This window comes from Elgaria multicarinata, chromosome 1, assembly GCF_023053635.1.
Source record: "Elgaria multicarinata webbii isolate HBS135686 ecotype San Diego chromosome 1, rElgMul1.1.pri, whole genome shotgun sequence".
Taxonomy (NCBI): domain Eukaryota; kingdom Metazoa; phylum Chordata; class Lepidosauria; order Squamata; family Anguidae; genus Elgaria; species Elgaria multicarinata.
The window spans coordinates 188866369-188938457 of NC_086171.1; the positions used below are offsets into that span (position 1 = coordinate 188866369).

At 46.7% G+C, this 72089-nt stretch overlaps 1 protein-coding gene across 2 annotated transcripts; it reads right to left on the reverse strand.

The window, feature by feature from the left end:
* Positions 1 to 8202: 8202 nt before the first annotated feature.
* Positions 8203 to 46843, reverse strand: MAFB (MAF bZIP transcription factor B). 2 transcript variants are annotated; one of them, XM_063145528.1, is made up of 2 exons: positions 45210 to 46843; positions 8203 to 8269 (listed from the first exon to the last, which is right to left on the reverse strand). In XM_063145528.1, exons 1-2 carry the CDS (start codon positions 46187 to 46189, stop codon positions 8239 to 8241), a joined length of 1011 nt encoding a protein of 336 aa, XP_063001598.1. In that variant the 5' UTR covers positions 46190 to 46843; the 3' UTR covers positions 8203 to 8238. The 2 variants fall into 2 exon arrangements, with proteins under 2 accessions (XP_063001598.1, XP_063001589.1); XM_063145519.1 differs by lacking the exon at positions 8203 to 8269 and adding an exon at positions 42691 to 44814.
* Positions 46844 to 72089: the final 25246 nt, after the last annotated feature.

The window sequence follows — 72089 nt, forward strand, 5'->3', positions numbered from 1 at the left end:
GCATAGAATATGGGTCAAACTACATGTCAATAGCGAAGCACGTAGCTGAGGCTTATCGCTTTCATTTTATTTATTTTACTCTAGAGTAAATGTGTGCAGGCCCAATTCAGATCAAGACCACAGCACACCAAGGAGGAAGGGTTAATTCCACACACACACACACACAAGTTTGAATAAGAAGAGAAGTCTTCACTGGCATCCATGGACCCACAGACCCCCAGCCCGTTTTTTTTTTTAACATCCGCATGAGGAGATTTCAGGAAGCAAATAGGGAGGGGGAATTTAACCCTCCCCAGTGTACAGTGGTCCCAATCTGAATCAGAACCATGTGCACTTACTATAGAATAAAAGAGAGAGAGAAAGAGAGAGAGAAAGAGAGAGAGAGGCCTCAGCTACATTCTGTACAATTAATGTAGTTTGACCCCAAGTGTAACTTTCATGCGTGCTTCCTTGTCTCAACAATTACAGCGCTGTTCTTTGTAGCTTTGGGGATTTGAGTTAGTTTAGATTCAAACCCCCCAAATTAAACTGGATAAAATAATATTGAGAAGCTGAAGCTCTCTATACTTGTGCCCCCAAATTTCATTGCACTGTGCTATGAAAGTTGCAAAAGATAATATTTGTATAAATTAAAGCTATTGGATACTTATGGCATTTCAGTTTCTGCTTCATTAAGTTGTCCTCCATCACTGAACAACCACCAATCGACTCCATCGCATTTTCTTTCTCTTTTTAGATTTAATCTACACAGCTACCAAAACAAAAAAACAAAAATGAAAGCTGAGAAAAGGGAATTGCCACTTTAACTTAAACGTGGAGAGAAAATATAACAATGGTGAAACTCTTGCTGAAACAAATGCAATTTATTACAGAGGTTTTAGATTTCAGAATGGATACCAGAATTTCCCTGTGTCCATTAACTCTCCAGAGAACCCATCATGGTATTTTAAAGCTATTTTCTACTCTTTTGCCATTCTCACTGCTGCTCCTCCTCTTTTTTAAAAAAGAAAAAGAAAAAAAAGTTGGCTTTTGCTTGGAGGTGGCTTTCATGTTTTCGAAGGATCGTAACCACTCAATGTCATGTTGTGGAATAAGTGGGATCCTGTTGAGATATAACTAAAACCACCAGACCAGATGTGCCATTGGTTTGCCTCATGCTGCGGCCAAATATCTCCTGCATGGTTGGGGTGTGGGTGTGTGTGTGTGTGTGTGTGTTTGTGTGTGTACACACGCACGCACACTTGCTTGTGGATACTGTAGGGGGGTAGGTTGGCAAACTTCCAACCCATGTCTGTTTAACCATGCATAAGCTTTGGGAGGTTGTCACCACCACCATTCAGTCTCTTCAATCTTGAATTCTATTGCTTAACCTTCTCTTTGATCTTCTACGGGACAAACTATGGGAGTTACAAGGTGGCATACTTGGGCACTTTGAGGGTGGGCTGGGTCTTCAGGAAAGCTCACTGTGGAGTCCAGCCATGCCCTGAAGCCCGTAGCCCAGCCCACCTTTCCTGCATTGACATTGGGATGTACAAATCCTCCAACATCCAGTCCATTATGTGGATAGAAACAAAACACACACATCCAGCTTCTATATTTTAGACTGCTTTTATGCTGTACTTTGTGGTTTTAATTTGTGTGAACCGTCCAGAGAGCTTCGGCTATTGGGTACTATAGAAATGTAATAAATAAACTGCTGCTTCCACCCTTACTGCCACTTTCCCATGCCACGAGGTACATCTCTGGGCCATGGAACAAGGGGAGGGGTAGATCACAGTGGGTAGCTATGTGACCTACTTTAAATGGGACAGCCCTCTATCTCAAGGACTGTTAGAGGGAAGTCCTATATCTGAAGGCAACCTTCAGATAGTTGAAAGGCTGCCGGGGTATGTGTATGCCCATACATCTTATCATAGAATAGTAGAGTTGAAAGGGGCCTATAAGGCCATCGAGTCTAAACCCCTGCTTATTGCAGGAATTTACCTTAAAGCATGCCGGACAGATAGCTGTCCAAATAGCTGACAGATAGCTTCCTGACTGTTAGAGCAGTATGACAATGGAACCAATGATTTAGGGAGGTCATGGGCTCTCCCACACTAGAGGCCTTCAAGGGGCACCTGGACAGCCGTCTGTCAGGTATGCTTTAAGGTGGATTCCTTCATTGAGCAGGGGGTTGGACACGATGGACTTATAGGCCCCTTCCAACTCTACTATTCCATGATTCTATGGCCAGCCTAGATGGAGGTGGCCCACAGAATCCAGCTCATTTTTTTAAAAAAAGTTTGTTTGAACTACAGCAGGTTGCAAGCCTGCCTCTGCTCAATTCTGCTCACAAGCACCCAGGCAAGGGTGCTCACTTTTGCAAGTGCCCTTACTTAAATGCTTGTGAAGGTGGCCAGTCTGTGGCCAGTGGCAGCATAAGTAAGAAGGGAAAGAAAGCTGCTTGCTACCCTGTAAATTACAGCTTTTTTTATATACACAGGATGAGTTAGTACTATAAAATTTCTTTCAGAGTACATAAGAATTTCCTGCATGAGGAACCCAGAGGGAAAAGCAAATACAATATGGAAGAAACACAAAACCTTGCACCAGGGAGGGGGGGGAAAAGAAAGCAATTAAAGACATCAACTGAGACGCTGAGGAAGCCCATTAATTCATCAGGCCCAGCAGTTAATTAACAGAGAAGCATCATCTTCATCAAGTCATCCCAATACTCAGCAGCTCTTTATTTGCAAAAGGTACAGCCACCCCATTAACCGCGGCAGCTCGACAAAACCCCAGCTCCTTTTGTAATGAAGCTGTGTTGAGTTGTTAATTCAGAAGCGAAACAAACACACCCTTTCCTCCGGGTCTTTGGTTTTTGGCTAAAAAGGCCCTTTCAGCTCTGCTATGTGGTGCGTACAGGCTGGGTGGGGCAAATGGATTCAAGCAGAGACAGATATTGATTGCAACTAAATTAACCCCATCGTGGGGACTAGACTGTCAGTCTTCACTCCTGGAAGTTCATCCTGAATAGTTTTGAACAGATGTCTGGACATTGCACAGCTCTCTGCTAAGACTACGTCTGGACTAGGGGGTTCTCTTCACGGTGCCGAGTTGGCGTCGCTCTGCCGCCAAACCCTGCAGTATCGCTGGGGCAGCATGGTGGTGAATAATCCCCACTGGGAGAGGCGGCGTGGATTTCCAGCGGCCATTAGGCTCATCGGGCCCACCCCCTGCTTGGGCAGATGGTGACCAATCAGGGATCACCATCAGCCCGGCCATGCAAAAAAAAAACCACCCCGCTTCCTCTCTCATTCTCTCTGTTTCTTTCTAGCCTCTACTGGCTCTAAACTGGGGCAGGACCAGGACACATTACATATACCATTTTCATACGGTTTTAAAAGTGTTATATCCTGCTTGGTGTAGATCGGGCCACTTTCCTCTAATAAATTTCCATTAGCAACTAATGGAAATTAAAGAAAAATCCTCTTGAAGGAAAGCATCTTTTATTTTCGTTTTGGGTATTTTTGACACAAAGAAATAAGACCGGGGGCCAGGCCCACCCTCTGTCTGGGTGGACAGCAACCTCCTGGCCACACCCCCGCATTGAGAACAGAGCAAGGTTAGATGGCGGAAGGGCCATGTTCACCTCGCTCCAACCTGAAAGGTCTTTCATCCCAACTTTTAAATTATGGAGCTTCTCTGGAAAGCCCTGAGATGGCTTCTAGGTGGCTGCTGTGTCGTCTAATCAATGCAGTGCCACCGTGGAGCCACCATGGGGCTTCCAGAATGTATAGACAGCCCTAGGTGAATGCAGAAGTGTCATGCTCAGTGGTGGGGCACATACTTTGCAGGCAGGAGGTCCCAGGTTCAATGCCTGGCTAGTGATGTGGCTACAGCTGGACCTCTGGATCAAATTTAGGGGCCACAGAGCCTGGGGGAGGAGAGTTCCATCCAGAAAGCAACAGGTGATTGCAGCAGCAGCAACATACTGAAACTGGGACTGATGTTGATCACTGCAGCATCTTTTCTTCTTATTCTTTTTAAAAAATATTTTAGAATCATAGACTAGCCAGCTGGGCATGTACAGATATTTATTTATTTATCTATAGTATGGTATTTTCTTTTTCAACAAGAAAATGCTCTTGTTCCCTAATAGAAGTGTTTAAGTGGCAGGTCAGCAGAAGCAAACTCCATTTGACTCCTGTAGTTGCAATGGTGCTTTGAATGAGTTTAACATGCAGAGTTAGACACACTCAAGGGTACTTCTTTTTGGATCATGGTGTCATGTTTCTCAAAACCTCCTGCCTTCTTGGGAGACAATAATGAATCTTGCTAAGTAATCTACAAAGATTTATTCAAGCAATAAACATCTCTTCCCAAGTGAAGAGAGTCTAATCTCTAGAAACTTTCCCCTAGGCAAAACTGTGCAAACTAAGTGAGACAATTGTCCTTTCAAGAAGAATGGAAAGCCTTTTCCCAAGACGCGTTATCTTCAGAGAGACTAGTTCTGAGGCAGCTTCTGATGAGATGGGCTGACTTTCCCTCGCTTTCCTTTAGCTCTGTCCATTTTAGTCTGCGGCGTACTCTAGGATCAGCTAACCTCTCCATGCTCTCCCCCTCGGAAGAATGTTGGCTTCCCACTGACTGTGTATTATTTGCCCTTGACAAGATAAGACAGTTCGGAAGCTGCAGCTCGTGCAAAATGCAGCGGCCAGATTGATTTCAGGAATCAGAAGGTTTGACCATATAACACCTGCTCTGGTCTGCTTGCACTGGCTGCCTGTATGTTTCCGAGCCCAATTCAAGGTGCTGGTTTTGACCTATAAAGCCTTACACGGCTTGGGACCACAATACCTGATGGAACGCCTCTCCCGACGTGAATATACCCGGTCACTATGTTCAACATCTAAGGTCCTCCTCCGGGTGCCTACTCCGAGAGAGGCTCGGAGTGTGGCAATGAGGGATAGGGCCTTTTTGGTGGTGGCCCCCAGACTATGGAATGATCTCCCTGATGAGGCTCGCCTGGCACCAACGCTGCTATCTTTCCAGTGCCAGGTTAAGACTTTCCTCTTTGCCCAGGCACATCTTAATCACCCAGATGTTTAGGTTTTTTTAACGGTTTTTAATGCTTTATGTGTGTATGTTCTGTGTTTTAGAATTTTAAATTTTGTATACTCATTTTAATCTTAATTTTAGAATTTCTGTAAACCGCCCAGAGAGCCCTGGCTATGGGAGTGGTATACAAGTGCAATAAATAAATAAATAAATAAATAAATAAATAAATAAGCTCTGGAGAAGGTTCACTCCCAGCTTGTGAAGAGCCCATGAGAGCGTTCTCCCCCACTGGTACAGGCTGGCCTGTTTCTGGCGCCAACTCCTCTACTTCAGAGTCTGATGCTGAAACACCTTCTTCCAACCCAAGGGGAGCAGGGCTAGACATGACACATGGGTGGAAAACAGAGGTCTCCTCCATCCGCAACATATCAGGATTGTAGGAGCAGTTGTAAAGCACAGAATTGTGGTGGGGTAGGGTAGATTTATTTGTGTGCTTCACAACTAAAGTAATACACATGGCTGCCTAAAATCCACACCTGAAAATACCAGTATGCCCAGGGGCTAAAATTACCTAGCTGTATGGCTGTCCAGGTGGGGTTGAAAAAGAGCTGCTGAAGAGTCTCTGAAGAGCTGCTGCCACTCAGTTTAGATGATACTGAACTAGTGGGATACTAGCATAAGTCTAGTAACCAGCCCAATGCAAACTGAGCATGCTCAGTGGCCACAGATTGCTGTCTGACTGTGGAGAGGGAGGAAAGAGAAAGGCAGAGGAAGGTGAAATGGAATGGAGTATCCTAAAAGGAAGCACAGTTAGATAGATGGATGGATGGATGGATGGATGGATGGATGGATGGGAACCTAAACACTCCATACTGGAACAATTTGTTGCAGCTTCTACTTTTTCAGTAAATATCTGTGAATTCAGAAGAAAATCCAGTGGAAGCTGATGGCTCCAATGTCAGTGGGGTGGTGAATCCACTCTGGGTTTCAGTCAGAAATCTAAAGGAGCTATCCGAGGTGTGAAGCACTTTGGATATTATTATTATTATTATTATTATTATTATTATTATTATTATTATCATCATCATCATCATCATCATCATCATCTCTTCTTCTTCTTCCATTCCTATTTATAGGAATTATACCCTTTTAGTAACCACCAAGTTAACAGGTCACTTGTCTGTTCTGTAAACTGCATAAATCTATGCAAACCTCTGAAGAATTTAGTTTAATTACTTGCCAAGCCTGCAGCAAGGCATAAACCCACATATTGCATGTAGCATTACCAGTGGAACAAGTACTTGAATGGAAGGACTAGAATAATTTGACAGCTAATATAAAGCACTGTAATTTATGTTTAGTTATATTGAGAGGGTTGCTTTTTCTTCTTCTTCTTCTTCCCCTTTTGAGCACTTTGTATAAATATTTACTCTTATTCTGAGACCTTGCTTAACCCTGTAAGTACCACATTTATCTCTGATTTTTTATTATTATTTTAAAAATCAGCAGGGACCCTTTGTTTACCATGCAGACAATTAAATAAAATAGTGTCACCTCTCAGCTGTTGCATATATAAACACCAGGCACTGGTAATTATGATATATTTACTGTAAAGTACAATTGGATACAGATTAAAGAAGAGATAAAAGATGTAGAGGTTGCATTGATTTTATTAAAATCAGATTTTTTTTCCAGAGACAAGATAATAAGTTTTGTTATATTTAGGTTTGATCCAAATTACTTCATAAGTTATGGAACTGGGTGACATTACCACACAGCCTCCTTTTGAGTGCATATTTAACTATTATCCTGGGTTTAATTTTAGTCAAGACTCACCAGGGCATAGCCTCAGAAGCTATTCTCAGTCTCAGAGCTTATCCTTGCAAAATAAATACTCATAACAAACCAAGGTAAGAGTTTATTGGAACATGTGCAAAGTGCCTTGCCTTTACCAGTTGTATCAGTAATCAATTATTAAATATATTTGGCAATAAACGGAAAGGATTCCACTCATACACTATGGCTTCAAGACATGTGTCAGTTCTGGCAGTTTTCATTTTATAAACAAATCCCAGTACTCATCTATATTTCACCTTTATTAAATTGTAAATAAGGCATATTTGGGGGTGGGAGATGTTGCATTTATAGACCTGATGGGTTGTTAAATTCTGGCTTGCCATAATATGCAAAACCAGCCATGCTACCATGAACAACTCAGGAGGGGAACCCACAGTTTGTTGTTAGATTGTTAACTCTGGGTTGTTTAAACCATGGGTTGTCATTATGTATGAACCCAGAACTGTGGCTTGTTCATGGGTTGTTTCACCAGCCTACAGACTACAGCACCTCAGAGGCATTTGACATATAAAGAGGGAGTAGGTGAAGGAGGAAGAAAACAAGCAAACCAAGGATTGAGAAAACAAGTTTGATCATCTGCCCCACCAATCCAGCATAGGGCTACAAACCATGGATTAACATTGGTTAAATAAAACATGGGTTAATGTTATGTGCAAACCAGGTTATATAGTGATTTCGGGTATTCAAAGCATTCCAAATTCATCTTGTACTAATCCCAACAAAATCCTGCATTATCCCCATATTATAGATGGGGGGGGGCGGCAGGGGAGAGACACTGAAGCTGAGAGAAAATAAATTGCATAAAGCCCACTTAACAAATGTAGCAGAATCAAATCGTGGACTGTACCACTTCAAGCTGCAGTTGGGTGAATCACAGTTTTGAATGTTCCCCTATGTTTTTCTTTAAAAACAAAAGAAACAACTTCTGAATGTATAACTAGCACCTTATTGACCTAGCTGATCTACAACCTTTCACCCTGAACTGCTCATCTTTTATTTTTTACTTGAGGGAACATTTTAAAAAGGCATCCCCACCCACAGACTGATGTGGTGTGGTGAACATACACTGGGGGGGGGTGGAAATTTGGGAGCTCAAAAATGGGAGAAGGACCCAAAATGAATAGGACACTGTTGAAGATTCAACAGTTTTTCATCTTGCCTTTAAACTAAGTTTGTGATCCATTTAGTTTTTCTCCAGAATCTTGACCAGTTTAGAGGACCTCATCACACCAGTGTAGTCCAGGTATCCTCATGATGTAAATAGAAAATTAGTGTAATCTCATTATGTCCTTTAAATGTGCGGAATTCATCTGAAACAGTCTCTGGAATTCAGCAATGTATTCACTGGATAGCCTTCGGAAGGTTTTCCCATCTGTAAAATAAAAATAATAGTAAACTATTTCACAGAGTTGTTGGGTGGACTGGACAAGAAAAGGTATGAAGCACTCTTTGATTAGAAACTGAGAGTGAGGGAAGGAAGGAAGGAAGGAAGGAAGGAAGGAAGGAAGGAAGGGGAACAATTAGCTTCAAACTTTCTTTGAGTTACCGAATATATTTTTTTTCTTGAGAGAGGCTCTCAAGAAAATTAAATGGGACAGGGCTGCCCTCTCATGAAGCAGAGTGAGATGCCCAGATCAGGCACTAGAAGTTGGTGAATTGTGCCACTCCCACTCACCTGTCCACACCAGGAGGTTCCACAGCCACTGCCGCCATGCCATTTCTAATCAATGTGCTGGAAAAGCCCTGTCAGCCACTGTCCCACCACTGCATTAGCCACAGCAAGAGAGTGGCCACTGGGGCTCTCTGGAGCAGCCACCCACAATCAGTTTCCCTCATCATGCACGAAAGCCCCACAGCCACTGCTTCTAGGTGTCCAACTCTCAGGAACAGCCAAGGTGGTGTCGGCACGATGCTGCAGCAGTGCCGGTTCATTTCAGGTGGCAAGAGAACTTGTGCCAGGGCTGGAATAGGGGTAGCTGTTCCCAGCATGGAGTGAACCATATTGTACCTGCCTGCCAGGTAGCTGTTAAAGATGTCCTCATCATCAGAAAAAAAGAGGTGGGAATCCTAATTCAGCCCCACAAACATTGTTGAATACTGAAACCCAGACCTTTGCGAACTAAGCACTCAAAATGCCTGCTGCTCTCAATCATTTCACAAAGTGGCTGCAGCCAAAGTAAATTTTTCTATGGATTAAAAAAACAAAAAAACAGAAATAATTATAATAACTTTATAATATCCTCAATGGGTGCCGTTTCTGTGACAACTCTGTAACAAAGCTGGAAAACACTATTATTTATTATTAGTATTATTTTTTACATATTTATACTGCCCAACAGCCAAGGCTCTTTGGGCAGTTCACAATATACAAAGGTCAAAATTTAAAACTAAAAAAAATAAAAATAAAATGTCATATAATTTGATTTATTACATTTATATACCGCCCCATAGCAGAAGCTCTCTGGGTGGTTTACAGAAGACCAGAAAAAGGTATAGTCCAGGGAAAGCTTTCTAAAAAGATATGTTTTCAGGAAGCGTTTGAAAGATGTTATATTTTTCTGCCTCCCAGACTGCAGGAGGGAGGTTTTTCCCAAGGGCGGTGCCGCTACAGAGAAGGACTGCCATCAAGGTTCTTTGTGACGGCATTCTATTTGTCTTGGAATGATGAGCAGGACCTCCTCTGACGATCATAAATGTCATCTGGGTGTGCATAAGGGAAGGCGGTCTGCTAGGTATCCTGGTCCCAAGTTGTTTAAGGCTATAGGATAATAACATAACCTTACACATGGCTCGGTAGCTAACAGGCCACCAGTGTAGTTCTCTTAGCATGGATTTTATATGGGCAGAGCTAGGTGACTGGTAAAAGAACCAAAGGGTGAGTTTGGTTGGGCTGTCCTTGCCTTGGCTTCTGTTTCATGAATTGGCTTGCTTCAGATAAAACTTCAGTGCAAATGTCAAGGCTGCTGTCTGATTGGACCAGAAGCATATGTGATATATTGAGCAATGTAGAATTGAAGAACCTGTCTAGGAAGGGACCGTTCCAGTTCCTCCTCTGTTCTGTAAGCATTTAACACTTTGTTGGTGTTATATCAGGGGTGTTGAACCTCTTTCAGCACGAGAACCAACTTGGGGAAGCTCTTTGGGGCTGCATCCCTGTTGTGGGTGGGGCTGAAGGCAAACAAACCCAGCATATTGTAGTTTAAAGCTCTTCCTGCGAGTAACTAAGGGGTCCTGCTTTGACCGCTTGTTCCCTCAAAACACCGCAGCATCGCAGCTGAAGGGTGGGAACATTAAATCTCCAAGGCAAGAGGGAGTGTGGGCTTTCCAGAGGCCATTTGGTTCATTCGGCCTCTCCCCTTGCCCTCTGCCCAGGCTTCCCAGGCTTCCCGCAGCCTATCAGTGGCCTTAATCTGCCCCCAGAATGCTCTAGACTCAGGCCGAAGTGAGCTCACCACCGACAGGTGGAGGAAAGATGGTGATGACCTCAGAGTAAGAAAAAAAGTCACAGTAAGGCAGCAATTTTTAAAAAGTGCAGAGTTATTTTTTTTGGGGGGGGGGACCCTGTGCTGGATGCGGGTTGGTGGCTGCATCATATAAACAATGCAGTGCCACTGCACAGCCACCCTGGGGTATTCAGAGGGTAAAGACATCCCATAAGCTGTAGGAGAGGCATTCTAACCTTTGAGAAAACTGCCCAAAATCAGGATACCACTAAATAATCAGAGGCTCAGGAAAAAGGGGTATAGTCAGAAGAAGGAGTGTGGTCAGGTGGGGTCCCCAGGTGGGCCAGATTGGGCCTGTGCTAATGTGAATAAATCTGCTTTCTTGGGCCATATGTGAATCAGATAGAAATAGAATTCCTAGAGATAACAAAGGCCTACATGCATGTAACACAATATGCACAACTTATGGCTCCCCAAGGCCTTAATTGTGCCCCCCCTGTGGGTGCCCTGACTCCCAGCCACCATCAAATCCCCCCCCACATTGATTTCTCACCTATTGTACTGGCTCTCCACTCCCTCCCCTAGAGACCTTCATACATATTGCTCTTTCCATTAGGGGTGTGCACGGACCCCCCGCTCCGCTTCACTTGCAGATCCGCCATTTTTCGGAGCGGGTCGCTCCGCCCCGCCCCCGCTCCGCCCACTTCCGCTCCGCTCCGCTCGGAGCTCCGGATCCGGATCCGGAGCTCCGTTTTTGCCCCCCCATAGGGTTGCATTGAAAGCTAAAAAAGTAAACAACTTTTTTTCCGTTGAAGTTAGAAACCTCACGTTTGGCACCATGACACCTCATGGGCGTATACACACACACGCCAAGTTTCAAGGCAATCCCATCATCCCCTGATTTTTGGCGAATTTTTGAAAATCGGGCACCCCATTCACACCCCTTGGGATAGCTCCGTCAATTTGCATGTTAGAAACCTCAAACTCGGCACCAGGGCAGCTTATCCATGTGTCCACATGCACGCCAAGTTGCAAGCAAATCCCATCATCCCCTGATTTTTGGCGCGGCTCTACCCTCTAACGCACCTCCCATAACCCTAATTCACACCCCTTTAGATAGCTCCGTCAATTTGCACGTTAGAAACCTCAAACTCAGCACCATGATAGCTTATCCACGTGTCCACATGCACGCCAAGTTTCAAGGCAATCCCATCATCCCCTGATTTTTGGGGAATTTATGAAAATCGGGCACCCCATTCACACCCCTTGGGATAGCTCCGTCAATTTGCATGTTAGAAACCTCAAACTCGGCACCAGGGCAGCTTATCCATGTGTCCACATGCACGCCAAGTTGCAAGCAAATCCCATCATCCCCTGATTTTTGGCATGGCTTAACTCACCCCAAATTGTCCCATTCTACAACTACGTCAATTTGCACGTTAGAAACCTCAAACTCAGCACCATGATAGCTTATCCACGTGTCCACATGCACGCCAAGTTTCAAGGCAATCCCATCATCCCCTGATTTTTGGGGAATTTATGAAAATCGGGCACCCCATTCACACCCCTTGGGATAGCTCCGTCAATTTGCATGTTAGAAACCTCAAACTCGGCACCAGGGCAGCTTATCCATGTGTCCACATGCACGCCAAGTTGCAAGCAAATCCCATCATCCCCTGATTTTTGGCGCGGCTTAAACTTTTTAACTCACCCCAAATCAAGTCCCATTCTACAACTACGTCAATTTGCACGTTAGAAACCTATCCTTTGGTCCCATGACAGCTTACCCATGTGTCCCCATGGACACCAAGTTTCAAGGCAATCCCATCATCCCCTGATGTTAGGGGAACTTTTGAAATTTGAACACTCCAGTATGTCAGGGATTTAAAGTTGCAATTGCAGACAGCTCAATGGGGCCAGTTCCAAGGCAATCCCAACATGCCACGAGATAACCCTAAATCTTCTGGCACATTTGAAAAAGGGATTATTGAATTTGATAAAGTCTAAGTGAGCGCAGGAAGGACTTCTCCCCTTAGTCAAAGCAAGACACATACACCATCGCTGCAAGGCGGGAAGGGGAGAAGGGAGGGAAAGCAGGCAGGCAGCATGCATTGTAGTGCCGCAAGGATGGCTTGAGCACTAACGCATAGCAAACCAACCCATAAGTGGGCGCAAAGTGAGGCAAAGATGGCTGGTTGTTTCTTTCTAAGCCAGCAGTTACGCCTTGAGGGGCACAGAGGAGGACGACTGGGAGCAAGCGTGCCGGAGGGTGCTGGCCACGAACCGCAAAGCCCATCTCCCAGGCACCAGGCGGGCAGAGCAGGCGAGGAGTCAGTCCTGGCAGATGCCCCACCACAGCAGCACCCCGGGGGAGGCGGGCAGACAGGCAGGCAGGCATGGGTTGGCGGGCCCAGAAAAGCTGGTACCTTGCACAAGTAAGCCATAGATCTGTGGGGGAGTCAGTCCCAGCAGATCCAGCTACCTCACAAGGATGGCTCCCAGGCAGGCGGGCAGGCGCCTCCACTGTAGTGGCTGTGCTCAACTCGGCGGGCGCACTACAAGACGAGTTGAAGTGAGAGCTCACTTCTCAGGAAATGTAGTGGCTGTGCTACGGGAGATCGGTGGACTGCTGGAGCTTAGCTTTTTCTCTGAGGGGAAGTCCATGAGTTGAAGTGACAGCTTGCTTCTCAAAGACAGGGTTACAGCGGAAGAGGGGTGGGACGAGACCGGGGAGACAAGCTCGACCAGTGACTACTACTAATCCCCACATCCTGGAGGACCACAGCATCCCACACAAAGTGGCTGTGGTGAAGTCAATGGCTGTCATGAGTCGAAGTGAGTGCTGACTTCTCAGGAGGAAACTTAAACTGTCCCTAGTATGCACTAAGTGGCTGTGCTATGGGAGTTCGGTGGACTGTTGGAGTACCAGCCACAATTGGGGAAGTGAATGAGTTTCAGTGAAAGGTTGCTTCTCAAAATCAGCACACAGATCAAGGACTCCATTTGATCCCCGAGCTATCTAAAGGGTGACCCGTGGACTGCTGGAGTTTTCCTCCGGTTCCCGGTGGCTGGGATGGGTCTCGGCTTCTCAAAGCCATGGCACTGCTGCATATGCAGTGCAGCTTCTCGAAAGAGAGCTGTCCCACGGAAAAACGGTGCATTACTGGAGCTTAGCTTTTTCTCAAAGGGGAAGTCAATGAGTTGAAGTGAAAGGTTGCTTCGGAAGTCTATGGCTTTCATGAGTTTCAGTGACAGCTTGCTTCTCAAAGAGGGCGTTACAGCGGAAGAGGGGTGGGACGAGACCAGGGAGAGGAGCTCGACCAGCTGCTGCGACTAATCCTCACCCACATCCTGGAGGACCACAGCATCCGCAGTAGTGGCTGTGGTGAAGTCAATGGCTGTCATGAGTTGAAGTGAGTGCTCACTTCTCAGGAAAATTAAACTGTCCGTACACACTAAGTGGCTGTTCTATGGGCGATCGGTGGACACCTGGAGTACCACCCGCACATAGGGGAAGTCCATGAGTTGAAGTGACAGCTTGCTTCTCAAAGATAGGGTTACAGCGGAAGAGGGGTGGGACGAGACCGGGGAGAGAAGCTCGACCAGTGGCTACTACTAATCCCCACATCCTGGAGGACCACAGCATCCCACACAAAGTGGCTGTGGTGAAGTCAACGGCTGTCATGAGTCGAAGTGAGTGCTCACTTCTCAGGAGGAAACTTAAACTGTCCCTGTGCAGTCAGTGGTTGGGGAGAGAGGCACGGCCAGCTGTGCCTCCACCGTAGGGGCTGTGCTCAAGTGTCTGAACTTGGAGTCGAAGTGAGAGCTCAAAATTGCTCCATATGAGACTGGGGAGAGAAGCTCGACCAGCTTCTGCTACTAATCCTCACCCACATCCTGGTGGAACAAAGCATCCACCGAGAAGTGGCTGTGGTGAAGTCAATGGCTGTCATGAGTTGAAGTGAGTGCTGACTTCTCAGGAGGAAACTTAAACTGTCCCTACGCACTAAGTGGCTGTGCTATGGGCGATCGGTCGACTACTGGAGTACCACCCGCACATAGGGGAAGTCCATGAGTTGAAGTGACAGCTTGCTTCTCAAAGATAGGGTTACAGCGGAAGAGGGGTGGGACGAGACCGGGGAGAGAAGCTCGACCAGTGGCTACTACTAATCCCCACATCCTGGAGGACCACAGCATCCCACACAAAGTGGCTGTGGTGAAGTCAACGGCTGTCATGAGTCGAAGTGAGTGCTCACTTCTCAGGAGGAAACTTAAACTGTCCCTGTGCAGTCAGTGGTTGGGGAGAGAGGCACGGCCAGCTGTGCCTCCACCGTAGGGGCTGTGCTCAAGTGTCTGAACTTGGAGTCGAAGTGAGAGCTCAAAATTGCTCCATATGAGACCAGGGAGAGGAGCTCGACCAGCTGCTGCGACTAATCCTCACCCACATCCTGGAGGACCACAGCATCCGCAGTAGTGGCTGTGGTGAAGTCAATGGCTGTCATGAGTTGAAGTGAGTGCTCACTTCTCAGGAGGAAACTTAAACTGTCCCTATGCACTAAGTGGCTGTGCTATGGGAGTTCGGTGGACTACTGGAGTACCAGCCGCAATTGGGGAAGTGAATGAGTTTCAGTGAAAGGTTGCTTCTCAAAATCAGCACACTGATCGGGTCACCCAGAGGTCCACAGCCTCTACGTAGTGGCTGTGCTGAAGTCAATGACTTCCATGAGTTTAAGTGAAAGGTTGCTTCTCAAAGGCGAGGACTTGCCTGTTTCATTTTCGCAGCGAGACAGGCAGCTGCAGTAACACTCACAACCACACACACAAGGACAGCTTTTGCACAGAGGCTCATGAGTTCAAGTGACAGCTTACTTCTCAAAACCATACTTCGGGATCAGGGAGTACGTCTTCCACTCCCAGGGCACTCCAAAGGGCGACCCGTGGACTGCTGGACTTTACCTCCCTCAGTTGGGGAAGTGAATGATGAGTTTAAGTGAAAGCTTGCTTCTCAAAGACGGGTTACAGCAGAAGGGGAAGAGGAAGAGGATGAGACTGAGGAGAGAGAGGTTGCATCGGAAGTCTATGGCTTTCATGAGTTTCATGAGTTGAAGTGAGTGCTCACTTCTCAGGAAAATTAAACTGTCCGTACACACTAAGTGGCTGTTCTATGGGCGATCGGTCGACTGCTGGAGTACCTCCCACACATAGGGGAAGTCCATGAGTCGAAGTGAAAGCTCACTTCTCAGATAACTTGAATTGCGAGACTGGGGAGAGACGCTCGGCCAGCTGCTGCAACTAATCCTCCTCACCCACATCCTGGTGGAACAAAGCATCCACCGAGAAGTGGCTGTGGTGAAGTCAATGGCTGTCATGAGTCGAAGTGAAAGCTCACTTCTCAGGAGGAAACTTAAACTGTCCCTATGCACTAAGTGGCTGTGATATGGGCGTTCGGTGGACTGTTGGAGTACCAGCCGCAATTGGGGAAGTCCATGAGTTGAAGTGAGTGCTCACTTCTCAGGAAAATTAAACTGTCCGTACACACAAAGTGGCTGTGGTATGGGCGATCGGTGGACACCTGGAGTACCACCCGCACATAGGGGAAGTCCATGAGTTGAAGTGACAGCTTGCTTCTCAGGAGGAAACTTAAACTGTCCCTACGCACTAAGTGGCTGTGCTATGGGCGATCGGTCGACTACTGGAGTACCACCCGCACATAGGGGAAGTCCATGAGTTGAAGTGACAGCTTGCTTCTCAAAGACAGGGTTACAGCGGAAGAGGGGTGGGACGAGACCGGGGAGAGAAGCTCGACCAGCGACTGTTACTTATCCCCACATCCTGGAGGACCACAGCATCCACAGTAGTGGCTGTGGTGAAGTCAATGGCTGTCATGAGTTGAAGTGAGTGCTCACTTCTCAGGAGGAAACTTAAACTGTCCCTGTGCAGTCAGTGGTTGGGGAGAGAGGCACGGCCAGCTGTGCCTCCACCGTAGGGGCTGTGCTCAAGTGTCTGAACTTGAAGTCGAAGTGAGAGCTCAAAATTGCTCCATATGAGACTGGGGAGAGAAGCTCGACCAGCGACTGCTACTTATCCCCACATCCTGGAGGACCACAGCATCCGCAGTAGTGGCTGTGGTGAAGTCAATGGCTGTCATGAGTTGAAGTGAGTGCTCACTTCTCAGGAGGAAACTTAAACTGTCCCTGTGCAGTCAGTGGTTGGGGAGAGAGGCACGGCCAGCTGTGCCTCCACCGTAGGGGCTGTGCTCAAGTGTCTGAACTTGAAGTCGAAGTGAGAGCTCAAAATTGCTCCATATGAGACTGGGGAGAGAAGCTCGACCAGCGACTGCTACTTATCCCCACATCCTGGAGGACCACAGCATCCGCAGTAGTGGCTGTGGTGAAGTCAATGGCTGTCATGAGTTGAAGTGAGTGCTCACTTCTCAGGAGGAAACTTAAACTGTCCCTATGCACTAAGTGGCTGTGCTATGGGCGTTCGGTGGACTGTTGGAGTACCAGCCGCAATTGGGGAAGTGAATGAGTTTCAGTGAAAGGTTGCTTCTCAAAATCAGCACACAGATCAAGGACTCCATTTGATCCCCGAGCTATCTAAAGGGCGACCCGTGGACTGCTGGAGTGTAACCTCCCTCACCCTCAATTGGGGAAGTGAATGAGTTTCAGTGAAAGGTTGCTTCTCAAAATCAGCACACTGATGGAGTCACCCAGAGGTCCACAGCCTCTATGTAGTGGCTGTGCTGAAGTCAATGACTTCCATGAGTTCAAGTGAAAGGTTGCTTCTCAAAGGCGAGGACTCGCCTGTTTGCTTCTCAAAAAACCATACTTCTGGATCAGGGAGTACGTCTTCCACTCCCAGGGCACTCCAAAGGGCGACCCGTGGACTGCTGGAGAGAGGCAGCCTGGCTAGTGGTGGTGGTGGTGCCAGGCATTGCCTTGCCCCCTGCTTGCACCTCACCTAAACGTGCAGTCAATCATGGACAAACGGTTGTAAACCGCCCAGAGAGCTTTGGCTGTGGGGCGGTATATAAATGTAATTAATTAAATAAATAAATAAATAAATAAATAAATAAATGGAGTCTTTTGGAACTGGGTGGAAAACTATCCGGATGAGTTGACTAAGCTGTACCGGACGCCACAGAAATGAAATGAACTCAAGTGCGGTGCTTTGCCCTCACAGTCAGTCACACACACGCACGGTGACAAACTCTGCCTAGTGCCTACAGAGAAAAAACCAGCCTGCCTGAACTGTAGTGTGCCTGCCAACCCAAGGAGGGGTGGAATTAAAGGGAGCCTGCCTGTCACTCCCACGAGGGCTTGAGGGTGGGGTATCCCAGCAGGGGGAGATTGCCCTTCAGAAAGACCAGCTGCTCCACCAAGTCCGGCTCCAAGCGAGAGCGGTGAGGGGTCACTATGTCGCCCGCCATAGAGAACACCCTCTCGCTTGGAACACTGGTGGGTGGGCAGCTGAGTCGATCCATGGCCACCCGCGCCAGGTCCGGCCAAATCTGAAAACGGGATGACCAGTAGGCCAGGGGGTCCATGGAGGAGTCCTCGATGGGCTCTGACAGGTAACGCTGCACGGTGGTTGCAGCGTCATCCTGGCTGGTGGCTGGGGAGGGTCTCTGCCCAAACACGGTGTGCAGAGCCTCTTCCCAATACCCCTCGCCTGTGCTGCTGCTGGGAGGGATGCAGGTGAGGCTGCTGCTGGTGCTGCTGGTGCTGCTGCGGGGAGGGGTGGCCTGCTCCTCTGCCTCACTCTGCCCCACCCTCTTGGCCCATGCCGCCCGCACTTCGCCCACCAGCGTTTCCACCCAGTGCTGCCTGCTATTTGGCCCACAAAGCCCATCCTTCACACGAGGGTCGCACATGGCTGCCAACATGTGGACCCTGTCGGTTTGGATGGGCTCCAGCCTCCGCGTCACGCCGTCCCTCAGCCTAGTCACCGCTTCGCGGACCTCGGGCTCGAAGCGCCTGCCGGTGACGGGATCCCTGTACTCCAGAAAGTCGCCCATCTGTTTCTGGAGATGCCTGCATACAGGGATCACCTGGCTGAGGAGGGCAGAGCTTTTGCTCAGGGTCTCGGTGGCGTTCAGGAACGGCTTGAGGACCGCCACCAGCTGGGACATGGCGTCCCACTGCTGCTTGCCCAGGTGGTGGACGCCCATGTCCCTGACCCTGAACAAGTCGTGGATGGCACGCTGTTGCTCCACCATCCGCTCCAGCATCAGGTAGGTGGAGTTCCAGCGTGTCACCACATCCTGCACTAGCCTGTGCTGCGGGAGATTCAACTCCTCCTGCTTCTCCCGCAGCAAGCGACTGCCCTTGACGCTGTGGTGGAAATGGCCTGCCACCTTTCTGCAGCTCTCCAGGAGGTTACGGATCCCGGACAGGGGACCGAGGTTGGGCTTGCTGCTGCCCATCCCAAGGCCATCCCTCACCACCAGGTTCAAGACGTGCGCGATGCAGCGGACGCCCTCGAATCCGCCGTCGCGCACCGCCTTCACCATGTTGGCTCCCCCGTCCGTGACCATGTAACCGCGGGTGACCTTCTGCCCAGCTAGCCACCCATCCACCATGCGGTTCATGGCCTCCGTAATCTCCCCTGCCGTGTGGGACTGGTCCATCACTTGCGTGTGGAGGAGGGCCCAGCAGTAGCCCTCCTTGCCAGTCCCTGTAGTGCTGGATCCTTCCTGCCCCACGGCTGCCCACCAGTGTGCCGTCAGGGACAGGTAAGCGTGCACTCCGCCCTCGCTGGACCAAATGTCCGAGGTGAAGTGCACCATCCGTGCCTCTGCCTGGCACAGACGACCCAGCACTAACTCCCTGCAGGAACGGTACAGGGAAGGCACCACCCGCCTGCTCAGGGTGGTGCGACACGGCAGCTTGTAGTATGGCACCACAAGCGCCATCAGCCTCTTGAAGCCTGCGTTGTCGACGAGGCTGAATGGCTGGTCGTCCAACGCCACCATCTCACCGATTGACGTGGTGATCTGGGAGGGCGTTGGAAAACGCCATCTTGTGGTTCCATACTTCCCCCACCCCATTTCCGGCAGGGTTGCCTGCCTAACCCTTGTGGGGATGGGAGATGGAGAGCTGAGACTGGAAGTGCCAGCAGCAGCAGCAGCAGCAGCAGCAGCAGCAGCCGCCGCCTTCGGCTTTCCCCTGGAACCAGTCGCCTTGCCCGCCTCTTTCCCCAGCAAGACCGACTGGTGCTGCCTCTTAAGATGCATCTTCATGCTGCTGGTTCCATAATGCCCTGTCGATGAACCCCTGCTTAGGCTGAGTTTGCAGTGGCGACAGACAGCAAAGCGGGGATCCGCTCCCAACTCAAAGTGGTCCCACACGATGCTTGTCTTTCGTTTCCGTGGTGACACCACCAATTGCCCGCCTGAGCTCTCTGGTGTTGCCACAGAAACAGGGGTGTGGGATGAGACTGGGGAGAGAGCCTCGGCCTGCTGCTGCTCCTCCTCAGCCCCCACATCCTGGAGGCCCACCGCCTCCTCCTCCTCCTCCCCCCCCTCCACTGTGCTGAGGACCTCGTCTAGGTCCATCATCGGGCTCGTGGGCTGAAAGGAGAATGAAGGAGTTGGGGATACTCCTCCTCCTCTAATGGCACTGCTGCCACGTGCCTCTTGCAAACGGGCACTTTTCCCATTCCCACCCTCAAAAAGAGAACGCCGGGCACAAGTTGCAGAAGAGAGTGGCTCTGCCTGCTGCTTGTCCTGCTTCTGTTTTGGAGCAGTCAGCCAAGGAGTTGCCCGTTTGAGTTTCACAGGAGGAGAGGAAGCCTGCTTACTGCTGGCAGACTGAGCCTTGCTGCTTTCAGCACGCCTGCTTCCTCTTTTCATGATGACTAACAAAATATTAATACTACTAATACTATGTATAAGGTACTACTAAGAATATGTATAAGAAGATATAATATGTTTAAATGTAGGGAAATGGGACAAGAACAATAAAATATACTACTACTAATATGTATGAGAATATACTAATATATATATATATATCTACTACTAAGAATATCTACAAGAATATAATAATATGTTTAAGAATATTACTAATAAATGTAGGGAAATGGGACAAGAAATGGGACAACCACTACTATAACAAGAACAAAATATGAATACTACTACTACTAATATGTATGAGAATGTATACTAATAGACTACTAAGACTATGTCAAAGAATATAATATAATATGTTTAAGAATAGGGAAATGGTGTGCGTATGCTTTCCCCAAAATGCTCAATCTGTGGCTGCCTGTTGAACTTGACAAAAGCAGCCCACTCCGTCGAAGTTACACAGAGAAGAAAAAGAGAATCCAATTTTTTTGGTATATTTGGTATATAGAAGATAGAAGGAAACACAATCAGGATTTAAGAGAGGGGAGGGGGGAAAAGAACCAACCACTACTATAATATGTATGAGAATGTATACTAATAGACTACTAAGACTATGTCAAAGAATATAATAATAATATGTTTAAGAATAGGGAAATGGTGTGCGTATGCTTTCCCCAAAATGCTCAATCTGTGGCTGCCTGTTGAACTTGACAAAAGCAGCCCACTCCGTCGAAGTTACACAGAGAAGAAAAAGAGAATCCAATTTTTTTGGTATATTTGGTATAGAAGATAGAAGGAAACACAATCAGGATTTAAGAGAGGGGAGGGGGGAAAAGAACCAACCACTACTATAAGAAGAACAAAATATGAATACTAATATAATATGTATGAGAATATATACTAATGGACTATGTGAAAGAATATAATAAAATATGTTTAAGAATATAAATGTAGGGAAATGGGACAAAAACTGTGTGTATGCTTTCAAAAGAAAGCTTTCACAAAAGCAGAACAGTCAGGCTTTAATACAGGGAAGGGGGGGGGGCAACCAACCCAACCAACCCAAACACACACTCCAAAATTCAAAAATAAAGTTTATATTAAATCAAAGTAAGGGGAAAACACAGGGCAAACTAAGCTACAAGTCAGAAAGAAGCAAACAAACACACACACACGCCAAACTAAACCTATCCTAATCTATCTCCAAAGTCCAAAGCAGGAGCACTAACTAACTAAGTGTTCCCTCCACGAACGCCAACCCACAAAGAGACACAAAACAGAAAGTTCTCAGGGTGGGTCTGCCTTAGTCCCCCCTCCAACGCTGGGATTGGAGGAGGATGCTTTCTGAGGAGATCAATTCTCATCAGGATTGGGAGTTGAATGTGCCTGTCATCGCTTCCAAAAAAATAAAAATAAAAAAATAAAAAAAACCCAAACCCCGATTTTTAAAAAAATATTGCACGTGAACCACAGCACGCAGAAAGTTGAGAGTGGTCTCAAAATGACCCCCATCCACGACTCTCTGTGCACAAGAATTTTCAGAACGATAGCTTAAACCCCCCCCCAGTTATCCCCGATTCTTTCCCTCAATGCAATCCTATGGGCGAAAAGCCGAAACGGAGCCCCGCGGTTGACCCTATTTTTAAAAAACTTCTAGCCCGCGACCCGTACGATGCAGAAAGTTGAGAGTGGTCTCAAAATGACCCCCATCCACGACTCTCTGTGCACAAGAATTTTCAGAACGATAGCTTAAACCCCCCCCCAGTTATCCCCGATTCTTTCCCTCAATGCAATCCTATGGGCGAAAAGCCGAAACGCAGTTTGAGCCCCGCGGTTGACCCGATTTTTAAAAAAATATTGCACGTGAACCACAGCACGCAGAGAGGTGAGAGTGGTCTCAAAATGACCCCCATCCACGACTCTCTGTGCACAAGAATTTCCAGAACGATAGCTTCAAAAACAACGTAGTTATGCGCGATTATTTGCCGCAATGCAATCCTATGGCGAAATGTTTTCAAGATGGCGACCGGAGCGCTCCGACTGAACTCGGAGCTCCGAAAAATGGTCGCTTCTCTTCGCCTTGCTTCTAGGGGGTCCGCGGTCCGCTCCTACTCCGCCTCTGGGTAAGGCGGAGCAGGCCAATCCGCTACTGCTTCTACGCTCCTAATCGGAGCGGAGCACATCCCTACTTTCCATGCTGTGGCGAGGATGTGAATGTTTGTGTATGCACTCCCCTACCTTAATTGTTGAAGTGCCATAAGATCTCCAATCAGCTTACCTGCTCACGAGGTTCTAAGAAGATCCCCAGCACACAAACCCTGCCAGACAATTACAAGCGTCCTGCATCCATAAATGGGCACAGGTACTCCAGAACAATAATCTGCCCCACCCATATAACCAGGTCAACTGGCTGTGTGCAGCAGATATCAAGCATAGGTGCATGGGGTAGGTCACCCTGTAGCTAATGGGATCATATGAAAAGGAAAACTGGTGAGATCTGCTGGGGGGGGGGGTGGCGGGGAGTGGGGATTAGCCATAAATATTAGGGCTTTCAGCCAGTGCTTGTTGTACAAATAGGGCATGTAACAAAGTTTTGCAGTATACCCCTGTCTTCTAATAGGAATAATCCTGGTCAGTGTACCTGCCAGCCTAGCCTTCCACTGAAATACTGTAAGCTACTGGGAACTCAAGTTAAGCCAATTCTTCACTTTTCATTTTCTTGTGGTTTCAGTACTTTATTGTGTTTCTTGCGTTCAATAAGCATGCTCAGTCTTCGTTAGTGTGGTTTATTCGGAGAGATTGCCCCTTTTTGATAATGATAACAACAGCAGCAACGACATTTTACTTCCATAAGCCTCACATACTAATCTAGGCTAGCAACTTCTTCTTTCTCAGTGGCCCCGTTTGGGCTCTATTTCTATTGGCACAAGGGCACTGAGCTCATTATTAGAGGGATTCCTGTTCATGATGAAAGGCAACATTTCTGAGTTCAGATCAGATCCTAGTTCCATTGCAACAAGGCAGGTAAAACTGTGGTTCAAGAGCTTAGTATTGGAACATAGGAAGCAATAAATATGCTAGCATCTCTGACTATTTTTGTGTGACCACAATGTATTGGGAATCAATCCTCCCATACACATCTTGGATGATGGTAGTGATGTACAGATCAGACAGCATGACTTCTAGGCTGATGTTAGTTCCAGCTGAAGAAACTAGGCATTGTCAATTAACACACTAGACAAGACAGTCCATTAACACACTAGATAGCCCTGGCTATCTGTCGTCTGTTACAACTGTGGTTCAAGAGCCCCACATGACTGCCAGGCAGTTCAAGGAAGTGAAAAGAAATAGCAGAAGAAGCAGTAATCTGGTGGAATGGTGGGGGAAATGTGAATGAGGATGCCAGGAAGGGCCAGAGAAAAGAATATGATGGTGTGGTCCAGTAACTGCTGTTGAGGAGGAAGTGGGTGATGGCTGTGTAGACACTTTCTGATGGGGAAAACAGTGGTGGACTGGCTATGTCTCTTGTAGCTCTCAACCAACTGAAGGCATGGGTGTATAGCTCTTCTTAGAAAATCCTCTGCATTTATATAATGCCAATGTTAGAGGTTTTATATGCCCTGGAGGCTGCTGACTCCTATACCAGTAGGGCAATAAATCCACCCTGGGTTTTGGTCAGAACCACTCAAAACTTTAAAAGAGCTATCCAAAGCACTGGACCCTATCCCTAAACTGTGCTCGGCACCTTGGATAGCTCCTTTGGAGTTCTGACTGAAACCCAAAGTGGATTCAAAGCTTCACTGAAATTGGAGCCACCAGCCTCCACTGTTCGTATAACTGGAAATTGGGACATCTGCTCTTACTTCAAAAGCCTAGCAACACAAAATGGCTGCCAGTACTTCAATCTCTATTACCATTTCTACAACACTACATGTGTGCTTCTGAGAAGAGCTTAACACAAACTGTTTACCAGCCAGAGTTCTTCTAACTGCCAAAGGATCAGATTCTGCCCTCTTTTAATTAGTAGCAAAACTTCAGAAAGGGATTGGCTCTAAAACAGACCCACTTTCAGACTGGAAGCTCAGACTGACTTTCTCCACTGTCTGTTAATATTAGGATGGCACCCAGGCTGATGGACCAGTAGGAAATTTGGATTCTGGAAATACTAGCTCCTGTTTCTGGCAGATTTATTCTCCAAAGTCTCCCACTAGAATCAATAATCCACAGACAGAATTATGTTACAACTGTGTGCAAAGCAGGAAATGAAAGGAGCTATCCTGCGTGAGAGATGATTCTGCATGGTCCCAATTATGGTTTAAATGGGTACATCTCATGAAAAACTTCACTCCCTGAAAAATCCCCCACCCATTTCCTTTTTTAAAAAATGTCCCTCCATATTTCTGTAATAGTTTGCCCATTTTGCTACATGTTCAGTGGTTAGCTGAGTCCTGCAGTCAGCAACAAGAACCACCTTCTTTCCATTTTTTTTTTAAAAATAGCATCAAAGCATAGTTGCCAAGAGGAGAAAACTAGTGTGGCTTGGAGGATGGCAACAATGGACAGAGCCTTCTCAGTGACAGCCCCTAAGTGTGGAATGTCCTCCTCACTGAGATCCACCTGGAGCTCATCATTTTGGTGCAAGGTTAACATTTTCCCCTACTCTCAGGCATTTGATGGGCCTTCAAACTTCAGCTGTTTCATCAGATCTTGGTATCTTATTGTAACCTATTTCTAACTGATTTAAATTGTTTTTAAATTTTTTATATGAAAGATTTTATATTGTTGCATTTTTAATTATAGTTTTTGTGAACCTGCTGGGGAGCTTTGGCTATTTGATGGTGAAGAAATGAAATGGCATGGAGGAGTGTCTTTTGGAGATAATTCCAGGCCCTCCAAAACTCATCTGTTGCACCTTCAGTCCCTCCGTAGGGGAAATCTGGGTTTATCCTGTGACCAGAAGGCACTACTATTGAGCTAAGTCCACCAGCAGAATGATGAGATTGATATACTGACCTACCTCATGAAGTTATTGAAAGACAGTTGCAAGATTTTCTTGCAGAGAGCTTCACAGAGCAAGATCAAAATAGGAAAACGCAAGAAGTTTAAAAACAAACAAACAGTTCAACGCTGACAATATGTGAAAAGGATCTAGGTGTCTTTATTGATCACAAGCAGTATGATGAGGCTGCTAAAATAACTAATGCAATCTTGGGCTGCTTTAATGGAAACATAGTTTCCAGATTAAGCTGAGCTCTATTCAACCATTAAACAAAGTCATAAAACTCACCACCCAAGCAGGAACGTAGCATGCTGAGTAGCCCCATCCTCCAACATCCCATCATAATTTGCTCCACCCATAGGCAACCACATGTATGGTGTGAACACTTGCAGCGGGGAGGCCTTTCCATGTCCAGTTGCCTACATATAAGTCTCCACACTATTCAGAACCCTGCATAGTTATTGCTCATGTGGGGAGTTTCACCATGTTGCATAGCACCTGAATGGAGCAATAATTCCATTCTGTTCTGCACTGGTCAGGGGTTACAGCTGGAGTACTGTGACTCAGGGGATGTCTATACAATGTCATGTTGGTAGGTGATTTCCTCAAAACCCTGCACTGAGAAGGCACGGGCTATCCGGGCAGGAAAAAATACAGTGCCGGTGGCCATTCCACTTGTCAAGCCTGCCCCCACCCCTGCCCTGCATTCCCGCACTTACCCAGAGCTATGCCCCCTCGTGGATCACTCAAACAGAAGCCACCAGGCACAAGGAACAACATGGTAACTTCAAAGCAAACCCTCCAAAATTGTGGTAAATCAACACTTTAAAAATGTGCAGTTTCAGGGGGTTCCACATTCCACATTGGGGTGTTTCCACCCACAGTTCTGGGTTCCACATTTTAACAAGGACATTGATGAACTGGAGTACGCCCAGAGGAGGGTGACCAGGAGAGTGGGGTATCTAGAAAGCAAGTCATATAAGTTGAAAGAGCTGGGTATGTTTAGCTTGGAGAAGGGAAGGCTATGGGGAGACATGATAACTATCTCAAAATATCCAAAGAGCTGCAATGAAGAAGATGGCACAGACTAATTCTTTGTGGCTCAAGAGGGCAGAACTAATTGTGATTACGGACTGGAAACTCTCCCAACAATAACACCTGGGGGGGGGGACCTTGCCCTCCTCTGTTTTATAAATGATACCATGTCTGAGATGCCTCTTTACTCTGCAGGGAAAGCAAAAGATCTGCCAAAGAAGCTAAATGAGTCTCTTGTCCGTGTTCCCTGCCATTATCACGGAAGCAGCCTTATGTGACAACAGAAACAGCCCCACTAACATACCTCCATCTCAGGAATAATAATAATTTTAAAAGTTTTAAATACGTTTCTCCTCAGAAAGCACTAAACTTGCTAAAAGGACATGGCTCTCCTACCTTGCACCCTGCCCCTTCATGCCTCAGGATATCATAAATTTTTGATACCAATAAAACAGAATTTTTGATGAGCTGCTATTTTGCATTAAAGCAACTTTACATGCAAAGATTGCATAATAGGAAGCAAAATTGAATTTTGCCTCAGAACAAGTCCTTATTATTAATTTAAATGTTTTTATACGTCTTAGCAGCAGCTTATCATTCCATATATTTAATTTCTTTCTTGACACTTAGCAGCGGTTTCCTCGGCTAAACAAATCTTTTAAGGGAACACGTGTATGGCGTGGAAACACTGAGTTTTGCATTTGGGCCTTTAGAGAAATAATGAAACTTTAAAGGAGGAAATAAAATACATTAGAAGGACAAGTCTCTCTAAAAGCTTGTGCTAACCACTTGGGGAAGGGAAGAAAGTGTTGGGGATTGATGGGTCTGCTGCATTTCTAATATGCTTATTCTGATTATGGCTATGCCATAATTGTCCATACCATCAAATATCAATACATTGTTTGATATTACATCAGCATGGATTTGAAATACCTTTGTCCACTAATTCACTGAAATTGGTCGCTTAACACTTCTGACACATGAAAGCTTCCGTCCTTTCCGAAAGGGTGCAGCTGGGCAAAAGGTCTGTGTAGCAGCTAACGCCTCTTTCAAAACGCACACCAGTTATTTAAAAATACCTTTTAAATGGCAAGAAAAGCAAACACTGAAAAGCCCACTTTCTCCATCCATAAAAAGAAAAGAAAGACAACCCGTGATGGCTTCTGAACATCAATCTAACAGGATGATTTGCTGGGGGTGAGGACGGGAGCGAGGGAGGGATAAACTAGTCAGGCATACATGCGGAGGGAAAACGAAACTGTACATCGTATCTACTCAGAAGTAAGTTCCACTGAGAGCAATGGGATTGATGCCCAGGCAAGTGTATATAAGACCTAAGGCTGCCTGTAATGCTAATGAAGAAAACATTATATAAAGTGGGTGTGTATGGAAGCAGGGGTGGAAAGGAGAGGTGTGCTTATGCTAAAGGGAAATGTCTCTTTTAATGTACCGCACTTAACGTCCTTGGGTGGAGAATCCTCTGCTCTGTATACAAATGGATCAGATATATCTCACACACAAGTAACAAGGTATTTTAAAAGCTTGCAGCTGCTCAAATGCTGACAGTTTGCAAAGCAGAACGTCTTCAGCAGAGAATCTTGGTTATAGCGCTGCAGTCTCTCTCTCTCGCTCGCTCTCTCACTCCTGAGCTTTTACAGCTCTAAAAAAGATTCGCCAACCCAACACTCCAGATCCTTCCGCAGCGTCCCGGCTAAACCAGAAACGCGATGCCTCCATAAAGTGCACAGGTAGCGCAAACGGCGTCCGCTGCCCTCGCATTCTGGCTCCGAAGGGGAGTGCCCGTGCTTCCGCCATGCCAAAAGAGCAAAGCGGAGAAGGCGAAGAGAGGCCTGGCGGGGAAGAGGAGCGCTTTCCGACCGGCTTTATCTGTCTCCTCTGAAACCTGACACCGATCGCCCAGAAGCGCTTCGGTGACCTTGCTCTGTCAATCACCAAGACGAACCAGCTTACTCGAGCGAGACGGGCATTTAGCCAAGTCCGTCCGTACCCACCCACCCCCCCACCAAAAAAAAAAAAAAAGGAAAGAAAGAAAGAAAAAGAAAAGAAGAAATTAAAACTTAAAACAGCTGGGAACGGTTATCTCGCCAGCCCTGGCTCATCCCTCTTAGCCCCCTTTATGCTGAACACTCATCTACCGGATCATAAAAGCGCGGCTTGCCACTCTAGAAACTCTTTGGCTGGGGTTTCTAGTCCCCAGAAAAAGGTCCTACAACGCCCAGCATGCCCCAGCCGTTGACTGGGGCATGCTGGGAGTTGTAGGCCCTTTTTCTGTCCAAACATGCATAGGACTGCGCCCTGAGTTAATTTCCAAATGAACCATAATTCATGAATCTTCCGAAGTATGTTTGCTCGGGAGTAAGTCCTACTGAATTCAACGGGATTTACCACCACGTCAGGTTGCAATTCCGCTAGGCGCACTTGCCTGGGAGTATGTGCCATTGGCCTTCAATGAGGCACCACTGAGTAAATACATGGAAAACCTCGGGTCATAAGAGTACATAGAATCGCAGCCCTTATCCACATTTACTCGAAATTAAGCCCTTCTAACAGGGCTACCATATTTCAAATTTAATGAGGACACCAGCTTGCAGCCTGAGCTGTTCCGTGCTTACTCAGATGTAAGTCCCGTGGAGTTCAAGTGTTTTACTCCCAAGTAAGGGAGGATTTCTAAGAATATGATTTGACATGCTAAGTTTTCTTTCCCTCACCCCATCCACCCACCCGGATATTAGACTTAAAAAAAAAAGTGTGAATGGGATGCTCCCGCACAAGCATTATTCAACTGATCGCCCCCCACCTCCACCCAGTTCCCAATTGCGTTTCCTGCTTGTCTGGGGCAAAATCTTGTTATTAGTTCCTTTCTCGGCCCTGAAGGAAGAGAAAACCTGGAGCAATGCAAATCTCTCTACGGCTGTTAGCAATAGCTGTTGTTAAAACTGGGAGATCAAACAAAATAATATGATTTGCACCGAAAGAGGCTTCTTGCTGCTGCGCTGTACACTGTAATCTTTCTGCTGCTGCGTTCAAATGCAGCAAGAGCAGCAGTAGCCCAATTTTGGAGATTACAAAACCTGAATGAGCTCCCTTCCTCTCTCCTTCCCTCCCCCTCTGTATGTATGTATCTCTCTACCTATAAAGCAGAAAGCATGTGTGTGTGATGTATGTCCAGAAATATTTACCCACTTCCAGATGAGTTAGAAACTTTCAATTTGGCATGTTGTTAGGTCTGGCTGTACAGTGTGTCAGAAAAATCTAAAAATACAAAATTTGGGGGTTTAAGTATTTTTTAAAGAAATTAATAGAAACCAAGGCTTATGCCTACAACTCCAAGCATTCCTTGGGCAGAACTCCCAACATGCCTTGGGTGGGAGGCCAGACTTACTGGCCTTTGGCGGCCATTGTAAGTGCATGGGTGGGTTGCAGCTGTGTGCCTTTCACAACCCCAACTCCTAAGGTTGGTCTCGAGCAGGCAAACCAATTCCACATAAAATGAAACAACCCACAGAAATGGGCTGTATCCATTTGCAGTGCTTTCTCCCACCCTCTGTGTGGCTTTAAAATTGTAACTAGATACAACAGCATGACCTTGAGGGGCCGAGCATGCTCAAAGGCACTCTGTCCTGATATCACTGTTTTCTCAGAATCTGGGGGAAGCAGGTGCACAGCCTTTGCCCCTAAGAGGGAGGGAGGGAGGGAGGGAGGGGAGACACTCTGTGCATGCCCAGAAAAAGACCCAACAAAGGGGGGAGTGCCCAGCCCAGCCCTTCAGTACAGACTCCTGATGGAGCACTTGGTGGGTGAGAAGAAGGGACGTGCTCTGCTTTTCCTTGAACCGGAGAAGCAGGAGCGGAGCGGGGGGCTTCGCCTACCCTTAAGGCAGAGGCGAAGAGGATTGGGGGGCCGGTGGAGCGTGGCAAAGAGGATCGAGGTGAAGGCGGATCCTTCGCCTCGATCCGGAGCTCCGCCAGAAAGGTAAGAGGGGTTTACCGGGCCCTGCCGCTGTCGCTGTCGCCCATGCGGCGACAGCATCAGGGCCCAGTAAACCCCCCCCTCCCTCCTCTCCCTTACCTGCATCCGTCCGCGGTCCCTCGGCTTCTTCAATTGAGCCTGCGGCTCAACCAGGAAGTCTAGGCCACGGCCCAGACTTCCTGGTTGAGCCACAGGCTCAATTGAAGAAGCCGAGGGACCGCGGACGGATGCAGGTAAGGGAGAGGAGGGAGGGGGGCCTTACCTGGCGCCACTCCCCTCCACTGCGGAGCATTGATTCGGAGCCGGAGCTCCGCGGCAAAGAGGAGCGGAGTATGGGCAGAGTGGCGTGGGACGATCCGAAATTTTCGGATCGGCCTGCGGGGCGGAGCGGTGGGGGGTCCGTGCACACCCCTAGTGAGAAGTGCAGGCCAAGGCAGTCCCAGCAGAGTTGGCTGAAGCTGGGCATGTCAACTGACAGCCGCTTACCTCCCCTCCTTGATGATGCTACTCCTCAATGCTCTATCAAGGAGGAGCAATGGCACAAGAGGATATTTCAGAGGATGCAGGCACCTGTGAGCTGCCAAAGGCATGCTGAGAGAGGTATAGTACTGGCATGTAGAGTGGCTGATTTAAAATAAAGTATGGGTGAGCAAACCAGGTCACTCACTCTCAGTCCTAATTCAGCTCCCACTTTCCTGACCTCTCATGAACTGTCTTAGTTCTCCTCCTACCAGCCTTTCTCCAACTGCCACTCACCCTGCCCACCATTCCATTCTAGCCTCAGCTAGAATGGAACTCTTCTGTTTCAATGGTATAATCAGGCTTTTACATAAAAATCATAAACTTTATTCAGTAATTCCTGCATCTGTCTTGGAATGTTGTGGTTTAGTTATGACACAGCATAAAAAAATCTCATCAAGTTAAAAGGCCTTGGAAAATAATAATTTAAACAACTCACTTGCAGTCACTAAGCAAGCCTGCCTGGGAAAAAGAAATCCACAAGCAGGGTGCCCCAACTAAGAAAGCCCACTCTCCAGTTGTCTCCCACCATACCTCAGATGGTGTTCAAAGATTAGCACACTATTCAGAGACCTAGACTTACACCTACAACTCCCAGCATGCCTTGGGTGGGAGGAAAGACTTACTTGGCTTTGGCAGTGATCATCTGGAAGCGGCTCTCCATCCTTGGTCACGTGTTGCTAGGCGCCAGGAGCAGTAGGGGAGGAGGGCGCAGTTCTGGGGCTGTCGCTGATGGCAATGATCAAGTTAGCCGTAAGTCAGCCAGCCAGCCGGCTCCCTCATGGCCTACCTATGGGCACCGATTGCTAGGGCTATGCACCACCTTGGGCTGAGGCCCTGAATCCGAGGTGGTTCTGACTCAGCCCGAGGTGCCCCGAAGCCGAAGCTGAAGCCAATAGGCTCTGAAGCTTCAGGGTGCCTTGGGCCAATTCAGAGCAGCACTGGGCAGTCCTTACCTGCTGCAATAATAATAATAATAATAATAATAATAATAATAATAATAATAATAATTTATTTATTTCCCGCCTCTCCGACTGGATTGAGGTGGGGAACAACAGCAATCATAAAATACATAAAATACTGATTAAAAACATAGTATACACTGTTAAAAATATCCTAAAAACATCCTAAAAGTATCCTAAAATTCTACTGGATAGGCCTGCTGGAAGAGATCAGTCTTGATAGCTTTCTTGAATGCTAAAAGACTGTCAAGCTGATGAGTCTCCTCCAACAAGCTAATCCACAGTCTGGGAGCAGCAGAAGAAAAGGTCCGCTGGGTAACAGTTGTTAATCTAGTCTTTGCTGGCTGAAGTAGATTTTTCCCAGAGGACATGAGCATGCAGGGCAGATTGTACAGGAGAAGGCGATCTCGCAGGTAGCCTGGACCCAAACCATGTAGGGCTTTAAAGGTAATAACCAACACTTTATACTTTGCCCGAAAACTAATTGGCAGCCAGTGAAGAGATTTTAAGACTGGTGTAATGTGATCACCTCTAGATGTACCAGTGACCAACCTGGCTGCCATATTTTGAACTAGTTGAAGTTTCCAGACTAGGTACAAAGGTAGCCCTATGTAGCCGCCGCTGCCTCAACAAATATATTTGTTGTTATATTTTTATTACCAGGGATGGGGAGAGGTGCTTGAGGGATTTTCTGCCTCAAGTGCCGAAATAATTTGTCTGGTTAACTTTAACATTGTGGGGGTGAAGGCTGCTCTAGTTGCTGCTCTGTCCTAGGCTGTAAAATGTCTTGGGCCAGCCCTGTGGAAAGCTGGACTAACCAACTCTCCTGCCACGCAAGGGAAAGGGAGCTTTTTTGGTGGTGAAAGCCCGGTTGCACAATGCCTTTTCCTAAAGAGACTTGCCAGGCACCTAACTGTGCTCCTTGTGTCTCCAAGTGAAAACCTCTTCCTTTTCTCATGCTTTTTAGTACTTCAGTTTTATTCATTCATTCATTCATTCATTCATTCATTTTAATGTGCTCTGTGTTTTAGTTCTTTACACTGCCACTAGGCTGGCTTTTACTGTGGTTTTTAGCTTGGTTTTATTCCTTTTACACTTTTAATGGTGTTATGTTTTATCATATTGTATGTTATGATTTTAATGGTTGTGAACCGCCTAGAGAGCTTTGGATATTGGGTCTTACAGGGATGTAATAAATGAATGAATATAGTGGAAAATATTCTGTCTTTGGCCTCAATTTCTCATATAGAAATGCAAGATAGTCATAACAGTAATCATTCATTTCCCATAGAAGTTGCAACAAAGGGTTCTATAATGCACACTAGAATACAGTGTACCAGCTGATGGATGGGTTGGACAAAAGATCAAATATTGCTACCAGTATAGCAGTGCTTCTACTCTGGGAAGTGCAGGGTGGGAGCTGTTCTTTGACCAAAGCTTCTCTGGAATTTCTGTTTGGGGAACCTTAGTCATTACCATTCATCCCCCACTTGGAGGAAAATATCAGTTGCACTTAGCAGTGGAGGAAAGGAACTCTGCACATGTGCAAGACACTCTTGCCTTTATTGCACTGCAACATTGAATCAGTCCCGGCACTGGAAACAGGTGTCAAGTTTGAAGTAGGCCTTGACCCACATTCTCTAAATCCTAATGTCAAGACTAATACATATTATGGGAGATAAAACACAAAGCCTTACCTATGGATCACACCACAGAGGTGCAGCTATGAGGACACACTCGGCTGTAGGCTGGTTACTTGTACGGATACAATAAACTTTCAAAATAAGGGACACTTGAAAACTAGGGGTGTGATCCGCTCCGATTAGGAGCGTAGAAGCAGTAGCGGATTGGCCTGCTCCGCCTTACCCAGAGGCGGAGTAGGAGCAGACCGCGGACCCCTAGAAGCAAGGCGAAGAGAAGCGACCATTTTTCGGAGCTCCTAGTTCAGGCGGAGCGCTCCGGTCGCCATCTTGAAAACATTTCGCCATAGGATTGCATTGCGGCAAATAATCGCGCATAACTAGGTTGTTTTTGAAGCTATCGTTCTGGAAATTCTTGTGCTCAGAGAGTCGTGGATGGGGGTCATTTTGAGACCACTCTCACCTCTCTGCGTCGTGTGGGTCATGTGCTATATTTTTTTGAAAATCGGGTCAACCGCGCGGCTCAAACGGCGTTTTCAGCTTTTCGCCCATAGGATTGCATTGAGGGAAAGAATCGGGGATAACTGGGGGGGGTTTAAGCTATCATTCTGAAAATTCTTGTGCACAGAGAGTCGTGGATGGGAGTCATTTTGAGACTACTCTCAACTTTCTGCGTCGTACGGGTCGCGCGCTAGAAGTTTTTAAAAAATCGGCTGGAAAAATACCTTTTTCAAAGGGCTGAGGGGCAGAGTCAGCTCCCGGTCATGATGATCCCAAAGTTAGAGGAGGGCATAGGCAAAACAGGTAACTTGGGATTCTGGGAAACTTATCTTTCTTCATCTGAACGGGCTTTTCCCAGTGTTTTTTAAAACAGTAGCCCCACCAAATGCACAAACACAACCTGAAATCATATACTAAGCCAAGAATAAGAGATAGAAACACAGCACTGCTCCCCACCCTAACTTTGGGGAACAACTGAAAAGATGTGGTGCAAGGGGATGAGCTCCCCTAGGGCATCTCATTGTGGACGTGCCCCCACTCTCTCCTGCACTGGAAGGCCATTAGAGCCTTCCAAAGAGAGTAAAACGGTGGAGCAATGCCTATCATGAGTTGAAGTGAATGTTCACTTTTTAGTGGTGGAGCGATGCCTGTTATGAGTTGAAGTGAGCGTTTACTTCTTAATCTCAGAGCTGTTGGTGGCTGTCTTGAGTTGAACTGGCAGCTGCTTCCCCCTCCCCCGGGCACGTCCCCCTATTGCTGGTAAAAGACAGATATAGCCTTTTTTTAAAAAATCTTCTTGCTGTTTATTCAGTAACACTGCTGCTTTTAATTCCACCCCTCCTTTGTTTATTTATTGATTTATTCCATTTTATATGCATTACTGGCTTATCCTTGGCTCACTTCCTTATGCCCCCAGAAATGCCAGCTGCATGCCTGCCTGCCTTCCCTCCCTCCTCCCCTGCCCACCTCGCAGGGATGTTGTGTGTGTGTGGCTTTGACTCAGGGGAGAAGTCCTTCCTGCGCTCACTTGGAGTTTTGGAAGTTCCAAATTTTGCAGGTTTAAGCCCCGCCAAAAAACAGGGGATGATGGGACTGCCTTGAGTCTCGGCGTGCGTATGTATCCCTGGATAAGCTTTCATGGTGGTGAGTTTGAGGGGTTTTTTTAACGTGCAAAATTGACAGAGCTATGGAAAGGGGTGTTGGATTTTCATAAATTCCCCAAAAATCAGGGGATGATGGGACTGCCTTGAGTCTCAGCGTGCGTATGTATCCCTGGATAAGCTTTCATGGTGGCGAGTTTGAGGTTTCTAACGTGCAAATTGACGGAGCTATGGAAAGGGGTGTGAATGGGGTGCCCGATTTTCAAAAATTCCCCAAAAATCAGGGGATGATGGGATTGCTTTGAAACTTGGCATGTGTGTGTATACCCCCATGAGGTGTCATGGTGCCAAACGTGAGGTTTCTAACTTGAACAGAAAAAAAGTTGTATAATTTTTTAGATTTCAATGCAAGTCTATGGGGGGGGAAACGGAGCTCCGGATCCGGATCCGGAGCTCCGAGCGGAGCGGAGCAGAAGTGGGCGGAGCGGGGGCGGGGCGGAGCGGCCCGATCCGGAAAATGGCGGATCTGCAAGTGAAGCGGAGCGGGGGGTCCGTGCACACCCCTATTGAAAACCCTGGCAAGATTCTCCTCATATCTGATCCTGTTTCAGATTGGGCTGTTCTGGGGGCAGGGGAGGGAATTTACAACAACATTCCCAGGCCTGCTCTTGGGTATATTCAAGTTGAAATGGGGTGTAGTGCATTTATGACCATTTGGTTTGGTTACAGTTTGGATCCTCCGTAACAATAACCAGGGAGAAAGTTCTGTTGAGATAAAATCACGTGTGATCTGAAACAAAGGAAATCACAGCTGACCCATGGTGCCCTTTGCTTCCTACTTTCTCTAGCCAATATTTATACTTCCCTGCTTACTCCATTGACTTCCTCCATGCCTAACAGTTCCTATTTCTGTTGTCAATCAATAGCAGAGAGGAAATGAATGCACATGCAGGTCAATATGTGCAGGGAAGAGAAAAGATAAGAAGAACTGTAAGAAGAGCCCTGATGGATCAGACCAAGAGTCCACCTACTTCCTGTGCTTTAAAATATTGGTGGGGGTGGGGGGGGTGGGGGAGGGAGTGTCTCTCCTGGTTGAAAGGAGCTAGCAGACAGCTGGAAACCATACCTTGTAGCAGGGGTGGGGAGTCTGTGTTCCTCCAGCTGTTGCTGGTTCCAGTTCCCATCAGCTCCAGCCAGCATGACCAATGGTCAAGCATGATATGAGTTGTAGTCTAACAATATCTGGAATACCACAGATGCCCCACTTCTGGCCTAGCGCTGGCCCTACCAAGGCCTTAGCTAGACCTAAGGTTTATCCCGGGGTTGTCCCTTTCTGCTCCCGGGATCCCCCGTGTGTCATTTACATGAACAGGGATGACCCCGGGATGATCCCGGGATAAACCTTAGGTCTAGCTAAGGCCCAAGAGGCAGAGGGAAACAACAGCCTCAGGCATCAGGTGCTGGGGGTGGCTTGGCCAATCCCCCTTCCATTTCTCCTGAGCTCCCTGGTCATTCTCCACTGTTGGAGGACAGGTGTGTGTGCCACCTGGCCTGGCCTGCATCCCCTTACACTAGCCTGTGGCCTTCAGGTGCAGTGTTGAAGTAAAATTCTGTTGCCAGTATCAAAGTAAAATTCAACTACCAGTCCAGTTTTGTTCTGTAAGAGGAACGAGGGGCAGGCGAGCAGCATTTTATCCTTTTCTTCAGGTAGCAAAATAACCTGGGCCTCTCCCGTATGGCTTAATTTGAGGCTGTGTTTTAAGGGGGTGGGAGAGGAGGGAGGCAGGCAGGCAGGGAGAGAGAGAGAGAGAAGGGGGAGAGATCTTTTCAGTGCCTTAAGTCAGGTGCAAAAATGGACAGTGTCCTACAGCTTGTGCAGAGGGGGTGGGGGTTCTTCAGTTCAGAGTAACTATTGCCACCCTCCACACTTGATTTCAGCAGAGGTGCTGAAATTCTGGAACATATTATTATTTTGAAAATAATAAACAAATAAACAAATAAGTGCTGTTATCAGCCCAGTTCCAAGGTCAACTATTCTATCGCTGGTTTTAATTTGGTTTTATGATGTTGTAATGGTTTTATTTCTTGCTGCTGTTTTTATCTTGTTTGTATTCTGCACTGTTTTTATGTTTTGTTTTTATGTTTGTACTGTATGATTTTAATGCATAGTACACTGCCCAGAGCATTGTAGTTATGGGGTGGTTTAAAAGTACAGCAAAGGTACATTCCTATGCATATTTAGACAGGGGAAAACAGTTCTACAATTCCCCAAGCTGGCTGGGGAATGATGGGAGTTGTAGGACTTTTTCCTGTCTAAACGTGCCTAGGATTGCACCCTAAGTGAGTTAATTAATTAATTAATTAATTAAATGGGGGTATTCACCTCTCTCTCTCGCGCGCCCCATACAAACCTACTCCCTCTTTCCTTGTAAGTAAGTCCCACTCCGTTCAATAGTTCCTACCATTGTGTGTCTGTGCACACTTACTTTGATGTGTACGGATTGTTCAGAGCTCTTTTGAGAACAGGACCTACCCCGTCCCCGGCCAATTACGACCAGGAAATCAGGCTTAGGGGTCTCGTCTTTCCATCCGATGTGGCTTGTTTCAATGGCTTTTTCTGAATCAAGAACAGATCGAGAGATGCTTCCAGTAAATTCCCCCGGGGGTTTCATTGGGCCGACCTGAGAGTAGACTGGAGAGAGAGACGAGTTGACCCTCTCATCACTGAAGGAGGTGAGAAGCGAAAGATGGAGACCGGCAGGAAGGTCCAGGGGAGAAAGCGCGCGGGTCGGCTTCCGAAAGCCAGAGAGAGACAGAGACAGAGAGAGAACAGGCCGAATGGAGCGTGATACAGAAAAAAGAAAACCTGTCTGTATTTCTCCTTAAGGGAATGAGAAGGGTCGGCCTGGACTTTGCTCTGCTGGAGAATTCATCTGCTTCTGTGCAGACAACTCGGAGAGAGGGGCGGAGAGAGAGAATAAATCAGTGGAGGCTGGTGGCTCCCAAGACAGTGGGGCGATGATTTTGCTCTGAGTTTCAGGCAGAACTCTAAAGGAGCTGTCCAAGGCCATAGCTAGACCTAAGGTTTATCCCTGGATGATCCAGGGGTCAAACCTCTTCATCTGGGTGACACACAGGCGATCCAGTGCTCAGGCAGGGGTGAACCCTGGATGATCCCAGGATAAACCTTAGGTCTAGCTGTGGCCCATGGTGCACCAGTTCTGACGGGTTCTGGCTGAAACCCAGAACGGATTCACTGCCCCACCGACAACAGAAACACCAGCCTCCACTGGAATAGATAACACACCCACACCCTTCTCTGTCCATCCCAGCTTTATTTAAATGATTCATCCCAACACCTCTCGGAGCATTACGAATCGTGTCGGTCTTCTTTCTCAGGGATGCCTCCTTCTCTCGCCCCCAGCCCCAGCCTCTCCCCGCGTTTCTTTGTATCTGCCTGGCTCTTTCCACGCCGTAGTTGATTCTGCTACACACACGGATAAGGCCCCATTTGCACAGCCTGGGATTTGTTTTTCGGTAAAGACGCGCAAGCTTGCGCTCAGCTGCATCCTACCCGTCGCGCTCCGCCTCTCATCAAACATCTCTCTAATCCAACGTCTGTATCCTCCCTCTCCTCCCAATTTTCTCTCTCGATCGCTCTCTTCAACAATTGCTTCTAGCGCACTTTCTACCCAGGCACACGCACGCACACATATTTCACTTTTGCCGTGGTGGGCGTCTTTATTCTCTGCTAAGACCATTATGCCCTCTGCATAAAATCGATTGAAATAAATAAATAAATAAATAAATAAATAAATAAATAGGGGGGACTTTTAGGGTCATCTTCTCCACGCAAAAAACAAAAAACCATTAGGAAAGTTGTACCGCAGCTAAGAAAACACACACACACACACATACACACACTGTTTTCAGTGTAAAGTTTCACTTCCCCCGTGTTCTTGGAAGAGCAGAGAAGCTCTTTGGGGGTGGGGGGGGGGTGAATTTGAATGTTTCCAAACATTCAAACCCACCCACCCAAGTGAGTGCGTGCTTCATTGCATGTTTACTCAGAAGTAAGCCTTGTTCCCAAGCAAGCAGGCCTAGGATTACAGCCTGGGCGCGTTCCTCTCTCCCAATCTCCACAAACACACGCTCAAGATCTTGATACCCCACGAGTGTCAAGGGACATGAGAGCCCAACGCGGTGTAGTGGTTTGCGTGTTGGACTGGGACTCAGGAGATCCAGGTTCCAGTCCCCATTCGCCTATGGAGCTCACTCACCTGGCGCTTTTCGGGCTGTCACTCAGCCTAACCTACCTCACTGGGTTGTTGTGAGGATAAAATGAGGGGGGAGGACCATGTAAATCGCTTTGGGTTTCCATTCAGGGGCGGGGAGGCTAGATAGAAAATTAATAACAATGCTAAGGCTGTTTCCCCACGGTGATATTTGCAAAGGTAGCACACTCTACCAGGTTGGAGCTATCACCGTTGGCTGATGGCTCTCTCGCTCACGTTCCGTTCAGCCAACAGAGAATTCGCGGCCGCTGCCCAAACCCGGGGTCCCTCCCAACTCAGGTGATCTTAGAACCTGCACTGGGTCCGTTTCTTGCCTGGCGCTTACTGGGAGAGACTTCAAGGGCGGATCCGCTCAGTCACCTTTGATTCCCGCAAGCCGAACCAGGGGTTGACTCGGCCTGTGTGTTTTCTAAGCCAGCAACATCAAAATTCACCAAGAGCAGCGAACACTGCGAGGGTCACTTCCTACAGAAACGGACCTCTGCCCTTGAACCTTCCCACTGACACAGTTATTGGATGGGAATCCGGGAGCCTGAAGGCCCTCTCTTGTGTTGCTCCCGGGCCTGTTTTCCTGGAGGGAAATGTGGGGGGTGGGGAGGGTGAAATTGTTGCTCAATTAGCTCCAGTGATTTATTCAATGCATGCATGAGAGGACATTAATATGCGATGGCAGTTCCCACGAACAATATTCCTCGTAGGCCTTCCGACAGCCCGAGCGTGCCTCCGTCGGCAAGAGGGGGGAAATGAAGTCCAAGACCCCTTCCCTTGCACGCGGGGGCGGGGGGAGGGGGCGGCGGTGGGGCTCTTACATTGGCTCTCCTCCCCGCCTCTCAACTCATCTGCAAGCCAGCGTGGTGTGTAGGGACTCCTCATCTGAAGGCTGTGGTATCCATCGCTGCCTGATTTAAGGCGTCCGACGCATAGGCCGAGTTTGGGATTTGCTTTCTGGAACACTGTTGGCATCCCCTCCCCCACGCCCCAAGCCTTATGATGATTTCGCTTTCACATCCCCAAACAAATGGAGATTTTAAAAGTGGATAGAATTAAAGGAGAGAGAAAAAAGAAAAGAAAAATGCAGAAACACACCCAGTGTTCCGATTTCACACCTGCATCTCAGATCAAAGTGCCTTCTGGCCAAACGATCCCACGTACGTTGTTTACTTAGAGCACGGGGAGGCAAGCTGAGCTCCTCCAGCTGTTTTGGATCACAACTCCCATCAGCCTCAGCCAGCATGGCTAATGTTCAAGAGCGATGGGAGTTGTGATCCAACACATCTGGGCGGGGGGGGCAGCTGGCCTAGCCCCTGACTTAGAGGCACATTCCATTGGAATCAATGGCCTTGCAGTTACCGAGAAACGACATTGCACGTTTAGCAGCAGATGAACTCTCGCTGCGTTCAGTAGAGCTTACTCTCTAGTAAATCTGCTTAGGATCGCAGATCCTAAAGGCTGCCAGCCCGACGACACTTTTCAGGCAGTGACACCCACTCAACTCAGCGAGGCTTAAAAGTGAGTGAGCATACTGAATGGCGCTCCTCCAGGGCTCGGCTCCTTGAATTCAATGGGGAATGTGCCCAAGGCAGGATCGGAGCGTTAAGGCAGGGAGGCTTCTGGAAATAAGGCCCCGCTGAAATCAAGGGGCCTTGCCTCCGATGAAGACAGCGCCAGCCCTAAACTAGCGCCCCATCCTAAGCTGAGGCCGCGGTTACTTGAGAAGACCCCTGCATTTCACCTCGGGCGTACCTAAACCGGTTCAGAACCCACTCTGAGCATTCTTTCTTCCTTGTCTTTTGAATGCGCGTTGGAGAGATCCGCGCTACGTGTTCGCTTACCCCGGGCCACGGTTCTTAGCGGCGTGTGGCAGCAGCGGCGACTGGTGTGTCGGTGTCAGGGGGAGAGAAAAGGGACGGGCAGGTTTCGCGGCGGCTTGGCTCTCTCCCGAGGCTCAAGGGGGTTAACAGACGGAAGTCGAACGTGTTAAAGCGTGAATTCAGCTGCGGTGGCGATGAGCGAAGATCAGCCCCTGAGATTGGGGGGAACCCAGCTCTCTGCCTCCACGGTGGAAGGTTCTGCCCGGGAGAGGTGAAGCAGGCTGGATCGGGGAAGACCCGTTCTGAATTAGGTCGCTCACAAGACCCCAGTCCTAAGGCCTTGGAAGACAAGTGCCTCTGGTAGAGGTACTACCAAAAGAGTATTACTAGCAGACAGGCCCACGAATTCTCCGGAATGTTCCTCCGCCACGTCACTTTTTAAAACTGTATTCTGTGAGCATCTGCGGTTGTTTTGGCAGCATGGGTGGCGGGCTGACCGTGTGCACCCAGGTCCTGCTACATTCCCTCCCCCGGAATAAATAGAGTGGGTTTCCAAGGTCTTTTCAAGCCGGGCAGAAGATGGGATGGACCCTGATCCCGGACCATCTCCAAAGGTGCTTTCTCGATGTCAGGCCTGGGCGTTACAATGCAGACTCGGGGGTGAGGAGGGGTCAGGGGAAGAGGCGCGCTTTCCTTTTAGGAGTCAACTGCACTGAAGTGAGGGTGGGCTCGCATAGAAAGAGACGTGGTTTTGCTGCTGCTTTGAACCCGAGGGGAGAGGCCAAGGGATCTCGCTCAAATGGTATTTTCATTCGAACGTGTGAATTGTTGTTGGGGCGACTATGAGAGAGCCTCAGGAACAGGTGGAGCTTTGCAGAGATTGAATGTTGCCCGATCCTTGCCTTGGTTAGGACCAGGGCTGTGTCGTTGTCCTCAGGCCAAAGTTCAGCAAGCAGCAGATGCTCTTGACACCCCACACACCCTGTTATGAATCTTCTCTCCTTCCCCAAATTAAGGACGTTGAAGGCCTGCAAGCATCGCAAGCCAGGTCATTTGGATGGTCTATCCCAAACCTAAGCATCTTTACAATCGAACCTCTCGGTGAAATCAATAGCGTTTGCTGCCAAGTTAATGCATTTAGAAACAGGGTGCCCATCAGTTTCTGACAAACTAGAATAGTTGTTTCTAGTTTGTTATTAGAAGGACTAAAACATCTCAGGGCTCACATATATTGGACAACTAACCTGATCTACCACAGAATTTAAGTCACAGATTATTATTGATTATTATTGTTATTATTGGTCATATTGAAGGCTTTGGGACTAAGGCTACAATCCCATTTGTACTTACATGGGAGTAAGATCCATTTAACAGAGTGGGACTTCTGAGTAAGGATACATAGGATCAGGAGTGCGTTTTAAGTATGCCGGTTTAATCAGCTGGCAGATCGGGCTGGAAGGAAATTTTTCTTGAAGTCATATATGCCTCACCTGAATAGATGAGTTTGGACCTACCTAATAAGTTTTTTGTTCCATGAATGCAACCCGTGCCCTCCAAAGAAAATGCCATTTCAATGATATTAGTAAGCAAAAATAGGAAACAATTTTAATAACCAAAACAGAAACCAGTCTGAATAAAACTACAATAAGACCAAGAGGTGTTTTTTTAATATTTTTCATATCATAAGCAGGATTTGAAATTGATCCCTTCAGAATGTTTACATGAAATAAAAACATTATTATTATTATTATTATTTTCTGCTGCTGCGATGCTGCGACTTCAACACAGTTGAATCCGTAAAAACCCAAAAGCTCAGAGGGGTATTTTCTGATGCATGACTATTAATATCCACAATATTTAAAACGGCAAGCACCATGCTCTTCATTTATCACGATTCTTGGTATTACTGTTAATTTATAAACTAATACAAACTTAAAATGCATCCGGCCAGCAGTGCCAGCAATCCGTAAAAGAAAACAAAAAATAAAAGGTTTTCATTTTGGTATTTTTGTCAGTGCAACATAAAATCCTTTTACTGACCTGCAGGAGGAAAAAAAACCCAGGAAAAATCAAAACAAGAAAAAAGTATAAGAAGAATAAGCAGAATAGAACACCCATAAGACTCCAAACTATTAACTATTCGCAGTTGCTAGGAAATTTGGCTAAATTCTCACTGGCTGCATAAAGGAGCAGATTAAACATTGCAAGAGAATACACCTTGACAAAGTGAAGTCTCTGTCTTTAAAACTAACATCTTTTGAAAGAAAAGAGAGGTTTTCCTATGCTTTCAGAAGTCATTCATAATATTACACTGATCAACTTAACTCCAATCAGAACACAAGCACGTGAGCAGGTCAGGACGCAGCCCCTGAAACTGACTAGCATCTCTCTGCGTTAGGAAATGAAGTGGCCAATTGTTGCCTGGGTGGGGGTTGTGGGATGGGGTAATCACAAATTCTAACCTCTCTTTTATTTTCCTGAGTGTATGATAAAATCAGATGGTCCAAACAGAAGATAGCTGTGGAGTGATGGACTGCGGGAAGACCCAGCATCGAATTCACACACTGCCACTTTAAATAATATTCTTCCTAGATTACTGAGTATTATTCTTTTTTTCGCTTTCTGAAGGACACCTCTAAATATCCTTAGGCTGCAATCCTATACCCACCTACGTGGAAGCAATCCCCATACAACTCAAGGGGACTTACTTCCGAATAGACATGTACAAGATTGCACAGTGACTTGGAAGTTAAGTCCAATTTACTTCAGTGGAACTTAATTCTTTCTGACTTCTCAGTATATTTAAAATCAGGGTGTTAAGAGGTTAGGCATGTCATTTTCTGGCCCAACAAAAACCAAAATGAAAACTAAATCTAAAGAAAAAAGTTACAGCTTTTAAAAGTGCACCAAATATACAAAGTTGTTTTCTGAATGCAAAAATGCCCAGAATTTCTCTCACACTCTCTCTTTTGTAGTTGATTATTTTCCTAAAGAATGACCAAAACCATCGAAAACCAGCCTGCTGAAATGTTCTTGTGTTTTGCCCTGTGTGGGTTGATGTGACTGATATATTTACAAGCTAACCGAGGGCCCAATCCACCAACTGTACTCTTGAGCACCAGCCCTATTCATTTCAATGAGAAGTGCACAGGAGATGTTCCTGGTGGATTGAGCCCAAATTAAAAAATAAAAAGAGAAACAGCAACAAACAATTGCATGAGCTGTAGAAGGAGGGCTTTTCATATTATATATATATAACTCGTGACATTTTCTTACTTAATGAAAGAAAACAAACAGTAACAGCAGAGAAGAAAAAAGAAGAAGCTAAGGGTCCATGATCAACAACATGCGAAAAGTTTAAACAAGAAAATGGTACAAAATAGAAGTTACCGTACATGTCCAGCATGCAGGATTAATATTTTTAATGCAGATTTTTCGTATTTTTTTTCTATATAATCAAGCAGGCAATAAAACCTAGGAGGTTTCTCTCTCGCTCTCTTTTTGTTGCGTCTCCCCATATCTCTCTTCAATGGAAACGTCCCACCTGAATTCTCTCACTCTCACTCTCTCACTCTCACTCTCGCTTTCTCTCAAGGCAGGCAACATAAGAGGAGTCTGTATATACTGTCCTCTCTCCTTTTGCAGGTACGTCGTGCATTCCCCTCCCTCTTTTCCTTTCTTCTTTCGTTTTTTAAGAACTCCAAAGCAGATATTCTAGATGGCTTCTCCGGTGCCCATCCCTTTGTTTTGCAAAGTCCAGGTTAAAGTTCTACAAGCAAGCAACCGATTCGTATAAAACATTTTTTTAAAAAAAACAAACCACAAACCAGTCCTTTTCTTCCCCTCCCCACCTACCTCTCTCCCCTCCCCACTTTCTCTCTCTCTCTCTCTCTCTCTCGCTAACTAAGATGAGAAGTTGCACCCCCTCCCCCTCCAATCTTCACAGCTAATCTAGAGTAAGACAAGACGCTCCAAAGATAGCACAGTCATGAATTACAGGCAACCCACCCATTCCCGGCCTCTCGGTTATTCTTCCCTCTCCCTCTCTTTCTCTTTCTCTCTGCTCACGACGGATGGAAATGTCAGCGGATGGGAGAGGGGGACAAGTGGGGGGGGGCGGGCGGGAGGGGGGGATCTCGGCCGGTTGCTTTCGAAAGGACTCACATGAAGAACTCGGGAGAAGACGGGTTGTCACTGGTGGATCCGGCCTCTCGGAAGCCATTGCTGGCCAATTTCTCGCACTTGAGCTTGTAGGCGTCTCTTTCTCTGGCCAGCCGGGTCACTTCTTGCTTGAGCTGTTCCACCTGCTGGATGAGTTGGGTCTTCTCGTTCTCCAAGTGATGCTTCTGCTGGACCCGCTTGTACCTGCAAGACTGGGCATAGCCTCTGTTCTTCAAGGTCCGCCTCTTCTGTTTGAGGCGGATCACCTCGTCCTTGGTGAAGCCCCTCAGGTGCCGGTTAAGCTCTCGCACCGACATGGAGACCAGTTGGTCATCGGAGAACCTGTCCTCCACGCTGCTGGAAGAAGACGACGAGGAGGACGAGGAGGACGACGAGGAGGGGTGAGGCTGATGCGTGTTCTGGAGCTGCTGGGAGGAGTTGGAGGCATTGGAAGGGGTCGGAGACGCCTGGTGGTGGTGAGGGTGGTGGTGATGGTGGGGGTGCCCATTGCCGGACAGGTCTTCGTGGGTGACCCCTGCATATTGGTGGTGATGATGCTGATGGTGGTGGTGAGGGTGATGGTGATGGTGGGCAGTGGCCCGGAAGCTCTCGAAGCTCTGGAGCTGCTGGGGCACCTGGTGGGCACCAATGAGGGCTTCCACTGCGTCCTCCGGGGTAAGGTTGAGCGCCTCGGGGTTCATCTGCTGGTAGCTGTTGGCCATCCAGTAGAGGTCCTCCAGGTGAGTCTTCTGCTCGGTGGGGCTGAAGCTGGGCGAGGAAGGCACCGAGCTGCACGGGGTGCTGATGGGGGTGGAGGACACCGAGCCCGCCGGCTGGAGGCGCGTGCAGTGCCTGCCCGTGCGGTCGGCTCTGCCCAGGGGCTCCTTCTTCACGTCGAACTTCATCAGGTCGAAGTCATTGACGTACTCCATGGCCAAAGGACTGGTGGGCAGCTCGGGGCCGATGCTCAGCTCGCCAGCCATTGTGCTGGGCTCGGGTGGGCGAAAGTCTCCTCTCTCGATGGAGAGAGGAGGCGGCGGCGGAGGAGGAGGAAGGCTCACCGGCTCGCCCCCTCACTCCAGAGTCCCAGTCTTCCCAGGGCCAGCCAGCCCGAAGTAACTTTCTTCTTCGCCCAAGCAGCCGCAGCCAAGCCCCAGAGCGAGCGAGTCAGACGGCAGCCGCGACGCTCTGCTTCTCCCCCTTCTCTCTAACGGGGGCGACGGCGATGCAACGGCGCAACAAACGAGCCCAAAAGAAATCGCGCCGCCGCCGCCGCTTCTCCTCCTGCTGCTGCCAGAAACCCGCTGGCACCAAAGAGAAAATGTATGTACTTTAAGGAAGAAAGACAATCCGGCGAAGCTGTCGTTGCGATTTCTCCTCCCTCCTGCGGGGGAATAGAGCTAGGCAAGCAGCAGCAGCAGCAGCAGCAGCAGCAGCAGCAGGACCGGCTCTCTCGCTGGCTGGCTTTTGTTTGTAAGTCCGGCTTTTCTTTTGCCCACCGGCGCCCTCGGAGCAACTTTTCGCAGGCTTGCGCCGCTCGCCAGAAGGGCGGCTGACGGCTTGCAGTGGCAGAGTTTGGGATCGCGCTGGGAAGAGGGGAGGGCGGGAGGAAGCGAGGCGGGGAAGGGGAAGAGGAAGGGGGGAAGCGCGCACGCACGGAGCCAACCGCCTCCGCCTCCTCCACCGCCGCCGCCGCCTCCTCTGCGAGGTCTGTGCTCGGCTCCCGCCGCAGCCTCCAGCGCGAGGATTGAACAGCTGTGATTCGCCGAACCTCCCCACTTTGCTCCTTATATCGTTTGCTCCGATGACACTCCGGGGGAAGGGGCGGCGCCGGCCGAGCGCTCAACCAACCGCTGCCCGGGCGCGGAGTTCCTGGGGGTTGCCGGGGGCGGGGCCCGAGCTTGGAAGAGGCTGACAGCTCCCAGCCGGTCAGCTGATTGGCAGCTGGGGAGAACGGACGGACGGACGGACGGCTGGCTGGCAGGCTGGCAGGCTGGCTGGCTGGGGCAGCGACTCCCGAAGCCAGCCTGGTTGCACGGCCGTGGGTTCAGCTCCGCCGCCGTCTCCACTCCCCGGGCCTTGCAATGTACAGTCCCGGGCCCGATCTCTTCCCCACCCCGCCTCGAGGGCTGGGATGGTTTATGCGTTCTCCAACTCCCACCAACACCACACGCACACGCGCGCCGCCCCCATCATACCCAAAGAAACAGCCAAAGAATTCCACTGCAGCGACAAGAAAAGGGTTGCAACCTTGGTCTGGGACGGGTCGCTTGCCCAGCCAAGGACAGAGGGAAAGAGAGTGGCAGTCGAGTTTACACAACCCCCGTTGGCTTTATATAACTCAAGCGCGGTGTGTGGTGGTGGGGGGAGGGGAGATTGCAGAGACCCCGGGTTAGAGATCCCGTTCAAAGCAAGCCAAATCGAAGCGCTGGAAGCCCCTTGCTAGGGCGGGGAGGGGGGTGGAATTAAGACCAGCATTTCACCTCTTGGGGACGGCCTGCGATTGCCCCTTCTCCCCGAGTGACTGCCTGCACAGAAGAAGTCCTTTTGCAAGATTTGGGGCCGCGGGCGGGGTGGGGCGGGGGGCGGCGTGGAGGCGTTCCACCAACAGTGTTTTTGTTTGAACATTTTGTAACGATTAAGGGAGATTAAGGCGCGCTCCGGCTCTCGCTCTCTCTTCTCCTTTGCTCTTCGCTGTTTCTTTCCCTGCCGCTTCTGCTCCAAACGGGCATAAAGCGCGACCTCAAGTGGTCACGGGGAGAATAACACCCAGTCGTCGAGGAGGGAAAGAGAACGCTCCCGGGGGGCTGGAGGCGAAACTGAAGTCTTGGGTTGCACCAAGAGGAATAGAAGGTACCCGGACCCTCGAAGTGGATCTGCCTGACATACCCGGAGAGATCCGTCTTCGCACAGCGCTTGAAATCCGGGGGGGGGGGACAGCTTTCTCAAGAGAGATCGCGGAGTTATTCGTTTATCCACCTGCTATTCACGCACAAAAGGGGGCGTCTTTCTCGCTTATTTACTCCTCCCCCCCCCGCTTTTGAAATCCGATTGATCAAGGGGTCTATGACCTCTGTCGGTTTTCATTCTGATGAGGAAGATGATATGTGATGCAAAGGATCTCCTGCCCTTCCCCCCTCCTCCTCGTCCATCATCACCATCAAAGCAAGCTACTGAAACTTTTTTAACAGAACAGGGCAATGTGGGTTATTTGACCGTAGTCCAGAAACCGCTAGGTGGAATGCAAGTAAGGACGCAATGCCCACCAGTTATTAACACCTTGAGTACATAACGTGAGAACGACATAACGTGAGAATGAACGTGCCTAGCTCCTCTCGAGCAACCCAGACCTTAAACACGCTGATTTATCTCAACGATCTTCATAGTTGAGCCACTTCACATCACCGCCTTAGACGGCTGACTTGGAAGCCCGTTTCACAGAAATAAATAATTTTAAAAAAAAGGATTTTAAGGCACTGATCGTAGGAGGAGGTTTGTGGGGGCTGTGAGGCCTGCTGTGAAACCGCTAGAGGCTGGGACTGGGAGGGATGGGCACCTGCACTTTTGACATGGAAGGAAGTTCGGTTCAAGAGACTCAGGGCAGTTGCTTCCGAGGAGCCAAGCTAATAGGCGTGGTGGAAGAAAGTGTTCCCCATAAACCGTGATGGTTTCGCCAGGGAGGAAGAGAGCGAGAGAAAAGCTCGCCCGGTGGGGTGGCGAAAGAGACGGAATCACCCTTCAAAGCTGCCTAGACCAGATCAAAGCGCATCACCGGCCCAAGTGTGAGGAGAAGCCAGAATATGAGGGAAACGGGCACATTAATGATGGGGGAGGGAGGAAAATCTCCACTCCTTGGCATTTCAGGCGCTCTGAGTTTGGAGAAACGATCAGATCCGTGCGTGTCTTTTGAATTTCTCCCATGGACATCTGCAGAATATGTAATTCCTCCAACCTTTTCTCTCTCGCCCTCCCTGACACGCGCATGCACGCAGACACGCCATCCAGTGCCTCTTTCCTTCCACGTGCTCGATCCAAAAGCCCTCGCTAAACATCCTGTGCACGTTTACTTGCAAGCAACGCTGCCTTCCGTGGGATGCACTCTCCCCATGCAACTGAGTACGCCCAGGCTGGCAGCCTTAAAACCGCGCCACTTTCCCCCCGTTTGACAACCGCTTCGGTTTTTTATTTCCTGATGGGTTTGATCGCATCCAGCAGGCGAGGTGCAGCATCTCTCTCCGCGGCTTCCTCTCCCCCGCCGCCACCACGTCCCAGTCCCCGCCGCGCGCCGTAAAAAGGCACAGGTACATAACCAGAAGAGAGCCCCGAGCGAACTCGCCCTTGCGGCTTTCGGAAACGGAGTCAGGCAGACGGTCCCTGCTCGGCTGCAAAAGCCCGGCGAGTTCGGATTCCGCCGAAGAGGCATCACCCGGGATGCCTCCATCCTTGAATCTCTTGCCCTACAAGGCCCTGATCCACAGCCCTCTCAAACCACACACAAAGGGGGAGGGGGAATAGAAGAAGCCGGTTGACACATTCAGGCACTCTGGAGACATTCCGTGGAAGTGACCCGCAGTCGGGTAAGGCCCCGATCCAGCACAAGGGTTCGTTAGGCGTGCTTATTTTACCTTCACATCGGGATTTCCACGGAGTTCGGTAGAACTCTGGCTACCCCTCTCCCACGATTTTAAACTTATTTGCCGCAAGTCAGTTTCCTAGAAATCGAGGACTTAACTTCTACGACAATGTATTTAGGATCGGGGCCTGGGTTTCAAGCAAAAGCCGGCTGGCATCGCAGCCTGGCATAGTCAGTAAAGACGGTTACTTAAAAGCCGGTCTGCCTGATTTCAGTAGTACGGCGCCCCTGTGCACGTGTACTCTTACTGACGAGTAAGTCCCCCTCCAACTCACTGAGACTCTGTCTTTTGAGCAAGCTTGGTTAGGATCGCGCCGCAGGTAGGTTAGGATCGCCGCCTTAGAGCATGAGGAGGTTCTCCGTAGGCTTGCAACAGATTTCAGTGAAAAGCGTTTACTTCAGTTCACTCGCTTGCAAACCCTTTAGCTTCGCCGCCCGATCCCAACCGCGTTTACTCAGTAGTAAGTTCCGCTGAATAAAATGGGACTTCCTACCCACAGAGCCGAGTGCCTCTGTGTGTTTGGGATTGTGATGACAATTGGCCCGCGGATCGGGGACATTCACTTTCGGTTTAAATCAGTCCCCCCCGCACAAAAAAGGAAAAAACCCTCCTCCTGTTGTTGTTGTTGTTAATAATAATAATAATAATAATAATAATAATAATAATAATAATAATCTTTTTGAAAAGCGAAAAGCGAGGTATATCTGCCCAAGTGCAACCAGTTAGAGGAATGCATAAAATACCACGGGATTTTTTTTGAGGGAGGGGGAGGGGACGCAGAAGAGGTGCCACCACAAAGTAAGATCTGTTGGAGTTTGCTGAAGAACAAACAATTTCCGAAGCAGATGCTCTTTTAAAGACAACACATCCCCAAAGAAGGAGGCATTGATCATTCAAAACACCTCGCGCGTTGCACCTTTCCGGAAAGGCTTGGAGGGTGGGGGAGGATAACCACAGTGCCCTGCCCCGCGCAGAGACCAAATCCAGTTCTTTCTTTCTTTCCTTTTTTTTAAAAAAGGACTATTCTGAGAATGAATCCTTTGCAAGGGCGAGACCAAAGGCTGCGGTAGAAGGACTGATCAGCTTGCTCCCCTGCGTGATAATGTCACTATTTTGCTTAATCCCCCCCACACACGTTTCATATATTCCCCCCACCCCAAACTGGTGTGCGGTGAGCATTTCTCAGAGCTTCGCTCGGTCTCCATAAACTATGCAGAATTCCACCTATGTTTTAAACAGCTATTTTATCCCTTTTATCCTTCCCCATTAACGGTTTAAAGACATCCTACAAAACGTGGGCTCATTTGGAACAAAACAAAATTCCCCTTCGGTTTTGTTCGAAATTGGAGCTTTGTGCACTCTGCAATTTATTGGGCGATTTTTTAATTGAAATCCTCGAAGTTTTAATCAGCCCCGGAATTATACAGGGCATGGAAGGGGATCCTTGAAACACTTGTCATGAGATTTCAATGGCAGATTTACGAGTGGGCTTAAATCTCTTCCGCTAAAACCACACTCAAGGAATTCCCTTTGGCTGTTTTGTATGTCCACAGTATGCAATCCGGCGTGATGAAAATACTCGAGAGTTTGGCTACAGAATTCGGTGTGATGTGGGTCGCACCCAGACACCACAACCCCTTGTGAACGTGGGATTCCTCCCCTCCTCTGGATTTTCTTGAAAATGGTGAATGTTTAGGAGTGCAACCTTGGAAATGCGTCTCATTGACTTTAATAGCACTTATTCCCAAGGATCAGGTCATGGACACACAGAAGGCATAAAACACCGCACAAACCCCATTGAAATTAATGGGAACTGTGCAAAAGCAAAGGATCCCATTCATATCAATGGTGCTTGAGCAGGAGAACTTCACAGTGGATTTTGCCCTTACTTAGAAAGAATACCCTGATTTTTTTTGGGGGGGGGTTACATCTAGTGGAAATAAATCCCATTGATTTTATTGGGCTTTAAAAGAAAAAAATAAATAATAAAAGAATGAGATTTACTTCCATGTAGTAGTGCGTATAGGATCGGAAAGCACTCTTGACTCAGGCTGCCCTGAAGAACACGCCTATGCACGTTTACTCGGAAGTAAGACCCATTATATTCAACGGGGCTTAAACGTCTAGACGTTTAGGACTGCAGCCTAAATCCCTTTGATTAAGCCCCTTAACTTCGCCCTTACTGGTCTGGGGGGCTTTTGATCCGGAACACACCCGGCGCTGCTTCACAGCTCACTGATGTTCGGCGATCCGATCCACACATGCAGCTTCTTTACAGTGCAATGGTATGCATTCAGGAGTAAATCGCCTGGAGTTCAGTTCATGGGGCTTTCTCCTATCGGGCTGCAGCCTTCGTGGCTGGTGTGATTAGGACGCAAGGGAAGGGTGGATCACACACACACACACACACACACACACACACACACACACACACACGTCTTCTCGCGCTACCAGGCTCAGCAATGCGCCTCTCCCGCTGGCTCATCGGCTCTGTAAAGCGGGCCGTTCAATAAACAATTAACCAGGCGAAGACGAGACTCCGAAGCGGACGCGCGCCTGGCCTTCGAAGAAACGCTGCTGTCCAGAGCCGAAGGAGCGTCTTGCCTTTTTGCCCCACCCCGTGACGACACCTAGAAGGCGCCCCTTAGAAATAAAATTTGAAAAAATCTGCCTGACTCCGGCGTCACAGCTGATGATACTTATGCTCCGGATCTAGTGCAGAGATATACGCGATGGGACGCGGAGCACGCCCGGAAAATCTGAACCCAGGACTTCCGAGCCACAAGCCCCCCGGGTTAAACCTGTCCTCAGGTCTGCGGATGGGTGCCTCGCTCCTTCGGAAAGTTGCGATCCCGGTTAAGGAGAGCCGATTTGGGGCTCATTTACCCCCCCCCCCTCCCCGCCACCACCACCACCACCACCAGGAGGGCTGAAGGGTTCTCAATCAAATTAATTCAGACATCTTCAGCCCACTCCTTGGGGTTACACCCGGGTTGGGATGAAGGCTAGAAATCCGCTTTGCTTCCGTGCGCTTGACTTCAAAGGGAGAGAGAATGATTTATTCCTCCCTAGAAATGTCAAAAATGCCAGTTGATTGGATCGCGGATCCAAGTCCAGAGAATAAGCGGCTGCTTCTCTTCCTCCTGTTTTAAGGAGAGGAAAACAGGGAGGGGGAAATAGCACCGGCTGGCGTCGGAGGACCCCTCCCTCTCAGCCTCTAGGTTACAGTCAAGTGTTAACATTCTGCGCAAAACTTCTTTCTTGCTTCTTAGCTTCCTTCTCTGATCCACCCCGCCCCGCCCCAATCCGAAATTTCAGAGGAAGGGGCGCACAACCATTCGCGTCAGGCACCGCCAACGACTTCACCACGCACAGAGATCTCGCCCCTACGAGTTCCAGCAAAAAAGACGGACCTAATACCTGTAGAGCTCGGTGTCAAAGGGTTCAGCTTATTTCAAAGTCGTGGCGGGAAGGGAACACGACTTACCACGGAGTACTTGGAAGTGCATTTCAATGAAATCGAGAGGAGGGGGTGTTATTCTGTCCAGCCCACGCCCTCATGGGCGAGGTAAAAAACAAACAAACCTCCGATCTAAAATACCTTCACTAGTATGGAATCTGTTTCATTGAGTTTAGTTTGGAACGTGGTTCCAAACGTGTTGACAATCGGCAGAAAGGTCGTGAAACAAACTAGATACACCTATGATGTCCCCTTTCTCCTCCCCCCCCCCACCTCCTCGCCTCACGGCTTTCAGTATACCCACTTAGGAAGGTACATATACATACCATTACAAAGAGAGAAGCAGCACCTATATATTCTGGAGGGTGCGTTGTTGATTGGAATAGCAGCAACTTATTCCTAAAGGGACACCTTTTCGACCAAGAGATGTTGGTGGGAGGGGTTTGGAGAGGAGGGAGAGAGGGTCCTTTGGGGGGGGGAGTTTGCCTGCAAGTTAAGCATGGTAAAAGGAGTGGGGGAGGGTAGAAAAGATGGGGGGGGTGAAGGTACCACTTTGAATGCATTTCAAAACGTATGAAAGCAGCCAGCCACAGGGATCTTCTGGTATGCTACGTCCCCCCCCCACCCCTTTGTAAAGCAACAGCAGCCCTAGTTAATCATCGATCGCAGATCAGACAGCGTGCATTAGGTATGGATCAGACAAGGGAGTAGGAGTGTCCAGGATAGATTCTTTGAGCATGTTAGAGGTGGCCCACGAAAATAGGTTTTAAATTTGCTAATGGGGATCCTTCTCTAGTTCTCTCCATCTTTCACTGGTTTGGCGACACCCAAGCCCGATGACATTTGTGGAAGGAATTTAGATCGGACGGGCCCTTGAATCTGTAACGTCTCAGGAGAAACGAATTCTCCATATGCTTTGACTGACCCAACACTAACTCGAAGCAAGCGAGCGCTGCAGGTGGATCTGACCTTTGGGAAAGCCCATGGAGACAAGCTCGTCAACACGGCAGGTATTCCCGAAGCGTCCGCAGTGTTCGGAATGAATGAAGGAGGCAGGTATTCCGTGTCTCCAAGCTCCTTTCCCTCTTGCCCGTCCATCTACACCGCAGATGCTTAAAGGCACAGCAGTAGTGCTTTTGTGCAACTAATGGTTCCATTCGCTGAATGAATGCATTTAGGTCTAATGAGAACTTGCACCTTCAATTGCCATATTTGCTGCTCCCCTTTGGTTAAGCCACGGATGTCTTTGGAAGTCTATGCTACCTCACTGAAGCACTTCTACATGGGCTACTTGTACAGGGTTCAACCAGAGTGAGCAAAGTTATGATCAGTAATACGTTCTCTTCTCTTTCCATCCATCTCTCTCTCTTTCTCTCTCTGTCTCTGTGTCCTCCACTTCCCATGCCACCCAACTAGGTAATCAAAAATGTTAACTTTCTACGCACTTACACCTATTATAAGGTAAGATGCCTGCACAATTATTTCTGTATTTGCTTACATCATTGCTGTGAACCACCTTTCCCCAAAGGCTCAGGATGGATGACAGGAGGACAGTCATTTAAAACTGAACAAAACTAAAGTAAACTACAAACGAATCCCTGTCCCAAAGATTCATGTAAGTGGATCATAGAATCATGGAATAGTAGAGGTGGAAGGGGCCTATAAGGCCATCGAGTCCAACCCCCTGCAATTGAAAGTGGATCTTGCAAAGAAAATGAGAAATGGTTTTGTTTTACAGAGAGACACCTCTCCTTTCCCTGTTTTCAATGGCAAGATTCATTTTTGTAAGTTCCTAGTCCTCATGGTTGAGGGCAACATTTCAAAGAGTTGTAAAGTGTTGAGCGAACACAGGCATGGCTTTTTGGTCCCTCTTATTTCCTATTCCTTTCCCTTCCTGTGAGTGCAGAATACTTATGTCAGTGACTCTGAATATGACCACATAACTACACACATCTACACTCTCAATCCAATCTACAATCCCCATCAAACCAAAAGATTTGGATTTAAAGAGCATCACTTACCACTGAAAAAAATGGGGTACTGTATTACTCACCCAAGTATTTTGGTTGATTGGGAAATGTGAACTGGGTTGACTGTGAACCTTTTGGATTTGACATTCTTTTGGCCCTTGAATAAATCTGGCCGATCACGCTGATGGCAAAAAAAATGGGTGTACTGCAAACAACTCCAAATCTCACACTGATCATGTATTGATTTGTCAGTAAATCTTTATTTCACTTTTGTTTCCCCAGTTGTTCAGAGGAATAGGCCATGAACAGATGAGTTTTCTTGGTGTTCTAGAATTCAAATGCTGCATTTTTGACAGAAGGAAGTCTATGACAGGAGGTCACCCATCTGCATAACTCACCATACTGTTAGTGAAATAGAGTTCCATTGGAAAGGTCTAATTAAGTGAAGTCTACCTTTTCCCAAGTCTGCTCAATCTATGGTATTTGATTGAAAAGCCAGCATGTCAAGAACAGCCATGTGTACCTGCTGCTACCACATGCAGGTTTCAATTGGGCAGTGCTGGGAAATGGTATTTGTAAATGATATAGTTACAGTAGATGTGCATAACGAACTAGTCACCAGCAAGGATCATATACCAGTTCATTATGGCCTTAGCTAGACCTAAGGTTTATCCTGGGATCGTCCCGGGGTCGTCCCTGCCTGCTCCCGGGATATCCTGTGCGTCATTTACATGAACAGGGATGACCCCGGGATGATACTGGGATAAACCTTAGGTCTAGCTAAGGCCTATATTTTGTAGAAGAACCTGGGATGACACTGAAGTTTGCAACTTTAAATTAGAATTGGCATAATGGAGACATAATCTAGAGATCCAATGAAGAAGCCTTCATCCATCTTGTTTTGAAATTTTGATCTTGTGGTACCCAAAGCCCAGAGCATTCTCAGTGCTCATGCTACAGCTATGGAACCCTTTTCCCTAGCGAAGCATGCCAGAACATCTCATTGGTTCAATTTAGCTAAGTTAGTGAAAACATTATTTTTTTAAGTGCATGGCTGATATGTGAAAGTTATAGCACAATCCCATACATGATTGCTCAGAAGTAAATTGCACTGAGTTCAATACCGGGTTTAGTTAGTGGGACTAACATTGCAGCCTTAATCTCTCCCCCATGTTGCTGTTGTTGTTGTTCTACCTTTTACTGTGCTATTTAAAATTTTGCACATTTTCAAATTTCACTTTTGCAACTTGCCCTTGTGATTTTTTTTTAAAAAAAACTTCAATCAACTTAAAGTTGAATGTTTTTAAGGGGAAAAAAACTGATTAGTACTTCCTTTGCCAAATTAAGTCCATTTGCACTTTATTTTTTCCTTTAAATAATTTATTTATTTATTTATTTATTACATTTTTATACCGCCCAATAGCCGAAGCTCTCTGGGCGGTTCACAACTCTCTGGGCGGTTCACAATAAATAAAACACACACACACACGCACACACACTTAGGTCTGCTGAGAATATTTATTGCATTTCTTAGCCCTCTTTCAATAGTGCATCCTTCCCAAGGATTCTCCTATTTAGAAGAATATGTTAGCTTGTGTGTGTGTAAAATTTGGATGCAAAATTTGAAATGTGATACTTTGCTTGAGAATTCAAGCCCACATTGCAAATTCATTTAAACTATTACATTTAAACTTATTTATAACCCATAGAACAAACAGTAAGTCTATATAATACAATATAGCCATAGAATACTATATAATGTCCCTTTCAGCCTTTTCATTCAGGCTACCAATTTCCTTTCAATGGGGGGAAAAACCTTACTTGTATAGAGAGAATGTTGGAATCCCCTTATCTGCTGCCTAAAGATTTAAATATAATCATAAACCCTATGCTGCATATTTTTGTTTTGTTTTGTTTTTGCTCTTTTCACCCCAAATCCCCATTAGGGATTTTGTTTGGTTTCTGTTTTGACAGCTTCTGTGTATGTGTGTTTGTGGAGGTTCCTCTGTGCTGTTTCCTGATTTAATATCAGTGCAGTCACAGGAGAAGGATGCACAGTTAGCATTTTTTTCACAAAGTATTTTTCAAACTCCTTTTTGATGTACTGGTCAGGTTTGCAATTTTCACATTGCTGTTGATCAGAGAGTGATGGATCAAGTTTATTGTGCCCCATGGGGGGAAAGAGGGGGAGTGTGTCTCACCTTATTCATATACAGATCTCTCTTCACCTAATGAAGCATAATCCTCTTCCCTCAGCCTCTTCCTCCCAATATCACACTTAGAATAAGCCTAAATTATGAGGAAAGTGGGTTAGACTTTTGCAAAAAGACTATCTTGAAATTCGTTGGATAGGGAAATGTTGGGCATAGTAAAATGATGTCTTGAAAGAACATATCAAGGATGCACTTTAATCAAGGAACCAAATGTTTTGTTTTGTTTGCATTTTGTTTAGAGATGTCAGAGAAATCCGCAACAGAATTAAATAAGTTCAGATTTCTGTGAATCTGACCCTTTGTTTCCTCAGCAGATCACCTTTTCCGAAATCACATGGCTTCCACAGACTTGTGGACGGGTTGTTGTTGTTTTTTACTTTCCAGAATTTGACACAACTTTAGTCATAGAAAAATAAGTAGAATTAAAAACAACAACAACAAAGAACACCACTGACCCAACATGTGCATTTTCCCCATAGGTTAAAGCATGAAATTTGGGGGGGGGGTGCACATCAGGAGGGGATTTTCACATTTTCACAAGTGCAAATTTGTACAAATTCAGGAAATTGGGGGGAAATACAATTCCACCATTGAACAGACAGTGGAACGAAAAGCGCTTGACAAACCATGAAATACAGAAAGAAAGGATTTTTCAAAATATGTACATCCCAAGTTTGGCTTGTTCCTCATTGTATCTCACTGCTGTTCTTCAGCTCTTTCTAATACTATTTTGGCATCACAGGTTATATTTTCCAAGCACGTAGTGGAAAACATACATTCACACATATAGCTGCACACCCAAAATAACTAATAATAGTGATAACAGTGATAAGATGTCCAAAATGGGGAACTATCTTGAGGCATCTCTTTCGTAAAGGAGTTGAACCTCTTTCAGTCCAGGGGCCAAATTCAGTTTTGAAGATGCTCTCAGGAGCTGCATTCCAGTGGTGGGTAGAAGGAGATGGGCCCCAAATATCAGATGTATCCAAAATACCAGCATATTTTAGCTTAAGGTTCTTTCAGTAATGAAACCTGTCAGTAACTGCAAGTAAGGAAGCCATAGAAGAGGGAATTCAACCTTTTCAGAAGGGTGGGGTGGGGACTGTGTAAGAGCCAATAAACACCCCCCCCCATGATTGGCAGTTGGGCGAAGGGGCTGGGGTCAGGAGTCAGGGGAAAGGGGCATGGCCATTTGGGGAAACTCAGAGGTCCACATTGGGACTCCAGGCAGGCCCAATTAGGCCCATGGGCCTGAGGCTCAGCACCCTCGCTCTATGGGATTGAAAAGTAGTCCAGGCGACATAAACTAAAAACAACCCTGTCGGACCCAAACAAAACTAACAGAATAAAGGAGTGAAGTTCTGTGATAAATGGGCAGACCTGCCCAAAACCAGCTGAATTTATATTTTGTATATGCCTTGTTGCTGTTGTTTTAGAAAAAAGGTAAAAGGCCGGGATAGGATGAGAAATGACATGGGACAATGGTCAGGATGGAGGGACAACAGAAGACATTTGTCTAAAGATCAGCAAAGCCACACATTACACATTTTTGGTGCAGGAATAAATAACCTCCATGCAGGAAGTTGCACATTTACTTACCATAATGTACGGTTCCACTTGGAGGCTGTTTCTTCCTTTCCTTTGCCCCTTGCATGCAAGGAGATCCCAGCTACTGCATGAATTGGCTACCTGATCAATAGATACTGCAAGGAAAACACTCATACCACCCTTCTCAGTGAACAGGTATTTCCTAACATGGATGTATTATCTCCCCGCAGGAAACCTGAGCTGTAAGGACTGGTCTCCTCTCTCCTGTACCTGTTTAGTGAGGTAACAACTTTAAGGCAAATAAACCTGGAAGTGAAGATCTCATTGGTCACATGATGAAATGTGTGAACTACATACCCCATTCTGAGTATTTCCAAGTACAAATCACAGAAGCATATGTCAATCTGAAAATGCTCCCAAATTATACTGGGCTCATCCAGAAGATGTTAAATGATGGCTGTTGTTGTTCTGGAGATTTCTAATTTGGCACTGTAGCGTGATAGAGAAGGCTTCTCAGCAGAAATGATGGTGATGGAGATTCAGGACAGATAAAAGGAAGTACTTCTTCACACAGGGCTACCACAAGATGTAATGATGACCACCAATTTGGATGGCTTTAAAAGGGAGTTGGATAAATTCCTGGAGGAGAAGGCTATCAATGGCTACTAGTCCTGTGGGCTATATGCTACCTTCAATATCAGAGGCAGTAAATTTATGTACACCAGTTGCTGGAGAACATAAGTAGAGCCATGCTTATGGGTTCTTCATCAACTTATGGGTGGGAGGGTGCTGTTATGGGTGGGAGGGTGCTGTTGCACCGTGTCCTGCTTATGGGTTCTTCATCAACAGCTGATTGGCCACTCTTGTGAATGGAGTGCTGGACTGGATGGACTCTTGGTCTGATCTAGCGTGGCTCTACTTATGCTCTGATTTTCTTATGACCTGATTTGCTTCACTCCATTCTGCTACAGCCTAAAATTAGGTCCCACTCTGTCATTCAGTTTAGCAGCAGTCAGCACAGAAAACCAGTAAATTCCTTTTAGGACTTGCTAACATCATGCTCACCTTCTAGCCAAAAAACATCCCTTCCACCACCTTGCAATAACCCACTCTGTGTGAGTATTTCATTTTACAATAGTGTGTGTGTGTGATGAACAAAAACAAAGACAATGTTACCATCCATTTCTGAACCATCAAGAGTACTGAGATGAAACAGAAGAAAGCAACTAGCTAAATAAGTCTGCAATCCTATTTTTTAATTTTTTAAACATTTATATACTGCCTTATTTGATAAAAAGCCATCAAGACATTGTACAACAATTCAAAGCAACACAATCTGAACATAATAAAAACAAGAACATTAAAAAAGTAAATCATTACAACAGGTCCGTGCAACCACCTCTGTACTGGATCCTTGCCCCTCTTGGCTAATAAAAGCTAGTAGGGATGGAACAGCCGGCTGGGCCAAGGAGGTGATTAATGCCTCTCTACGAGAGGGAGTGGTCCCAGACCGTCTGAAAGAGGCGGTAGTGAGACCACTCCTGAAGAAAACTTCCTTGGACCCGGAAAATCTTAGTAACTACAGGCCGGTAGCAAATGTTCCATTCCTGGGCAAGGTCCTTGAGCAGGTGGTGGCGGGCCAGCTCCAGACACTCTTGGATGAGACTGATTATCTGGATCCATTTCAGTCGGGTTTCAGGCCCGGCTTTGGCACGGAAACAGCCTTGGTCGCCCTGTATGATGACCTATGTCGGGAGAAGGACAGGGGGAGTGTGACTTTGTTGATTCTCCTTGATCTCTCAGCGGCTTTCGATACCATCGACCATGGTATCCTTCTGGAACGTCTGGCTGAGTTGGGAGTGGGGGGCACTGCATTGCAGTGGTTCTGCTCCTACTTAGCAGGACGGCTCCAGAAGGTGGTGCTTGGGGGACATTGCTCGGCCCCGTGGACTCTTCAGTATGGAGTTCCGCAGGGATCGGTCTTGTCCCCCATGCTGTTTAACATGTACATGAAACCGTTGGGTGCGGTCATCCGGAGTTTTGGAGTGCGCTGTCATCAGTACGCTGACGACATGCAGCTCTACTGCTCCTTTTCATCCTTATCAGGTGTGGCTGTGGATGTGCTGAACCGGTGCTTGGCTGTGACAATGGACTGGATGAGGGCTAATAAACTGAGGCTCAATCCAGACAAGACTGAGATGCTGCTGGTGGGTGGTTCCTCTGATCGGATGGGGGGTGTTCAACCGGTTCTGGATGGGGTTGCACTCCCCCTGAAGGAGCAGGTTCGTAGCTTGGGGGTTCTCCTAGAACCATCTTTGTCACTTGAGGCTCAGGTGGCCTCGGTGGCACGGAGTGCTTTCTACCAACTTCGGTTGGTGGCCCAGCTACGCCCCTATCTGGACAGGGATAACCTAGCTTCAGTTGTCCATACTCTGGTAACTTCCAAATTAGATTACTGCAATGCCCTCTACATGGGGCTGCCTTTGAAGACGGTCCGGAAGCTGCAGCTTGTGCAAAATGCGGCGGCCAGATTGATAGTTGGAACAGGGAGGTTTGAGCATGTAACACCGATTCTGGCCCGCTTGCATTGGCTGCCTATATGTTTCCGAGCCCAATTCAAGGTGCTGGTCTTAACCTATAAAGCCCTACATGGCTTGGGACCACAATACCTGATGGAACGCCTCTCCTGACATGAACCTACCCGTACACTGCGCTCAACATCTAAGGTCCTCCTCCGAGTGCCTACTCCAAGGGAAGCTCGGAGGATGGCAACAAGGGAGAGGGCCTTTTCAGTGGTGGCCCCCCGACTGTGGAATGATCTCCCCGATGAGGCTCGCCTGGCGCCAACATTGTTATCTTTTCGGCGCCAGGTCAAGACTTTTCTCTTCTCCCAGGCATTTTTAACAGCTTTTTAACAGCTTTTTAACAGCATTTAACAACGTTAAGTTTGTTTTTAATGGACCCCACAATTGTTGTTTTTAAATGGATACTGTTGTTTTTATACTGTTTTTATGTGTGTGTGTGTGTGTGTGTGTGTATGTGTGTGTGTGTGTTTTTAAATTGTATACTTTTAATGTTTACTATTTTAAAATGTTGTAAACCGCCCAGAGAGCTTCGGCTGTGGGGCGGTATATAAATGTAATTAAATAAAATAAATAAATAAATAAACATTAGATTGACAAAATTTAAAAACATGGGTCTTCACACCCTTTCTCAAAACCAAGAAAGGGGGACAGTCATGTTCTTGAGGGAGAACTTTCTACAGTTTGGTGCAATACTGGAGAAAGTCCTTTCACATGTGCCTGACAAATGGGCCTCCACAGGTAACGCTATTTTTAAAAGGGCCTTTTCTGCAGACCATAATAACCAGGCAGTGTGCTAGTTCTCCAATTCCAGTCCTCAATTTCCAAGCACCTTATACTAGTACCACTCCATGCTCCCCCTTTGTGTGGGTGAGTGTGTGTGTTTGTTCTTGTTCAATCCTGTTACCCTCACTTAGGCCTAAGGATTATCCCAGGAAAATGGAGGGATCATCCCTGCCTGCTCCCGGGATCCCCTGTTTGGCATTTGGATGCACAGGGATAATCCCAGGATGATCTCAGGAAAAAGGCAGATGTAGAAATGGCCTTAGAAATGTTAAAAGAAATAAAAGAAAAATCCCTTGTCTTTAAATCCCAGTCTGTTTTTATTCTTGTTGTCTGCTATCTAAAATGCAAGTTCCTTGACCCACCCACCCCCTTTGTTGAGTGAGTGTGTTTGTATGTTTTACTGTTACTCATTTATTCTTTGTGTTTCTAATCCAAACCTTTACATTACATTTCACCCCACACCCCCAGTGCCCCCTGTTAGTGTGTGTGTGTGTGTGTATGTGTATGTGTGTGTGTGTGTGTGTGTTTAAAGTCTACTAGCCCTCCACTAAAAATTATATATTAAAAACAAAACAAAAAATATTCTTTGTGGGTTCTGCATTGCGTTTTCTTCAGTTTTCTGTATTAATAAATCTTTCCCCATCTAATTCCATCATGAAGCATGGAATGGGTGCTGCTACTGGCTCTGGCCATGTTGGGAGAGGGAGAAGTGTTTCTAGCTTACCACCACCACCAAAATTAGGTGCAGTCTTTTCTCTGCTGTCCCTGCTGCCACTGCTGCCAGTGGTGGTCCTTCCGTGGGGCAGGAGAAGAAGTAGGCTGATCTCTATTTTTATAAACTGCTGATGCACGGCTGTAAAGGAGAAGTAAAGTAAAGGAGAAAAGCTCCCTCTATAAATGTGCAGGGGTGAATTAATGCAAAATCAGAGAGGCACATATGTGTGTTTGTGTGTGTGTGTGCGCGCGCGCATGTTTATGGGGAGGAATGGTTTGAGGGGGTTTGTTTTTTAAAAAAAGCCTAAAAATCAGGGGATGAACTGATATGCTTCAATCTTTGCATGCTTAAAGCCCTACATAAGAGCTACCAGGGTGCCAAGTTTCATCTCTTTATCTTTAAAAATAATATGTGTGTGTGTGTGTGTGTGTGTGTGTTAAAAAAACCCTATTTTTAAAGCCACAGATTTTTTAAAAAACCTAAAAATCAGGAATGAAGTGATCTGTTTTAAACTTGGCATGGCTAAATCCCTACTTAAGAGTTACAAGTGTGCCAAGTTTCATATCTTTAGCTTTTAAAATGACAGAGATGTATGCATTTTTGTTAATTCCCATTGATGATAATAACGTGGTTCTCTGAAAATGGAGTGGTTTTCTGATTAGTAATCTGGCAGTGCAGAGAGATGGACCCCTTCTGAAAATTGGAGTGGAGAATCCACTCAACAGAGCTCCGCCCCAAATCTCGGGGCGGAGAAGACCGCTCAGCACACCCCTACTGGTTAGCAGCCTAATTGGCACATTTTGCAGCAATTGAAACTTCTGTGCACTTTTTTGGGTAGCCCACATAGTGCACAATGCAGTAGAATCATAGAATCATAGAATAGCAGAGTTGGAAGGGTCCTGCAAAGCCATCAAGTCCAACCCCCTGCTCAATGCAGGAATCCACCCTAAAGCATCCCTGACAGATGGTTGTCCAGCTGCCTCTTGAAGGCCTCTAGTGTGGGAGAGCCCACAACCTCCCTAGGTAACTGATTCCATTGTCGTACTGCTCTAACAGTGAGGAAGTTTTTCCTGATGTCCAGCTGGAATCTGGCTTCCTTTAACTTGAGCCCGTTATTCCGTGTCCTGCACTCTGGGAGGATCGAGAAGAGATCCTGGCCCTCCTCTGTGTGACAACCTTTTAAGTATTTGAAAAGTCTAAGAGGGTTTTCAGACAGGCTGGAAATTGTGTTTCCTTACTGTCACTCCACTTCCTGGTTCTCTTCTGCAGTAGGGATGAGCAGAATCACACAGGGAAGGAGCAACCATGTGGCCTGTTCAGTTTAGTGGGACAGCACCCTCTAGTGGCTGCTTTATAGTGTAAATTCTCTTACATATGGCAGGAAATAACAACAAATATCACTATAGCACAGAAAGGTCAGGTTTTTTGGGGGTGTGTGTGTGTGTTATTTTGTGATGGAAAAAGAAATCAGAAGGAGCAGGAGATACACAGGAGGATCACTGCATTGTCAAAAATGACCCATGAACAACTGTGAGTGGCCAGTCATGAGCATGGTATAAAACACTGATCTGAAGAAGCTCTAAATATGATGTAACCAAGGCATGAATAAGCATTGCCAAGTCAAACTCACATCAATCTTATACATGCATACAACATACTTGGGAGGATTTCCAACTCAACTCAGTGGACTTGGAAATAAACATGCACAGGAGGGTTGTAAATAATTCTATAGTGAGCCTGTTCAGCAGGGGTAATGTACTGCTACTCCTGCTATGAATCATGGGGAGGGGGAGCTTTGTGGCTAAAATAAACAAATGTGGTTGAACTGTAGCAGCCTTCCCAAATCTGGTACACTCCATTGATCATGCTGGTTTAGGATGATGGGACTTGTAGGCCAACACAGTTGGAAGGAATCAGGCTGGGGAAGGCATTTCTGTGGCAATGCCTGATTCAGATTCATGTTGCAGGGCTATCATGTTGTGGTTTATCTGTCACATTTGCCACCCCTCTGTGGTCTATTATATTTGTACCCCACCTCCAATACAAAATGCTATGTTTGTGTCTTCAGGTTACCTATCAGAATGCACAGTGCAACAAAATATTTCACATCAGAGAAGCAGTGCGGCACAGTGGTTGGACTAGGACTGAGGAGACTCAGCTGTGAAGCTCACTGGGTGACTTTGCGCTGATTGCTGACTCTCAGCCTAACCTACCTCACAGGGTTGTTGTGTACATGAAACGGACAGGAGGGGGGGTAATGTATGCCACCTTGGGATCCTTGAAAGAAACAGATATAAAAGTAAGAAGTAATAAACCAATCAACAACTAATACATAATCCTGAATCTGCATTCCCAATCCTGTCTGCTGATTAAGGAATGTCTTCTCTGTGACCTTAGCCACACAGAATGAAGTCCTGGGTAGTAGTATGTGCTAGTACAACTGGTATTGCAGAGGAATCAGATGGTCTCAGTGGCAGTGATTGATGATCCTTGAAACAAAACAGCTAAAGTAGAAAAGGCTTCCCCCCCACATCTTTTTAAAAAAGTTACCGAAACTAGATCATCTTGATTAAGCCAGTGATCACATTCTTTCATTTAAAGAGTGATTTGGGGTGCATGCATTCCCCACACTTTCAGCTGCCCCTTATCCTAATAAAAGAGTTTGTAATTAATGGGATTCTTTCAATATCTATTCTTCCATTTGAATTTTGTGCATGTTCTTTCTGTTAATTAACGGCATGTATGCAGGAAGTGAATGCAGAGTCAAAGCTCTCACAGTGCTGAAAATATAAGAATATAACAGCACAATCCTATATGTGACTACCCAGAAGTAAGTCCCATTGTATTCAATGGGGATTACTCTAAGCAAGGGATACACTTGCAGCCTCAGAATCCTATTGGATCAGACCATGGATTTCTCTAGTCCAGCATCTGTTTCACACATTAGAGTCATGCAATTCCATTTGTTTTGTTATTAAAAATAATTGTTTTGTCATTCATTCATTTAAATTATACTCGCTTTCATTACTCACATTCATTTTTCTCACTGTCTTTCTTTTTATTTTTTCTGCCACTGTGTACAGCAGCAGAGCGGATTTTGATGGTCACATCCTGACCTCAGAATAATTCAGATAATCTTTCTGATGGCCAGCCATTGTCCCCTGAATGCCCTGGATATTGTATCATCTCAGTGGACAAAAAAATGGCAGCCACTACAAAAATTGTGACCCTGCCTGGCAGCTTCCATTCCCTCCATCCCACCTCAGAATGTCTCAAAACAACACAACATCCAAGGTATTCTGGGAAAATAACATGGCAGGTACCAGGAGACACCCATTGAAACCAGCAGCTGCAGTGCAGGAAGGGTCCTGCCCTGCCCTGCCCTAGTGAGGCTCCAACCTTCCAGAGAAGTGAGCTGTAGTTGTGGCACATCATAACTGTGTGGTGTAGTAGAAGATGTGGTAGAATCACATTTGTCAAATGTTCCAGTAGACAAAACAAAGGAAAGCTTGAACAGAACAAAGTCTTGCTCAACTAGAATCAGGCTGGAACTAGACAGGACCTTGGACAGAGCACTGACTGAAAGGTTCCCACCTACAGTAAGGGGAAGTGTTGCTTCAGCAGGTTTCAAAGGCCTTCTTCTGGAAGCACTTAAAAGCTGGCCCATTTGGTAGTGCTGTAGGCCTTGCTCCCTACTAGGAATCTATCTGATATTTTCTAAGGGCAAATGCCCTATTCAACAGTCCTTACTTCTTATGATGAGGTGTTCTCCAAAAAGGGTTTCCCGTGGCTTCAACAGTTTTGAAAATTTTGTGTCTCTAGAGCGCAATATGGACCAGTCTGTTTTCTCCCCTTTAGTGGAAACATCCCAGAAAAGGTAGTGTGGTCTAACAGTGTCAGGATTCGGGAGACCCAGGTGCAAACCTTCTCTCAACCATGTTGTGACTGGGTGACCTTTGGCCTGCCACTATTTCTCAGCTTAAGTTCACTCACAGGTTGCTGTGACGAGAAACTGAGTACCAAAAGAATCATGACTTTGAACCCCTTGGAGGACAATACAGGTTGTAGGTCAGGCATCTTGCTGGAAGGACAAATTTAATTTTGGAGAAACTCTTGGAGATAGCATTCCAGTGGTAGACAGTGGCAAAGGCATAATAGTAGTAGTAGTAGTAGTAGTAGTAGTAATAATAATAATAATAATAATAATAATAATAATAATATAGCTTAAAGCTCTTACTGCAATTAAGCTTTTTGAATGGGAAAAGAAACTACAAAACCTGGGAAACAAAAAATGGGAAGGGAGGCACCCAAAGCAGATGACATGCAAAAGCAGAATGCATTCTCAGATGTGCCAAAGGGAAACTTCTTTATTTAATTTAGCCCAATGCTTAAATAAATACATTTCCCCCTTGGCAACTCTGAGAATATGTTCTGGTTTTGCATTTTGTACAAAAGTTGGGGAACCACCAAATGGTGGATGAGAGGGTGTGGCCAGATTTGAACACTAGGAGGCCCAAATTTGAACCCCAGGGTTGAGATCCCCCATTCTTGGTGTATGTAATAAATGCATCAACCTCTTTGTCATATGGAGTGATTTAAAATGGCCTCCGCATGATGGCCATAACATGTATCTCAGCATTGAGAACCAGATTTCCAAAATAGGTCCTCAGACCATTTCTGGACCATGATCATCAGAATGTCAATAGACGTGCACAGCATCAGCACAAGGAGTAGACTGTGCAATTTTCTGTGTTGGAGTAAGAATATGTTGCCTGCCAGCACAGAGCCCCCATGTCCATTAACCCAGTGCTGCTGGTAAGAAGTTACAGATGCACAAACAACACACACAAACTCTTCTCTTACACAAAATCTCTTGGCTCCAGAAGCAGTAGATTGCCACAAACAGTCAGCAGCTAAAACCATTAATCTCTGCTGCTTGCCCAACTGGTACTAGTAAGTAAAGAAGATAATACACAAGCAGAATCAGTGACCCACTACAAATTGGTCCTGAAAGGTCCACAAGTCTAAATAGACTTTTGCTGATCCAACACTTGTTAGGAATCCCAACAAAGAGACGATTGGCTCATCTGATGAGCAGGTTGCTATTGGGCCTTTTTGCAATGGCCAGTGATGGATGAGCAGACTCCCTTTGAGGGGGAAGATGCAGCTCCTGGTATGGGGGCTTTTTCTCATCTTAAATTTGTACTCAATAAATCACAGGTGCAGAGGAGACAGCATCAGTTTCATTACACCTACATGCTCCAGTATCAATCATGCCAACACAACGGACTGTGCATAGTTCATTTCAAGAGGCTTCCCCCCCACCCCCTACTTACAGTTCCACTCACCAATGCCATTTCCATTCTCTTGTCCTTAAGGATTCCAGGAGGGTTAAGAGTCTGCGGCATAACTGTGGGAAGGGAAGGCACACACACAAGTCTTGTCCCTGCAGCCTGCCAGCAGGAACAATGAGATTTCTCGCCCATGCTTGGGTTTACGATGCTTTCTGTGTCTTAATAGTTTCCCTGCTGGACTTGACTGTACAGTTGTTTCAATTACAGAATACTTTCCCAAGCAATTAGGGCTGAAGAGAGCATTAATGGATTCATGGGTATGATTAAAGCATTCACTGATTAATCAGCGATTAAAATGTAGATTTTGATCAAGATGTAATTGGGTTTGATGCCTACATTCAAGTCTTTGCCATGTTATATGCAACAGGCTATAGACATTTGCCATTCGTGAGTATCAGTTAGAATATTCTGTTAGTCAGAATATTAGTTAGAAGTTTAGTTAGAAAATCTTCACCAAATAGCCTTAAGATGTTAATGGCATGGAGCTGCTATAATACTTAGCTTAACTAGCTAATTAATCAAATAGTAAACGAAAGAAAGAAAGAACTGTAATCAGCTGACAGGCTTACAATACACCTTTATTCAAAATGAGAATAATTGGTCTGCTACAATTGTTCTGGTGACAACCCTTCCCGTCCACCCAAGACATTATGTTTGTTTGGTAGTATGTGTCTTAGATTGTATGTGGTACAGTTCTTACAAATATCTAATGATAAATAGATGAAATGAGTCTGTCCTCTTGTTTGCTATGGCATGTAAAATCAAGGGGCTTTCAAAACATGCATCATTCACTGCATTTCAGAGTTTATAAAGAAATCATTACAACTCTTGCATTGCCATATTATTCCAATATAGACAGTGAAGATACACTTAAAACCAACAGATCTTTGGATGATAATAAGAGAGCTTTGCCTATTTGGCAGTACAGAAATCTATCTATCTATCTATCTATCTATCTATCTATCTATCTATCTATCTATCTATCTATCTAGTGCAGCATAGCAATTAAGGGCACAATCCTATGCATATTAAGAGAGAAAAAAGTTCTGCAATTCCCAGCATTCCCCGGCCAGCATGGCTGACAAGGGAATGCTAGGAGTTGTAGGATGTTTTTCTGTCTAAACATGCACAGGATTGCACCTTAAACTGTGTTATTAAATAAGTTATAATTAATTAATTAATTAATTAATTAATCATCTCTCTCTCTCTCTCTCTCTCTCTCTCTCTCTCTCTCTCTCTCTCTCTCTCACACACACACACACACACACACACACACACACACACACAGAGCAATAATATGGAGATATTAATAGAAACCTACCTCTCAGGGATAGGTTTCTATTAATATAGAATATACTGGGATAACATATGCAGAGTGCTTAGAATAATCATTGTTACTCATTTCTGGCCAAAATGCAGACAAAATAATTTCTTGATGTCCAATTAATCTCTCTCTCTCTCTCTCTCTCTCACACACACACACACACACACAGAGAGAGAGAGAGAGAGAGTGAGAAAGAGAGAGAGAGAGAGAGAGACACTTAGGAACAACTTTGTTTTGTGCAGTAAATTTGCCCTGGAGTCCTACAGTTCTGTAGCACCCCGTTAATCTTTAGCTAAGTGAAAAGCCACGTCAGCACCGAAGCGATGGGTGTCCAAAGAGAGTCTGGAATAAGAACACACTCACGACTGTCAGACAGAACGAGCTTTTCAAAAGGAACACTTTCATTCAGTTTAAACCTACAAGAGCATTGGGCTGACACTTTCATTTATTTGCCTTAGGGCTAGGACGAGAGAAAAGCTTTCACTCTTATTAAAGCAGTGTTTGGAATACCAATTTTTTTTCTTGACTGCTTTTATTTCTGTCTTCCCTACAGATCATAACTTGTGAATATCATTAAGGCAGGACTAGAAAGGAGAGGTCCTGTTATGCACACCTGAAAGGTTTATTTCCCCTTGCATTGGGTAGCAAATCTTTCTACAGGATACAAGAGAAATGTAAAACTTATTCAAGACCATCAAAGTAGAATAACCAACATCCCATTCCATCTTTCACCAGGTCTGGAGCAAGATGGTTTGCTTACAAGGAGACCCCCATGATTCCATATAAAGTCACATAGAAAAAGCAACCCAGATACAACCACATGGTATTCTTTTTTAAAAAAATTGGTTCCTCTAAAATACCATTTGTTTTGCCTATGCAGTCAAGCCAGTTCTGATTTTTACCCCCATCTTTTCTGTGACGCTTTTGGCCATAGTTCTTTGGGGAAAGAAAGGGGAAACAATTAGGAGTGAGGGGACAGGATTTAACTTGGTACTCTTCCTCTACCTTAGGTCCCTTAAATAGACAAGTACAATCTACAAAATGGGATCTCTGAGAAACAATTTTCTCTCCTCCTGTCTTCTAGCAGATCCTGGCTTCAAACTTCTAAGGGACACCTATCAGCCTTCACCTCCCTCCAAAATATGCCTGAATCCAATATATATTTTTGGCAGGTGTGTGGTTGTTGTGCAACTGCAGATATTTCTGGATAACACATCCTATGGTCAACATTGTCAATCCAGCTTTTGGCCTAGTTGAAAGATGGAAAGGCCATTTCAGTGGCCTTGTTGAAGATCAATCTTCATCATGGGTTGGGCAGAGGACATGGCATTGTGTGGATCTTGATAGATCTCTTAAAACCAACAGATCTTTGGACACAGTGACACAGCAGATCACTAGATGGATGGGTCATCTTTAATATATGAAAAGAATACAAGGGTATTGTCTTCTTCTTCTTCTTTTAATGGTTAGATCATATTTGCTAGGCATCCCACAAGAGGTGGTATCATAGGATTACAGAGCTCCATTTGAGAAAGGTTTCCAACTCGGAAAAAGTTGACATCAGTACATTGATAACTTTTCTGTTTGTTTGTTTGTTCTCAGAACTAATTCACGAGCAGTAGCTCCTCTTCTGCCCAAATTCTTGACAATGAACAAATAGAACCTGAATCCAGACAAAACAGAAGCAGTGATTTTCAGAGGATCAGGAACATAGAATGACATAGCCTGGCGGTGTTAGCAACATTGCATACAACCCAATGTCTGTGTTCAGGAGTGCTTTAATTAGACAACATAGGCAGAATAAAATCTTTCCTGGAAAACAGGAACATGGCCAAGAGATGCCTATGGTATAGTGCTGGTATTGACATTTAAAGCCCTAAACGGTTTGGGGCCAGGTTACCTGAAGGAACGCCTCCTCCCATATGTACCTACCCGGACCTTAAGATCATCTACAGGGGCCCTTCTCCGTGAGCCCCTGCCAAAGGAAGTGAGGCAGGTGGCTACTAGGAGGAGGGCTTTCTCCGCTGTGGCACCCCGGTTGTGGAACGAGCTCCCCAGAGAGGTCCGCCTGGCGCCTACACTGTACTGCTTTCGTCGCCAGCTGAAGACCTTTTTATTCACTCAGTATTTTAACACTTAATTTTAACTTAAATTTAAATTTTACTGTTTTAACTCTGTATTTTAATCTTATATCAACTTTGCTGTGTGGTTTTATCCTGGTTGCGCTTTTTATACTGTATTTCGTAATTGTGTTTTAAACTGTTGGGTGTTTTACTGTGGTTTTAATTTTTGTGAAC

Excerpts from the sequence above, each read along its gene's own strand:
- MAFB (XM_063145519.1), bottom strand. The coding sequence starts at position 46,189 with ATGGCTGGCGAGCTGAGCATCGGCCCCGAGCTGCCCACCAGTCCTTTG. Across the intron at positions 44,815-45,209 it reads TCTTCTCCCGAGTTCTTCAT|AACTTTAACCTGGACTTTGC; the intron begins GTGAGTCCTTTC and ends GCTTGCTTGTAG.